The 72,089-nt window shown below is 35.6% G+C and overlaps 6 protein-coding genes across 6 annotated transcripts; 4 read left to right on the top strand and 2 right to left on the bottom strand.

The window, feature by feature from the left end:
- The first annotated feature begins 23,051 nt into the window (after positions 1 to 23,051).
- On the top strand, positions 23,052 to 40,091 carry LOC123317612. The gene is made up of 2 exons (XM_044904216.1): positions 23,052 to 24,023; positions 39,678 to 40,091. Exons 1-2 carry the CDS (start codon positions 23,052 to 23,054, stop codon positions 40,089 to 40,091), a joined length of 1,386 nt encoding a protein of 461 aa, XP_044760151.1.
- Positions 24,536 to 26,776, bottom strand: LOC123318074. The gene is made up of 3 exons (XM_044904770.1): positions 25,550 to 26,776; positions 25,019 to 25,470; positions 24,536 to 24,746 (listed from the first exon to the last, which is right to left on the bottom strand). Exons 1-3 carry the CDS (start codon positions 26,715 to 26,717, stop codon positions 24,702 to 24,704), a joined length of 1,665 nt encoding a protein of 554 aa, XP_044760705.1. The 5' UTR covers positions 26,718 to 26,776; the 3' UTR covers positions 24,536 to 24,701.
- Positions 31,897 to 39,164, top strand: LOC123318071. Its single transcript, XM_044904767.1, has 5 exons — positions 31,897 to 32,262; positions 33,502 to 33,584; positions 35,212 to 38,151; positions 38,231 to 38,682; positions 38,955 to 39,164. Exons 3-5 carry the CDS (start codon positions 35,223 to 35,225, stop codon positions 38,997 to 38,999), a joined length of 3,426 nt encoding a protein of 1,141 aa, XP_044760702.1. The 5' UTR covers positions 31,897 to 32,262; positions 33,502 to 33,584; positions 35,212 to 35,222; the 3' UTR covers positions 39,000 to 39,164.
- Positions 40,092 to 41,350: 1,259 nt separating the features above from the next.
- LOC123317611 lies at positions 41,351 to 43,132 on the bottom strand. The gene has a single exon (XM_044904214.1). The coding sequence runs from the start codon at positions 43,130 to 43,132 to the stop codon at positions 41,351 to 41,353; it is 1,782 nt and encodes a 593-aa protein (XP_044760149.1).
- Positions 43,133 to 43,157: 25 nt separating this feature from the next.
- Positions 43,158 to 44,776, top strand: LOC123317610. The gene is made up of 2 exons (XM_044904213.1): positions 43,158 to 43,193; positions 43,247 to 44,776. Exons 1-2 carry the CDS (start codon positions 43,158 to 43,160, stop codon positions 44,774 to 44,776), a joined length of 1,566 nt encoding a protein of 521 aa, XP_044760148.1.
- Positions 44,777 to 48,590: 3,814 nt separating this feature from the next.
- On the top strand, positions 48,591 to 50,397 carry LOC123317314. The gene is made up of 2 exons (XM_044903773.1): positions 48,591 to 50,258; positions 50,314 to 50,397. Exon 1 carries the CDS (start codon positions 48,603 to 48,605, stop codon positions 50,100 to 50,102), a length of 1,500 nt encoding a protein of 499 aa, XP_044759708.1. The 5' UTR covers positions 48,591 to 48,602; the 3' UTR covers positions 50,103 to 50,258; positions 50,314 to 50,397.
- The last annotated feature ends 21,692 nt before the right edge of the window (positions 50,398 to 72,089 follow it).

Here is a 72,089-nt window from a genome sequence, read left to right as displayed (position 1 = left end):
TCTGTTGTCGGGATTCCAACGTTCAAACCATCTTTTCGCTTCATTCAATAAAAATCGGCCAATCCTTGCCAAGGTTTGAACATCAGACCACCCTACTTCATGCTAAATAGTCTCAACATAACTCACCCATTTATTCGATTCATTAGTTTCGGGTTTGAAATACGGTAAATCTACCTGTTCACCAGATCTCTGCGATTGTAGAACTTTGACTAACTCCGCCAGTAAGCTTTGAGTCGAATCGCCATCCGATGATGCCATTTTTTTTCACTTGTCTTGTAAACACACAGTCCAGGATAAAATTTCAAGATACGACGTAATAACCACTCAGTATTAGTAAATGTCCATAAGAGCTCGAAAACAGTCTTAGTAATTATTGTTTTTGTAACAATACAACAACACAAGTCACAAAATAACAGTTCACTATGAACGATAGGCACAATCCCACTTCTGATGTTAGAAATGAAACTCAAGAATTCCAAACTTAATTATTTATTTTCGTAAACACAAGAAATATCGAGCGGCTGGTACATCCGAGCACGAAGGGATCTCCAAATCGAATTGCCTGAGTACCACAGCTTCAAATCTCGGCTGTCGTTTATGTTTACTCAGCGCTTATCCCCTTTGACCGGCAGCGGCTCACCATATTCGTGTATTCGATTTCTTACACGGCCTTCCTGACAACTGCGACGCTCTCGACGCATTTTTCTCCAGAAGACTTATCTGTGAAATAGAAATATTATTTTTTCTTTCACCTGGCTCAACCACTCACGGGACTGAGACCCAGAGACATAATTCAGTGATAATCTCGATCATCACTCTGCTCTTTTAAAATTATACTCGTAATGACCTCAGCTATCAATCAGCTGTACCACTTGATGGTAAGAGTCTCATATAATCAGAATTATATCTGTAATGACCTCAGCCATTACCCTGCTCTATCACTTACGTAACAGAGACAGACAAATATCGAAATTACACCTGTAATGACATCAGTAATCTCTCAGCTCTACCACTATGGGTACCGAAACTGGCAAAAATCAAAATTATACCTGTAATGACCTCGGCCATCACCCAGCTCTACCACTAACGGGACAGAGACTGACAAAAATCAAAATTATACCTGTAATGACCTCGGCCATCACTCAGCTCTACCACTAAGGGTACAGAGACTGACAAAAATCAAAATTATACCTGTAATGACCTCGGCCATCACCCAGCTCTACCACTAAGGGTACAGAGACTGACAAAAATCAAAATTGTACCTGTAATGACCTCAGCCATCACTCAGCTCTATCACTAAGGGTACAGAGACTGACAAAAATCAAAATTGTACTAATTGTAGCTGTAATGACCTCGGCCATTACCCAGCTCTACCACTAACGGGTCAGAGACTGACAATGCAATAACAGCATTGTTGTTTCCACACTATAACCTTCTCTTTCCACAGAATCACTTTCTGCCTTCAGAAAATCCAATACTTCATTCATGTCAACATTCAAAGCCCATTGTATAGGCCATCGTCTGAGCTGCTCCTTGGCTGCTTTCGTCACGATGTTCGTGCCAACCTTCTTAATTTCATAGCGTCCATTATCCAGGCAGTTCACCACCTCGTATGGACCCAGAAACTCATAATCGCTTTTACTAATGTGCATCTGAGAATCACGGTGCATCAGCACAAAGTCACCAGGCGAGTACTGAACGTTATCTCTTCTTCTCTTTTAACATCGTTCAGATCACGTGTCGAGGACAATTTTTCTGCTACTCGCTGTCTATCCAAATCTTGGTTTCTTATTGAAGACAGATCCTTTGACACATGTTTCAATAACGCCTGTATCAATGGTGTCAAACTTTGGATTCCCATGAGTAATTGCAGTGGAGTCAAATTAGTTGATTTCTGCACAGTTGTGTTAAGAACAAGCTGGATTTTCCATAAACCACTCGGCCATTCTGCCTTTACTCGAGTTTCAATTATCTGTGGCGGCGTAGTTGTACCCATGGTACCGCCAAAGTGGTGACCCCGACGTGATGAGGGAGGGCCGTTTTAACGACGTATCCCAGAAGGCCAGACCGGTTGAGACAATAGCTCGCTCACAATGCACGCTCCCATCTCTGGTATTTCTGACGCTACTCTAGACGCCCTTTCCCATCTTCGTAAACGGCGGTACCCTGCCTACCGTATCGCATCGCTTCCCCAGTCAGCGCCGCTGGTGGGGGAGTGTTGTGGCGGCGTAGTTGTACCCATGGTAGAGGAATACTTCATCTCACCATGATGGTACCAAGGGTAGCCAAACGATGGCATCACTGCGCACGACGGTTGCGATCACAGGGTAGATTATACGTCTATTGCGGTGCAGCATACGCCAAACGATGGCGCCACCGGCGACGCAACACTCTATACCCTCGACGTAACCGGCGTTTATAGCAGGCACAAACTACGCTGCTTCGGCGATTGTCGTAGGTAGCTGCTAGGGTTCATTAACCTACCTGATGAGTCCGACCCTAGCAGTGGGACGAAACAATCACCCCAAGAGCACGCCATTCTTCAAATGGCGTGAACTCACCCCAGCACATACCGCCAAATCTCAATAAATTCCTAATGGTTCTCATATAGCCTTCCACCTGTCCATTTCCTCTGTGTATGTCTGGCGTAACATAATGATGCTCGATATTCCAATTTTCCAGATACTTTGGAAAAGTTGTATTCTTGAACGACGTAGCGGCATCCATTATAACTCGTTTAGGGGTTCCAAATAATGATAACACAGTTTCTAATTTTTCACGAGTTTCTGCGGTGGTCACACTTTTCATTGGCATCAAAATGCAATATTTCGTAAAAGTATCAACGATAACCAAAATGTGCTTGTAACCGTCAGTAGACACAGGTAATGGTCCTAAACAATCCAAATGTAAGGTGTGAAATGGTTCTTTGGGAATATCTACTGGATGTACAAAACCTTGTAGTGGTCCTGTTCTTGTCTTTTTTACTGCACATATTACACAATGCCCAACATAACATTTGATGAAGTGTCTCATTCGTGGAAACCAAAAATTTTCAGCTATCGACTGGTAAGTTTTGTCATCGCCGATATGACACTGCTCGTCATGGAAGATACGGAGTAACCCTAAGCGACTTTGTCTAGGAACGAACCACTGCAGATTCATTGTTCCATCTGGGTTGTGGTGCTTGTGGTACAACATTCCATCCTTTTCAGTGTATTGGTTAGAGTCGAGATCTCCATTCCTTAGCTGTTCCAACAAGTTTTGAACTTCCTCGTTTCCCTTCTGTTCAATGTAAGCCCAGTTATTATGCGAAACTCGACGTATTGTGTTTACAGGATTTCTACGCAGATAATCAACATGTGGAAGGTTGCTTCCTTTACGGTACGTTATCTCAAAATCGAAATCTTGAAGGTAAACCCACCAACGGGCTATTCGAGGAATAAGATCCTTTTTAGTAGCTGTTGCCTTAACGGAATTGCAATCTGTGACTATGGTGAATTTGATCCCAAGCAAATAAGTTCGAAAGTGTTTAAGTGCTTGCACTATTGCCAGAGTTTTTAACTCGTATGAGTGATATTTCGATTCACTGTCTGTTGTCCTTTTACTGAAATAAGCTACAACCTTTGGCTGGTTTTCATGTTTTTGTATAAGTATGGCACCATATCCAATACTGCTAGCATCGGTGTGCAGCTCTGTGGGTGCTTCTGGATCATAAACAACGAGCAGAGGCCTTGATGTCAGATGATCAACGACATATTTTCTTGCTTCCTCTTGCTCTTCTCCCCATTGGAAGGGAATTCCTTGTTTCGTCAGGCGAGTTATACATGCCGTTTTACTAGCGAATTCTGGGACAAATTTCCTGAAATACCCTGCTAGACCCATAAATTGACGACAGTTATTTCAGAATCGAAACTCTCAGAAATCCGGTTGATTCCAGGCAACTCACGACGTACGATGCGCGATCCTTGATGATCCGTAATGGTAACAAGACTCTGATCTTCGAAAATATTACGTCCAATCAAAACATCGTAATCAAGACTCTTGGCAGATACAAAAACGTAAGTAACTGGGATCTTCACATCAGAGATGTTTGTGGAACCAATAAATTCCTTTGTCGCTTCAATGGTTACGTTACTAAGTCCTTTCAGAATTATATTACATCCGGTTACTTTATTTTGGAATAAATGAGTGTACTTGTCTGAAATAAGGGAAAGGTCAGCCCCAGTATCAATTAAGGCCCAAAATTGATGACCATCGATGAAAATCTTTGTTGAGCCGGCAGGTTTCGCTGTGGAACACAAGTTGATACTACGACGTTTATCGATGGCAGCTTTTGTAAAACAATTTGAAATATTGTGACCCTTCTTAGCACAAAAACTACAACTCTCGTGATTTTAAGATGTACTAGGAACACCTTGGTCACTAACAGGGAAACTTTTGTTATCTGATTTTAATTTGTTGTCTTTAACACGACAATTTGCTTGAACATGTCCCATTTTACCACATTGGTAACACTTAGAAATTTTGAAACTGCTTCCTTTCTTGTCGAAAAAAGGGATATTTCCTTTTGAGAGATGACTCATAACCAATCATTCGTTGATGTCCATCGTTATATCGTGAAGGTTTGACGAACGATGACAAGAAATCTAACAACTCGGAAATAGTGCGACAGTTAGCATTCATTGCGGCATTTCGTATCTCAAGCTCTGAAATTCCATAAACAATCGATCTCCTTCACTCCAGTTAGCGCTTAAATTATTTAATAAAGCTGACTCCTCGTGCACATAAGTTTCATAAGTGTTTACACAAGCACTTGAAAATTTAACTGCCTCTTCCAACATACGGCCAAGATTCCTTTTCGGAGGAAATGCTTCGATGAAATCGATACGGAAAGTAGCCCAATCTCTGTTGTCGGGATTCCAACGTTCAAACCATCTTTTCGCTTCATTCAATAAAAATCGACCAATCCTTGCCAAGGTTTGAACATCAGAGCACCCTACTTCATGCTAAATAGTCTCAACATAACTCACCCATTTATTCGATTCATTAGTTTCGGGTTTGAAATACGGTAAATCTACCTGTTCACCAGATCTCTGCGATTGTAGAACTTTGACTAACTCCGCCAGTAAGCTTTGAGTCGAATCGCCATCCGATGATGCCATTTTTTTTCACTTGTCTTGTAAACACACAGTCCAGGATAAAATTTCAAGATACGACGTAATAACCACTCAGTATTAGTAAATGTCCATAAAAGCTCGAAAACAGTCTTAGTAATTATTGTTTTTGTAACAATACAACAACACAAGTCACAAAATAACAGTTCACTATGAACGATAGGCACAATCCCACTTCTGATATTAGAAATGAAACTCAAGAATTCCAAACTTAATTATTTATTTTCGTAAACACAAGAAATATCGAGCGGCTGGTACATCCGAGCACGAAGGGATCTCCAAATCGAATTGCCTGAGTACCACAGCTTCAAATCTCGGCTGTCGTTTATGTTTACTCAGCGCTTATCCCCTTTGACCGGCAGCGGCTCACCATATTCGTGTATTCGATTTCTTACAATATATAACTAAAGTCGAGTTCCGGGACATTTCCGATCAGCTAACGGCTAGTTCCAAGACAATTGTATAGCTCCGGGACGGTCTTGGAATTGACATTATGTCTAATGTTGACTTCCAGGACCCAAATATCAGTTCCAAGACAGTCTTGGAATTGATATTATGACTAATGTTGCCTTCCAGGACCCTAATCAGGGTAATATACTGCTTACTTTCATAGCGGTCTTGGCATTGTAGTTTTCAAATATAGAAATATGTATTTCTCCCGTTCAATTAATCCCAATTGCGTTTTTCCAAATTCCACTATATACTTCGAATATCATTCGAAATTCCTGCAAATCAGAAACAATGATCACCTGCAAAAAAGATTGGATACGTTTTCATTATCTCATTTCGTTTTATAGATCTCTGTATTGTGCTATATTCTCTTCCCAGTATTAAAACCAGAAATATCTTTGTAACCTTAGCATTTCCATTTACACAAGAAATGAAAATGGTTTTTTCATATATGTAAAAGCATTAGAGATGAAATTTTGCCAGCAAAGTTTGTCGATTGTAATATGAAAGCTTGGTGCATAGCAATTTTGCGAATGTTGATAATCACGAGCCATGAGGCAAATGATTTGGAGAAAAATGTGATGGGCGAATTTGCCGCACAACAAAATCCTTGAATATTAAGCCTGTATTTTTATGTCGATTAGTATTCGACATGAATATTTCACGAGAAAATTTGTTGAAAAGTAATATAATCATCATAGTGGCTCATTTTTCGAATGAATGGAGGACAAATACGTTGAAGACTCCTTCTTCACTTTACTGATATATGCTAAATATTAATTTCCTAAGCTATCATGAATTCGGGAAATGTCAAAAATTTTATCATACAGTATGATTTATTGGGAAATTCGCATACAATCAGGGTATTTTATGGGTCTACCATTCTTCGTAACCATGATACAAACTGGTTTACTAATTTTCCCAATTTTTTGAATTAATTTTAACTTATCAACCACCCCATACATTTTGTGATATTTGATTCGTATGTTCAATGTCAGGAGTGCTATATCGATTACCATAATAAAAAAATTTCTCATTCCAGGTCCAGCTCAAAAAAATTTTATGAGTAGGTTTCGAGTCGAAACAACACCCTGTATATGAATATTTTGAAATCTTGTTCACAAATTCGGAAAGTCTAGACAAAAATTAGTGAGATTAAATGTATACCTGTTACCTTGATTCAAATCTAGATGTTTCGAAATTATTGACAGATAATATGCAGTAGCTTCAGGAGAGTTAATGTTGGTTATCTTCTTTGGCTAAAAGTTGAATACGCTACATCAGTTGTAGATTTCAAAAAAATCAACATGCATATGATGCAGTAGTTGGGAATCTCTCGAAGGACTTAACGGATAATTACAAGAATGTTAAATTCTTCAACAAAAATCATCTTGCATCAATGGAAGTCGAAAGAATTAAAGGAAGTTTCAAGGCAAGAGGAAATTCAAAAATTTCACATGAATTAACAATTAATAGGACAACCGAATCGCCTTCATGGCAGTTTATTTTTAATTTATTGATCCCTTAAGACATTTAAAACGTGTAGGATAAGCCAAATGAATAATAAAAAATTAATTTTTTGTAACTTATTCTACGATGAGATTCATCGAAAATCCTGTAAGGTGGTAACTTTTCGCATTCGTTCACCATAAAAAAAAATTCTCAAATGTCACCACTTTTTTGGCTCTCCCAATAGAAGGAAATTCTTTGTCATTCTTTTCACTCACAATATTTCTGATTGTAGAAACATTCAGCTAAAATATAAGTCGTTAAGATTCAGATGAATCATTATCTAAATTCGCTTACATTGAATATGTTTGCTGCGGTCAGATATATTATTGTAGATATAGGGTGCAGGGTTACCTACTATTTAAATGAGCGGACCTGAATTCTAAATAGCACTTCCTGAAACCCCGTCTTCTCTCTTTTTCAATCACTTTCGTCATTTTTGTAATGTTAATGTATATTAGTTGTGGCAACGGCGTTATGACATTAACGACATTTCATGAGTGCCAACCTTACTCCGTTCTAGTTACAAAAACTTGAGAAAATTATTTTATGGCCAACCGAGTGATAAAATAAAAGTGAATGGAGTATACTACATACACATTCCTGTCATTTCCAAATTATCAAAACGCATTTCCAGTGGAATGTAAAAGAACTGTGTTATTTCTATTATAGATTCATCCCCTCATTCTTAATATTTGAAACAGGAAATAGTCATACTGAATGCAATTATACGGTATTATATACATGTATTTGATTCTTATACGAAAGAAATTCATAACAAGGGCAGACCTGTACTAAAGCGACTGATACTTGATCTTTATGATATGTCCATTGAGTTTCGAGAAAAAATATGAAATAGGTAAATTTTAATTTCTCAACTTGCGAACTTTCGATGGAAATTCTCAAGTTATAACGTCTTCGGGGCTAGGAGTGGTGACGTCATCGATGTTTTTCTGAATACCGAAATGTCATATGTAATACCAAAGAGAAAGTTCCTCTACTACCTAAAGCTCTTTTTGAACTATTCATTATACAGGGTGTGGCGTAATGAATGGATAATATTGAGCCTGGGGGTAGAGGACTCTATGGCGGTTCAGAAAAATATATTTTACGTTTAGTAAAAGTGCCTTGGTTTTCGAGATATTCGAGATTTTCGAAAATTCAAGAGAATTACACCCTTCGCCACTCGTTTCGCAGGCAAGACTCCAAATGAAGGAATTTTTTCAAACTGTTTTTTGGATAGTATTCCTGGATAGATGATCTATCGAATGTAATTCATTATTTTTGAGGCGCATGAATAGTTCTTCATGAAAAAAAGATCTAACTCAACTTTTCCGTTTTGCTAATTTTTTTTCATAAGTTCAACCTAGCGCGGTGTAAAAAATAATATGGTTACCTAAGAGCCAATGCAAGAAAAAACATGCCAGTTTCATTGAGATTCCGAAATGGTATAACTCTCTGTATTCTCAGCATTTAATACAAAGAAAATTCCTATTGCAATCAGTTGAGGCCTAGTTTAATGTGACAGTGTTTCTAAAATTTTTAGCATCTAAAATGAGAAATGCAAGCAGAATGAAGCAATAGTCTATAAGAAGGTATAGAGCATTTACTGAAGCTCATAATGGCCTCTTAGAGATTCTTTTGTGATATTTAATTCAATGAAACTATACTCATTTTAAAATTGTTGATATCTATGCAATAAAGATATGATTCATTAGAAAGTGTAGACTATAGAGTATGTATCAGAACTCATTGTGGCCAATTTAAGCATCATTTGTGATTTGTGAAACTTTATTCAATGAAAGGATATTTTAAAATTGTTATTTTTCTCTCGTTTTCTTTTATTATTGAACCCCAACGTTGTGAAATCAATATTTTCAAGTTAATTTCAAGTTATGCATTAAATTTCAGCATTTTTGTTACTTGGGTCATGATTCAATGTAATGAAAATTGACTAATTTTCAGCTTTTTTCTTAATTACAAAAGTGCTAAAATTCACTTCGTTACTTGAAATTCGCTTAACAACTATTAACTTTATAACTATAGGGGTTAATAATGAAAGAATACGAGGGAAAAAAACCAATTTTAAAATATTGTTTAATTGAATCGAGTTTTACAAAAAGTGTTCAAAGTGTGCATCAGGAGCTGTACTAGATGCTCTACAACTTCTTATGAATATTTGCTTTATTCTGCTTGCAAGTCTCATTTCAGTTGCTAAAAATTACAGAAAAAGGCTTACGTCAAACTCTGCCTTGACTCATTGTAATAGAAATTTATTTTGTATTTAATGCTGAAAATAGAGTGAGTTATACCATTTCAGAATCTCAGTGAAACAGGCATGTTTTCTCTTGCTTTGGCTCTCAGGTAACCATATTATTTTTCACACCACGCTGGGTTGAACTTAGGAAAAAAAATAAGCAAAACGGAAAATTTGAGTTAACTCTTTTATTTATGAAAAACTATTCATGCGCTTGAAAAATAATGATTTACATTCGATAGCGCATCTATCCAGGAATACTATCCAAAAAACAGTTTGAAAAAATTCCTTCATTTGGAGTCTTGCCTGTAAAAAGAGTGGCGAAGGGTGTGATTTTCTTGAATTTTCGAAAATCTAGAATATCTCGAAAACCAAGGCACTTTTACTAAACGTAAAATATATTTTTCTGGACCGCCATAGAGTCCTCTACCTGCAGGTTCCATATTATCCATTCATTACGCCACACCCTGTATATACACATTCGGAAATTTCACTGTATAGGCGTCAATGACGGACGGACCTGGTGAATGTGTATATATTTATATACAGGGCGAGTCTTTGCTTTGTAAAAATATTTTACAGTAGATTATTGGGGTCCTAAGAAAAAAATTTTTCATGTACAATATTTTTTACGATTTAGCCCTGATAAAAAGATATAGATAGATTTTAAAAGAATTGCATGCGATCAAAGTAGCCAATTTTTCGAATTTCACCTATAGTTTTTATTTATGAACGACAAATTACTCGAAAACTATATTCCGAAATTCATTTCATTCGATGAAACCGTTAGTGAGAACCTCGGTGAGAACTCAAAATAACATTTAATTATGTTTTTCAACAACCTCTATCTTTTAAACCGTGCCGATTTGGAAAAAATGGTAAAGGAGAAAACTGTTTCCTTTGACCTCAAGAATCTACTGTAAAATATTTGTACGAGTCAAAGACACACTCTGTATATGCTTCCAGCTACTCAGTTTCCTACCCCGTAAAGCAAAAAAAAATTTTTAATTGAAAACAGAAAAATAATACAAGTTTATCACAACACAAAAACGAAAATATAATAATCTCAATATAATGGTTATTCATCACACTGTGGATCAGAAAAGGGCTTCAGGTGTTGCTAGAGAAGCTTCTTCATCCCCAAAATTTGAATGTCTGAAATATTTGGTTAGAGAGGATGACGCTGCATTAACTATTTTTTTATGTTTGTAACTTAAAACATTTCTCCAAATACAATGCTGAATTGACCCTTCGTACATTGGAAAATCAGGCTTTGTTTTTTTAGGGAATGGAAATTCTTTTGAAAGATCTTCCGTAAATTTGCACTTTATTTTTTTATTATCCATCTCAAATTTTCTTGAGAAAAATACTGAATTAAATTCAAGATTTTGACGGATATTTCGACGGACGTTTTCCAGTGACAGACTTCTTGGACGATTGACGGACTGTCCGTCACAATGAGAGACATCTGGTCACCCAAAGTTATGGATAATGCACGATGATACAGTATTGCATATCCATCAGGGGAAGTACACAAACATGAAATTTCTGATTATACAAATAAGATTCAGTCCTGAACATCCTACGAATGTTCAGAAATCTATGGATGCTCGAAAATGATATATCCAGTTATCGTACAAAAAAGTATAATTTCTAGGAACAGATATTTCGATACATTTCTGAATATCCAAAAGTTGTTCAATAACGTAGGTACGTATATGGATGTTCGACGGACGTCCCTTATTGAAAGTGCATTGGGCTTCATATATGGATATACAGAAATGTACAATTATGGAGAATTCTTGTTGATCCAAAAATGTACATCCACTGGACGTACATTAACGTACAATTGCTTATTGTAGAAATAAGATCCGGTTCTGTACATCTTACGAATGTTGAGAAATGAATAATTATTGATGCTCGAAAATGATACATCCATTTGTCGTACAGAAAAGTACACTTTCTGGAAGCAGATATTCAGATCCAGATCCGAACTTCCAATAGATGTACAATCATGAATAATTTACGTTGATCCAAAAATGTACGTTGAATGGACGTACACTTTCTGATTGAACAAATAGGACCCAGTCCTGCAATGTTGAGAAATATAGGTACAATTATGGACCCTCGAAAATGATACATCCAGTTGTCGTACAGAAAAGTACAATCTCTGGAAGCAAATAATTGACATACAAATCTGAACATCCAAAAGATGTACAATCATGGATAATTCACGTTAATCCAAAAATATTGCTGAATTACCATGCTGATTGTAGAAATAAGATACGGTCCTGTACATCCTACGAATGTTGAGAAATGAATAATTATGGATACTCTAAAATGATACATCCAGTTGTCGTACAAAAAAGTACAATTTCTGGAAGCAGATATTCAGATCCAGATCCGAACTTCCAATAGATTTACAATCATGATTAATTTACGTTGATATAAAAATTTACGTTTAATGGACGTACACTAACGTGCAATTTACGATAGTACAATAAAGATCCAGATTTGTGTATCCAGAAGATGTCCAATAAGAAACGCATATAGATATTTGTCCAACATCCCTTATTTAAAGTACAATGGACATCTATAAAACGTCCATTTATGAACGTACAGTAAAAGTCCAGAAATGTACATCCATGGGACTTCCATGTAAGGTTCGTGCATGTTTGTACTTCATTTGGATTAAAATGGACGTCCATTGGACGTCATATGCTGTATAGAAAGCTTGTTGGAAAGGACATTCAATTTTGTGTAAATTTTGGAGATAATTATGCTTTTTGAAAATTTGATGTACAGGGTGTTTTACAAGATGTGAAATAAAAAAACTCTCGGTACGGACCCGCGCTATCAAAAAATCATTATAATTGAATCATCGTCATTTTCCAATGCTTATTTGTTGACATTTCCATGAAAATCTATAAAGGTGTTCAAAAGTTATGGCCACTAAATGTTTTTGATGACATACTTACATAAAACATCTCTCGAATGAATATACTCAGGACATATTTCGAAAACAGACTTCCCAAAATGTCCTGCATCTGCACTGAAAGCTTGTGCAATTATCCGTAAACCACCCTGTTTCCCTTCTACTTTCTTCATTCGGTTCAGGTATATCAACCCATTTATGCATGAGAGAGATGGTTTTTGAACATATAAAGTGTTTAATTCCCAGGACATTCCTGCAGCTGCAAATGTAACATTAGGGAGTTGTATATTATGTGTCAAGGTAAGAATGAATATCCGATGCGAGTGAATCATCAGAGTATCGAATTTTTATGCTAACCGAGATACATATTAATATACTTTCCACGCCACGCTAAATATTGAATCATTCAATTGAAAAATGAATATAACATTTCGAAAACTCCAATGAATATGATAGATCAACAAAGATTTTATTCTCTATGTTGAAGCTTTCTATGGAGCGAAGAAAATTACATGAAGAAGGTACTCTTATCCAAATAAAAAAATTGAATCGTTTTCGAGATATTTGAGTTTATGTAGTCACATGATGTTAGCAGATTCTTTCATCGCGAGACTCATCGATAACGATATTTTAGCAGGCCATGATCAATTTTGTTCTTAATTTTGACGTTCATGTCATAAACATTGTTGTAGTTAATTTCTCGTGTGGTTTTTCTGCTTATTTTTTGCTATTTTCAACTGGGATTTTAAGAAATGGGAGGTTATTTGTTCTCTGAACAAACTGATATGCTTTGGATGCTTCGCGAGTGCTTCGGAAATGCAAATGCTCCTGTAAGTTTTATGCAGAGATGCTTATATCATCGACAAAATTCAGAACAGAATTGTTCATGGCCTATCGTCATCGATGAATCTTGCGATGAATGAATCTGCTGACATCATGTGACTACAAGAACTCAAATATCTCGAAAACGATTCGATTTTTTGTATTTGAAGAAGATAGGGTGACCAGACGTCCGTCATTGTGACGGACAGTCCGCCAATAGTCCAAGAAGTCCGTCATTGGAAAACGTCCTTCAAAATGTCCGTCAAAATCTTGAATTTAATCTTTGTCTTAATAATCAATGATTTAATTCACTATTTTTCGTACCTTAGCCGGAGTGTAAACGTCGCTAGATAAATCTCATAGTGGACGTCTTGGCGTTAATAAGTAGATACTGTGGGAATTTGAACTTTGTAGTCTTCTCATTAATATTTAAGATCTTCTTCTTCTTCTTCATTCTTGGGATGCCGACGTCCAGCTTTCGTACCATCGTTTTGGTGGTCTTCCTGGGAGTCTCGAGGTATTGGGCTTTTCTGTTTTTGCTATTTAAGATCAATAATAAAAAAAGTGCAAATTTGCGGAAGATCTTTCAAAAGAATTTCCATTCCTTAAAACAACAAAACTTGATACTGCAGTCTAATGAACGAAGTGTTCGGGCCAATTCAGCATTACATTTTAGAGGAAGAAGAGATATCATACGGTATATTTTAAGTGACGAATAGAAAAAAAATGGTTAATGCAGCAGAGTCTTCATCCCTGACCAAATATTTCAAACATTCAAATTTTGGGGATGTAGAAGCTCCTCTAGCAACGGATGAAGCTCTGCTCTCATTCCACAGTGAGATGCACAACCATTGTATTAATATTATAATATTTTCGTTTTTATGTTGTGAAAAGCTTTTATAATTTCTTTGTTTTCAATAAATTAAATTTTTCTTTAAAATCACCATAGGGCGTAGTAAACTGGAGCATATACAGGGTGAGTCTTTGACTCGTACAAATATTTTAGTAGTAGATTTTCGGGGTCAAAAGACACACTTTCTACACCTTCACAATTTTTTTTCGAATCGGCTCGATTCAAAAGATGCAGGGTGTTGAAAAACCATAAAAAAAAATATCTGTTCTATTGAAGAGTTTTATCGAATTAAATGAATTTCATTTATTTGATTAATCTTTTTCGAACACAATATATCACCCACGGCTTCCAGTTTTCTCATTATGACCATTACGTACCATACAAATACCAAAAATTCAAAAAACCCAACTCTTTGAACTGGGTACTTCGACCGAATGCAACTCTTTTTAAAAGATCCACAGATGTGTAGTGTCACAGATTTAGCTAGTTATTCTGAGGGTAATTTTGTTTTTCAAAGATGGCACAGCTTATTATGAAAACTTAAAATAGGCCGAATCGAAAAAAATTTTACAGGAAAGAAGTGTTTCTTTCGACCTCATGAATTCACTGTTGAAATATTTTTACGATTCAAAGAGTCACCCTGTATATATAAATATACAACATTCACCAGGTCCGTCCGTCATCGAACTGGGCATAATCTGGTCAGCCTAGGAGAAGAGTACCTCTTTCATGTTTTCATGCTTCTATTTTTTTCAAAAAAACGAATACAACGAAAGAAGTCCCGAAAAAATCATGATTCAACCTCTAAGAACACCCTTTCTAACAATATCAGACAGAAGTGTAGAAGTGTAATAAAAAAATGTATTTCAACAACATACATTTATGCACGAAATTTAAACCGTTTAACAGTTATGTGGAAAAATTAATTTTATCAACTTTGGAAGGAGAAAGGTATCTACCTCAATATGCATTTTGGGCCAGGAATTTAATTATCAGACTATACTTATTTTTCAATGTACTATCACCCCCAGAAAGCTCGGTACACATTTTTGACTCCCCTGTATATACCAAAACTGAGCGAGTTGTGAAAATAAAATATTCAGATCGTCATTGGGAAATGACGATGGAGTTGTGAAAATGGACTATGTAAAACGCCATCTCATGGCGCGTCCATCTTCGATTTGGTTTCGTGGCTCACTAAATTGTACTATCCGAGCTCTTTCATTTGATACCTTAATTGAGGCAGTCACGAGAAAACACTGATCAAGTCACCATATACTGTGTTCAACTAACCGAGTCTTTCCATCACACGAAGATAATTGTACATTGTACTGTCACCGAATCTGAAGATTTGCTACAAGCTTCAGGGCAATGGGTAGAAATCAAATGTAGTTGAAAAAGGGGTTGCAAATGTTGCGCGGACAGTGACGTACTTACAGAGCATGTGTATTAGAGGCTTGTTTTGAAAATTATGTATAATGATATACAGGGTGTTGTTTCGACACGGAGCCTACATAATTATTTTTTTGAAGCCGGACATGCGATGAGTAATTTTTGGAATTCGTTATCTCGGAAACTAATTGATTTGAAATAAGATAAGCTTAATCAATACCAATCAGAATTGTAACGAAAATTTAAATATTCAATAATAAAAAGGTACCTAAGGCCGTTGAAGAAAGGAATTTTGTTTGGTCAGGACTTTAAAGTAAATAATTCATTCTCAATTTTTTTCATAGTAGGAGAAATTTCGTATCCTACTATTTTCTACTGAGTTTATCACTTCAGGACATATAATCAACAAACGTCCACCATGTATAATTATTTAAAATGTGGAAATCTGGGCAATGAACATTAAACAACTTTTTTAGGCAAGGTCTTGGAACTAGACATTGCATGCAAAAATTGATATAAAAGTTAAACAACAATGAGTATATTAAGTTTGATGTAACTAAAGCTTTCTCAATCTAATATATGGTAAAATGAACCGATATACAATCGGATGTATATGCTCTTTCCATATGTACAAAATGTCCTGGAACTCAACGTTTGTCATATATATATAATATAATATATATATATATATATATATATATATATATATATATATATATATATATATATATATAGTTATAAAGTGTTAATACCACCTCCAAAATAGTAACTCGTTTAACGCTCTCACCTCATATATATCGATGTCACCTCCGAAATCGGAGGTGACAACGTTTTGCCTTGTTTTTTAGCTTGTTAGATTCAGGAGGCTTCAGGGACCAACATATCAAAAAATCGTTTTGAGGTCACAACGCACCCCCTTTATGTACTGAACAATCTTTTAGTTCGAGTGTATATCACTGGCGCTAGTGTGCTGAGCTGTATATCGGAGAATTACTCTGAAAGACTCTTTGCTCGTTTGCACCTCCGAAAATGGCAACGTTGTACTGTGCAAGCAGATGTAGACAGGCGGAATATCAGTATACGGAGGAATTAAGTAATGAGAGGCGCAGCGCGTTTTCTCCTCCATTATTGCAAGCCAGGCGGCATATCTCAACGATTTTTTATCGCATTCCTTTGTAGGGGAAAGAATCACGTGAAAGAGAACCAATCTTGGCTCTCTCGAATGGGATTATGACTGTTTATATTTCATCGTGCGTATATCTATGCATCCGTTGAACTTCTTTCATCTCAAGCTTACACTATAATTCTGAATTTGGCGAACTATTTCATTACCTATCTGAAAACGAATCGATTTGAGTCTTGTACATAATGATATTTCTTCTCTCTATGGAAATGATCCATATAGATAATACTACCTATTAGTATAACGAATAATCAGTATTGTATCATTGCATATAATAAAATAACCTGTTCAGAGAGAAACATTTTTTGGATAAGAAAATTCAGATGTTAATGGTGATGAATATTCAAGGACAATAAGCGCATCCGAAAATTTTCATTTCAGAATCAGGAGAAAAAAATGCTACAAATTTCACAATATCACAGAAATGAACAACGTCGGCTAAACCGAATGTTTGACATTGTGTTATTTCAAATGGAACGCTCTTTATATTTTTCTTGAATCAGATTTCTCAAAGATTTTGAGGAATCCTTTGCTCAGAAACATCTCTTTTATTATCGATTATGTTTAAATATTGGATTTTCCCAAAAATTTTAAGAGCTTGTAGCATCTCTCTGGTTTAAATATTTCAGTGATGTATAATAAAGAAAATTACCAATTATATCGAAACAAGTAAGATTTTATGAAGAATTCGCCAAAACAGATTTGCATTTTTCGATAGATCATACAGGGTGTAAGGGAAAAAATAAACAATATTGAAGTCTTTGGAAGGCCTCGAGTCAACATATTTTGAAATTGCAACCATATTTTTGTCAAGATATAATGAATCTTCAAAATGAAGTTAATAATATAGATACATACTCGGATACATATGATTGAGATACAGATGATTGATTAACTTCTACTATCTAAAATAAAAAGGTACATAGATAAAATATAGCTATATACAGGATATCTGTAAACAAATGCGAAGGAATAAGGGAGATGATTCCTTAATGAAAATAAGCGGGGGTATTTCCTGTAAATTTTCCAAATCGACAGACCTTCCAAGATACAGCCTTTGGAAGGCGATGACGAGTTTACAGTTTTTAATTTTTTTCACAGGTTCTAAAAAACACTGAGTCATAAAACTATACATATTATGAAGCACTGAGTAGATTGTTACCAGTTTCAACTTCGGCAAGCTCGTAGTTTAGGCGGTAAATTGCTATCGATTTTTTCAATGTGTCTCTCCCTTAAATTCAAAAATTTCTGTGAAAATGTTGAAATTTGAGTTATTATGCTATTGTCATAGAAGTATACGAAACTAGCAGGTCGGGGGATCCAAGATTTCGGGCCGATTCACCTTAAAAAAACATAATAAAATGAATTTCGTGAATACCTACCGAGGATGAAAACTACTATTCTCCGCTATAAAAAATTAGTATTATTCCAATAATATACCGACTTAATGAATGCTACGTTGCTATTACTATAAGGCCCGGTTGTTCAGTTCAGGATGAGGCAGAGATTTAAGATGATCCTAGATAATCTGACAGAACTGAACTGAAATGTCAAAATCAATCTAGGATAAACTTTAATCCCGAACTGAACAACTGCTATACATGTAGAGTTTCGGATTTTGCGAGAATCTACTGCTTTTTGTTCAAAACAACAACTGCGCTGAAGGAAATGTGATTGACTGTTATCTATATCATTTACATCATTATTTGCCGAACTTCAAAGTTCTGAATGAATTAAAATCTAAACTTGAAAATATACGAGATAATTTTCGCAAGAATTTCAATGAAATCTGAAAATATTCATCATTCTGGAGCATTCTGGACATCAATAATTCTCGAATCATCCATGCAATAAATTCAATTTTATCCAATATAACACGCAAAACGAAATGTTATTCGAACTCGGCATCTTGAGCAATTCGTTCCTAAAAAGCTCGAATCAGGTAGAAAAGTTTGAACCCTTCGTATCAGCATTAACACGTGTTTTGCAGTAAACAGATGCCGATTTCGTTTTCAACGGGCCATGTAACTAGGGTCGGCGTTGGGTGAAAGGATGAACGGTTCTTACAACAAGAAGAATTTGAATTTTCATATGACGGTGAGGGCATTCGTTTTAAAATTTTCAGAGTACAAGGAGTATACAGGGTGTTTCACGAGTAAACAGACAAATGAAAACCGTGAATAGAGGGCATTGAGCTGAGTTCAGAATCATACCATATACAAGGTGTTCCAAAACTAGTGAATCAAACGTCACACCACGATAGAGTAAACCAAATATTATCGAATGACACCAACATTAGTTCGACGAAAATGTACCGTTTCTAAAATAATCAGAATTTAATTAAAATACATAAGGTTGCCGATTTTCGAACTATTTTTCTTAATAACAGGGCCAGTTTGTGAAAAAGGATATCGATTTTAAATTATATTGAAGTAATATTATTGTTTCATCTCCCCTAATTGAAATTATTTTAAGTAGTTAATCGATAACCATAACCTAAGTAAATGTAAATTAAAACAATTGTTTTTTCTACATGATTTTTAATACTCAGAATAAACAGGGGTGATAATATGGGAGAAAAACGCTATCCTTAATAACAAATTGGCCTTGTGACTGAAAAAATAGTTCGAAAATCGGCAACTTTAGGTTAGGTTTTCTTAGAAACGGTACATTTTCGCTCAACTAATGTTGGTGTCATTCGATAGTATTTGATCTACTCTATCGTGGTGTGACGTTTGATTCAATAGTTTTGGGGCACCCTATATATAGGTTTCTTCGGGGTTTTTTGAAATTTCTCGAATTTCCGTTTGGCTATAACTCCTGAAATTCTGATCAAGTCGACTGAAAATTTATAATTAGCTTTGAGTTGTTAATTTCATTGAAACAGAGCATTAAAATTCGACAAAAATCTGGACCGGGCTCAGTGAGGCTTTACTTAACTTCAAACTCATAAAAACACCGTGTATGTAGTTTTTTAATCATAATTTCAACTTTTTTGTTATCTGCATTATTATTGTCTCAAAATGAATTGATTTTTGGGTTGCCCCACCTGTTGATCATGTTCTAGAAATGATTGTTTTGGTCAGACGCCTCTAAGGAATAGAGCACTTCATGAAAATGTATTTAGAAATCCTTAATTGATTTTTTTTCGAAGAATATTCTGTTGAATGTGTTCAACAATTATACCATATTCGGTCTTCAAAATACTCTTTCACAAGGATAAAATGTTTCAAAATTGATGATGCCCAAATATGGATCGAAAAACTACGCTATGTTGAAACTAAAAATTAAAACTTGATCTTCAGAATGAATCTATTTTTCTATGGACAACTAGTTGTGTGAATAAAAACAAAGAAAGAAATCGCGGGGTGTCAGATCTGGAGATCTAGCAGTCCAATATTGTGGTCCTACCCTTCTAATAAAATGACCTGAAATACTGATAAATACTTTTGCTGGTGCATGAATATCATCAATGTTTCAATAACAAATTGTAATAAGACCAGAACAATCCATAGATTTCCATAGATCCAATAATGACTATAACGGAATCAGTAAAGAATTCGAAAGTGCATTTATCACACTTATTCGAAGTGCCAATCATTACCTTCACTAAAAGACCAAATGAGGTGAAAATCAGTTCGGAAAATTACTTCAGTTCCACGTTGTCCATAAAAAGCGATTCATTCGGAAGATATCGAATTATAATTATTATTTTCATGATCATGATAGGGTAGTTTTTTCTATTTTTGTTTATTATCAATAATAAAGCTTATTATCACTGTTAATCACTTATCTGAATAACCAGATATGCTATAAATATCAAAAACAAATGCAAGACATATATTGAGAACGAAAAAATTCAGTTGAACATTTCCAATTCCATTTTTAGATTTCCTCAGTTGATTGGCGATCATATTCATCCCATTAATTAATGTGAAGTAAAAGTCAATATGCAGCGCTGTTTTTTCCAGACATTTCACGATCAAACAATTATTCATTAGAAATAATCTGAAAAGGCATACCAAAGTTTCATTGATTTTGAGAAAATCAATGAAGATACCTGAAAAATTCAAAATTATGACGAGAAAAACTACAAACAGAGTGTTTTGCATGAGTTTAAATTTGAATATATCCTCAATGAGTCCGGTCCTGTGTTCGTCAACTTTTAATGTTCTGTTTTATTGAAACTTAGAAGTTTAAGCGGATAATGAATTTTTAGCCGAATCCAACTAAAATATTTGGAGTTATGGCCGAACAAAAATTAGGGAAATTTGAATAAACTCCTCTCTATATCGGAAACGGAATGCCTAAGACACACATATGAGGTGTTTTTGAACTGAGCTCAATGCCCTCTATTCACGGTTTTCGTTTGTCCGTTTACTTGTGAAACACCCTGTGTAGTGAAAAATTTCAAAAGACTCCTCGAGCAATTAAGAAATGCCATTAAATCAAGGAGTTTCTTTTGAACCGCTATGATGAAAAATGTCAATATCCAGTTATTATTATTATTTGGGGTGATTCATCGAAAATCCCCAATATCTCGAAAACCAAGGCACTTTTGCCAAACGTAAAATATATTTATTTGAACCCCCATAGAGTACTCTACCCGCAGGCTCCATATTATCCATTCATTACGCCACACCCTGTATAATTATAATTATTATATCAATGTACTGAAAATAAACAGACATGAATACTAGGCAGTTGTTTTGTTTGAAGGTGAAGCTCCTGTTGCTTCAAACTTCTTTCAATTATTTTGACTACCATTCACGCAAGATGATTTTTGTTGAGGAATTCAACATTCTCGTAATTATCCGTTCATTTCTTCAAGAGATACCCATTCCCTACCACCTATGAGTATTCAATTCAATGCTAACACTGCATCAAATGCATTTCATCTTTGGGTTGATTTTTTTGAATTCTACAACTGATGTAACGTCTTCAGCCTTCAGCCAAAGAAAATAAACAACAGTAACTCTCCTCAAGCTACTGATTACTTCTATTTTCCATGTAAATAAATAGATTTGGTATGTCTTCAATCAGTTTGTATAAATGTCAATTATGTTCGTTACATATTTTCGACGCAATATTTTCCGAAGTGATTTGACATTGTGATGAAATACGTAATTACTGAGAGTCTCACGTAGAACGGACTACGTAGCATTTATTTAAAACTCAAAAATGTTTTGACAAGCGTCTTAACCCAACATTTTCGTACCATACAGAGTGAAAGGTATTCAATTTCCATGGCCAATCCTGTGCTAAAATGAAAGTGAATGAAGTATAGAAGCTGAAAGTAAAACGTATATCTTTGTTGATTCATTCGGGAAAAACATTTCAATGGAGTTCCTCATGTCGTGAATATAATGCCCAAAATTTAGATAACTATTTCATACCAGAACAAATTCGGTAAAATTGTCTTTGGAATTAATCTCATATGTAACGAAAAATTTCATTGTCATGTATCATTCATTTTAGGACCTATACGGTATTAAACTCCCCTATCGGACGAAGTATCGTAGACATAGCATACTTATTCAAAACTGTTGATATTCATGAAGAAAAGATAATAATTTCTGTCCAAATTCATTTACTCCGAATCCTTATCAATCAATTATTAGCGTATGAAGTTTATTAATATCAGTATCGTTCTCGAACTATTTCCAGGTTTCAGTATGTGTGAATGAATCGGAAGAGCAGCTGTATATGAGTAGAATTCAAGCTGCCCTACTTTCTGTCCTCCTGAAATCTGACAACGTTGCGGGAGGTGAGAGCGCACTACTAATAAGAAATATATGCGGAGGTAGTAAGGTCTGATTCGTTTAGAGAAAAATTTTTCAATGAAAATCTTTTCCCCTCTTTAGGTACCCCTGTTATTTACCTTCCCCTCTACATATATAAGCAAAAATTATTCCAATTAAAAAACTCCTTCACCCGGAGGTCAGGTCGCCCAATGAACTTAACGGAGGTAACAACGAACTACGGGTTCATATATATATATATATATATATATATATATATATATATATATATATATATATATATATATATATATATATATATATATATATATAATACTTTAGATAATGAGGAAGGAAACAACCGTTTCCGAAAGCTAGGCTATTATGAATAAAGAGTAAAAACCTCATCAGTGTGTTGATCGACATCCCTTATTAAATAATATATATATATATATATATATATATATATATATATATATATATATATATATATATATATATATATATATATATATATATATATATATATATATATATATATATATATATATATATATATATATATATATATATATATATATATATATATATATATATATATATATATATATATATATATATATATATATATATATATATATATATATATATATATATATATATACTCAGAACTCAGAACAACAGAGAAGACAGCTTGAGATCATTTCCGCCTTCAGTGATGCAATTCGGATGGAGATGGGGGTCGACAAATGTGCTACACTCGAAGTTAAGAGAGGAAAACTACAGGCTGGGCGTAGCACCACTTTGATGAATCACAACAGCATATCAGCATTAGGAGAAGACGAATCATATAAATATCTCGGAATTAATCAAGCTCACGAAATAAACACCTCCGAAATGAAAGAGATCTTCAGGCAAAAACTTTACAAGAAGGTGAAACTACTGCTGAAGTCTGGACTCAACTCAAAATCATTATTCACTGCCATCAACATCTGGGCGATACCAAGCTTAACTTATTCCTTTGGAATACTCACATGGTCTCAAACTGACCTCCGAGACATCGATAGAAAAATAAGAAGCCTGCTAACAAGCAGCGGTATTCACCACCCTCATTCATCTACTATCAGATTATACCTACCCAGGAAGAACGGAGGAAGAGGCCTTCTGAATTTGGAGACAACACACGCAAATAATATCAACGCCCTCAGAGCATATTTCATGCAACTGAACTCGCCTGTTGCCCTGGCCATCCGTGAGGCTGACGAACGCATCTCTGCACTGAAGCTTTCGGATCCAGATTATCGGGCCACCACACAATCACTGAGCGCGATGATAGAGGAATGGAACAGCAAAGCTTTGCATGGCAGGTACCCTAGTAATCTGAAAGGTAAAGAAGTGGATGAGTCAGAGTCTCTTACTTACCTTCGCGCTGGATACCTGTTTCCTGAGACGGAAGGACGTTTACTGGCAATCCAAGATCAAGTAATGCCAACTAGGATGTACATAAAACACATAACCAAACAAGATATTCCATCCGACCTCTGCAGAAGGTGCTCGCAGGCCCGCGAATCTATACAGCACATAACTTCCTCTTGTTCTATACTGGCGCCAAAAGACTACTTGGACAGGCACAATGCCGTTGGTAAAATTTACCATCAACAAATAGCTCTCAAACTGGGGTTGATCCGGAAGGAGGTCCAGCAGCATCTGAGTAGATAGGCAACAAGAGTTCGAGCGCAAAAAGGGTAGTTTTTACATGTAAATTCTCATAAGGAAGTCTAAGGTCGATTTTGCAGAAATCGGTCAATTTTGAAAATTTTTCTAAGTCCCGTTCAAGGTCATCCAGTAGGCGGGTCTGAGAAGGTGAGAGGAGAGTGGGGGAGAGGGTAACGGGTTTGATGATGAGGGGTGTGAGGGTGAGCGGGTTCGAGATTTTGTTTCATACTTTTCTAAACGTCGGGATTCGAACTCGGGACTTTTGTGTTACGTGATAGATAGATAGGTAGGTACCTTAGCGTTGATATTAGAGATACGTCATGCTTTTTAGGGTGGTAATGAGGAGATATGTCGCTAATCAAATAATGTAGAACAGCTGGATGCTTTCATGTTTATTTTTCAAATTATGAGTGAAAGGGTGATGGTGATTCATTGATTGAAACCTTGTGAAAGAAAAATCATTTATTTTATTTACAGTAACATCGATATTTGCTTGATGAAAACAGAGTGATCGCTGAAAAAAATTTAAATCACATAGTCAACAATTTTTCCAACATTGAAATCTTCTTCCTTGGTTCATCATATTCCTCAATCTTGCGTTTATTGAGTGAATAATGACCCCACGGTACAGTGTTGAATGTTCCGGGCACCAAACATCGTTTATCGTCTTCAGGACTTAAAGCTATTTTTTCCTGTGTCAGTGAATACACATGATGTTCCTTCGCCTGAATCAAATTTTGAGAAATAATTTTATGTTTCCATGTTTCTAAACATTCAATGTAATCATCGAAACATATTCTGTTCTTAACGATTGATTTTTTAATACCCTTAGCTTTCTTGGTGGTACCATAATTTCGACACATGGATTCAATTTCATCAGCTTCATACTCTTCTTCCACCCATCGTTGTTTTTTCACATTCAGATCATCCTTAGAAGTTTTCACAGCATACAGTTTAGATCTGAGACCAACATAATTGGTCATAGGTATTCCATTGTTTTCATCCTTCATCATTCCTAATACCTTTTTATTAACTTGAGGAATACCGTAAGTATTATTCTTGGGATAATCTGAGGTATCAAATCTTTCATAACAGTCAAGTTTCATTCTTTCATAAGGATCTTCAGAGACCTCATAAATGAGAGAATCGGTATCTGTGTATAAGATGGTACAGCCAGCACTGAAAGCTTCATTCATGTAGTGGTAATGGAAGTCATAAATAGTAGTTTTAGCCAAATCCAAGATACTCATTCCCACATAAATTGGCTTGTTCAAATAGATCTGCAGCTTTCGCATTTCAACAGCTACAAAGTTCTCATTGAAAATAACAGAGTTCTTGAATTCAGGTTTGGAGATATAAGTTTCCGCCCCATATCGTCCTTTCCATTTTGTTAGAAGGTGGACATTAACCCTTTTCCGAATATTCTCCATCGTTTTTCCTGTAACAATAGAAAAGAATATGTAGATATCTGTATAGGAAATCATATGAATGTAATTTGAATGGATATAACAACTTACCAAAAACAGCGTTGTTCATCAGTTTGAAGAGATTCTTCTCGAACTCATTTTCGGCATTCTTTCTCAGATCCGTATTGAGGTCGATGTAAGACTTGAGCCATGTAGATTGCTTGAACTTGAGCACTCGATGTATTTTTGTTATAATCAATCCATTCTTCAATGCTTGCTTCAGATTTCTGTAGTGGATGATATATTTCTTCTTTTGATGTAATGTGGCCATAAGTTTAGCGTTTTGCTGAGATGCATAACAAGGTGTTTGAGTTTTAGAGTTGTAATGTTCTGGACAGAATGGAAGATCTTTGTGCACATCATGCAATTCTCTAGGATATTCGAGATCGACTTCTAAAATATAACCCTCGGGAGCATCATCAGGAATTTGCAAGACATTTATATTTGTATCGGTCCACGTAAAACCGCCGTATGGTAGACATTGTGACATTGCCCATCCATATTGATTGTTGACATCAAAGTACATGAGGTAATTTTCTGGTTTAGTTGAATCATAGTTTGGTATATACTTGTTGTTCGCATGTGCTCGTCGTTTACCACATACTTGACTAAGGCCGCCCCGAATTCCTCTTTCAACAAACAAAAACATATCAACATCGGTGAGAAGTTCTAATTCCTGTTTTGTATATTTCAACATAGCATCCCACGTATATCCTGGTAAAGTAAAATAATGCGCAGGATCTAATCCATAAGTCTTATGGCAGCTCGATCGAAATTGTTCAAATACGTCAGCCAGCAATAGAATGTCAGTTTTCATGTAGAGATCGCTGTATTCGCCCAAATTCTGACATTTGAATTTATTCCACACAAGTTGTGCTCTCTCATATCTTCTTCGTGGACATTTCCTACAATCCAATTTGTTATAGAATGCTTCAATAGGTGGAAGAGAAGTTTCATCGAATCGGTCATAGGAATCGATATAATCATATGGCATTACTCCTTTGTTCGTAAGAAGACTGATATGTTCTTCAGATTCCTCAGGAAATTGTGATTTCAAGTTCGGAAACTCTTCTAAATAGGACGCTAGTTTGTCTAAAGAGCAAGCCATGAATCGGAAACTATCAATGAATCGGAAATTAATGTGATAATCATCATAGTGTTTGGTGAAACTGATATATTTCTCCTTAGTTATCGGTAACAAATCGATTTTCCCTTCCATTCTTGTGGCAATATCTTGTATCAGAAAATTAGCGTCATATCCACTCAGGTTGTGAAATACTACAGGAATCATGCGACTATCCTTATAATTTATATTACACCCCTCATGTGCTGCTCCACGGTAATTCTTTTCGGGGATAAGATGATTATGATCTCTTACTTTTTTATCTTCAGGTTTGAACATTTCTTCACAAATATGACAGTGAGTTGCCTTCCGAAATTCGACTTCCTGTTTTGGCGTCATATCGATGTCGTAGGGACATAAGAAAACTGAGTCAACGTCTCCAGCAAATTGATTAATCTCATCTGCAAACCATTTCATGCAATTGGGACCTCGATGAGAACGATAAAAACTCAGAGAATCATCATATGAACACTTTACATAGTATCCTACAGCTGCAGCTGTATGTTCTTGATAGTTGTTTTTAGTGTTAGTAGGTTTTAGTATGCTCTCCAGATCTGCATAAATAATAAAAGGTACCTTCTCCTTGTTTTTATGATTTTTGAACTTGAGTGTATTGTTTCCTATCTCAGGCATCTTTATAGCTGTTTCATTCATGTTTCCACAATCCTCTGAATGACTTTTTAGTTTTTCTTCAGATCGTAAGTACCGGAGACATCTATCACATATAAATTTCGGTCCATGTTCCTTGCTCAATTGACTCGATACCAGACGAGAGAGATTTTTGATCCATACATAATGGTATCGCACTGGAGTATCATCGTTTGAATAGTGATCTTGTATAAGGAGTAAGTTGATATGTCTATTCATTTTAATTTTTGTTAGGTATGTTGGCAATGTAGTGAAGCTCTTCTTTTCCTTTTTCAGAATATAAACATTAATGGATATCTGGTTTTGTTTTTCAAAGTTGGGTATCTGTTTCATTGTCATCGGAAATTGAATACCTTTCAACTTCAAAATTTTGGAATAATGAGGATATTTGGATAATCGTTGGGGGTCCTTCTCAACAGGGTGTAATGCAGCCATCACAGACCATGCGAAACATGCTTCATCGTCGTTTTTCACATTGATACAAGCCTCTTTCCGTTTTATTTGAGGAGGAAGTTCTATGTATGAGCTTCCAAGTTGGGGTGTGAACTTGTTTATATTCACCCCTAGGTTAACAACATTAACCAGAGCCCATCCGCTATCACGTTCTTGGAATTCCTCAAGATCTTTGAGAATTGATACCAAAACATTTATATTGAACCATTCAGTAATATTCGTGTCTCGGTAAATAGGTGAATTGGATGTTGTGAAGTACTTATATTCCTTTTGAATTTTATTGGCTGTCATAATCTGAAACTCTCCACAAAAAACCATATTGACCTTAACAGCTTCATCCTTCTTCAATGCATTCAGAATTCTTCGACGAAATATAGCTTCGCAGTCCATCAAAAAATCCTTAGGCTCCTTATGTTTCAGGTTACTAATCACACCTGTTCTTATTCTCGAGTCGAATGCTGATAATGAATCATTCCAATGGACTCTGTTCCAAGCAGTTTCCTTTCGTCTACTCAGACCTGCACCAATTCGTTGTTGTTGTTTGAATTGTTGTTTCAATGATTTTATAGAACGGATCTGAGCTTCGAGTTGCTGTTTTCCTCCAATTGAAGTACAACCTGGCAATTCCCGATACAGTTTTCTTATTGCTCTCGTACATTCCTTTATACCTTTTATTGCATGCTCATTATCAGATGTAGTGATAAATAAAGCCACTAACGACTTTATTAGTCGAAGACAATTCTCTATGTTGAACATTTTAGATACAACTGAAACAAAATATCCATGTCAACATTTTAAATATTCTCAAAATCGGATACAACACACGAAAATAGCCGAAGATTCCCGAACATAGCCGCAGATTTCCGAAAATAGCCAAAGATTACCGAAGATACAAAACTTACACAAAAACGGATATAAAGCGGATACGAAGTGAATATAAATCGAGTACACAACACAGTTAAGCTGTGCAATACAGTTTCAAGCAGCTGAACAGGCAGCTTCAAAACAGCATCAGACAGACAGCTAAGCAGACATCTGCAGCACAGCTCCAGACAGCTTCAACACAGCTCCAGACAGCTAAGCTGACAGCTTCAGCACAGCTCCAGACAGCTTCAACACAGCTCCAGACAGCTAAGCTGGCAGCTGTTATGAAGGGTATAAGCGGATACAAAGTGGATACTTGTGGAATATATAGGAAAGAATTCAGTCTAACAAATAACTTGAGCAGGCATCTAAATGTATATAAAAAATTGACCTCTCTTGTCTTGTATGCAGGAAAAAATCACTAGGAACAATACTTTGAAAAAACACATAATCGAGAAACATGACGCAATTCATGATACTCTGAGAGAAAACTATGAAAAGATCTATTAGAAATATAAGTGTGGTAGACCGCAGGATGTAGAAGATAGTTATCCAAAATCGAATACTAGATGTTCTCATGAAGTTAGTAGTGGTGAATATTTTACCGAAATAAATTATATCCATGAGCTGAGATTATATCGATGAGCTGCGTACACTGCATAGAAAAAATAATATTCTCGTCTGAAAAGTACAATTTTTGTTGGAAGTACTATGAGAGCTTGGTGTCATTTATTATAATGATAGTATAGCAGACTGATAATATGATGTATGTATGAATCATACTTTTCTGATAAATATCGGAACTAATAATTTTATATTTTAATTAATAACATATATCCTAAGCATCCACATGTAATAACTTATATCAGTCTTCAAGTCAAGTCATTAGTTTGATTTGCTTGCAACAATTTTGTGATTAAAACACAGAGATAAGAAGATTGGTCTCAGAGAAGTCCTTGGACTCAGTAAATCTTCATATAAACTGTCATCTTTAATACATATTTATATAAATAAATAATGAGAGATTCAACGGCTTCTCCGGTTTTAAGGATTTACGTAAATTAGATGATAAAATTTTATCTAAAGATTTTTTTCTGAATAACAGATACCTACTATTTTCATTTTATCAATAAATCTATCGAGGTCAACCAGGCGGTTCTTTAATAGCCATCGCATGCAACAATTTTCCTACTTACACATATATACCTAGTATATAGCAGATGACAGCCCACTTTTCAGATGGGTCTTACAGACATCTCAATACTGATACTTGACCCTCGTAAGAGTTCTCTAGTGTGTTTTCGTTAATCGTCGTCCACCCTTTTATACCGCATAAGCGGAACCTCTATCGAAATCTATATGAACATAATCTGAATGTTTTATAGCCAGGCGGCCCCTCAGGATTCTAAGACACTACACAGAGGTCTGAGGTTTAGATTATTATCATATAGAAAGATCGATTTTAATTGATAATATGGTAAGATATAATACATTATAATATGTGCATATCAACATGAAATAAGTACTTACGTGGTATGATAGGTTGATGAGTTGGGATTGAAAGTTATGGTTTTTTTTAAAGAAGGAACAGTCCCTACGATCAGATTGGGGAACTGAAAAAAAAAACGTTTATTTAGCCTGTATGAATTCAAGAAGATGTGCTAAGCAATAATGAAAATACCGCATAATTTTCATCCGTTAGTTTATTCTGTTATCAGCAGATCGAATGAATGTATCATGTCTATGTAGAATGAAATATTTCTTAGTCCAAATTTTCTCTTAATCCTGCGATATCTCCGAAATCATACATTATAGGGAAAAACTAAACCAAAAATCACCCCCTTCACTCCCTGTCGATTTACCACCTAATGAATAAGATGACAAAGTTTCAAAATCATATCTAATCATTTTATCACTTCCCCACTATTCAAATTCGACTATAATATTCATATCGTAGGATACCCGGAAATGAAAAGAATTATTCTAAGTCCTAATTTTTTCTTCATCCTGCGATATCTCCGAAATCATGCATTTTAGAGAAAAACTAAATCAAAAATCACCCCCTTCACTTCCTGTCGATTTACCACCTAATGAATAAGATGACAAAGTTTCAAAATCATATCTAATCATTTTATCACTTCCCCACTATTCAAATTCGACTATAATATTCATATCATAGGATACCCGGAAATGAAAAGAATTATTCTAAGTCCTAATTTTTTCTTCATCCTGCGATATCTCCGAAATCATGCATTTTAGAGAAAAACTAAATCAAAAATCACCCCCTTCACCCCCTATCGATTTACCACCTAATGAATAAGATGACAAAGTTTCAAAATCATATCTAATCATTTTATCACTTCCCCACTATTCAAATTCGACTATAATATTCATATCATAGGATACCCGGAAATGAAAAGAATTATTCTAAGTCCTAATTTTTTCTTCATCCTGCGATATCTCCGAAATCATGCATTTTAGAGAAAAACTAAATCAAAAATCACCCCCTTCACCCCCTATCGATTTACCACCTAATGAATAAGATGACAAAGTTTCAAAATCATATCTAATCATTTTATCACCCCCCACTATTCTAATCCGACTATAATATTCATATCATACGATACCCAGAAGTGAATAAAATTGTTCTAAGCACTGATTTTTTCTTCATCCTGTGATATCGCCGAAATCATGCATTTTAGGAAAAAATAAATCTAAAATCAACATCCCCCTCCCCCCGGATTTAACATCCACTAATAATTATGATTGTAACAAAGTTTCAAATCATATTATCTTCCCATTCTACCGTCTCTAAGATAAGATTAACAAAAAATAAATCTCGTCTTACTCACCTACATAGATATGTTTTTTTTCACGATTTCGTAACAATAGAACGCAACTAATCGAAACCCTGCGAACGAATGAAGAATTGATACAATACTGGCTGTATTTATATTCTCTCAAGCTGCCCTTAGTTTGAACAATGAAAATGATACCTGTTTGAAGACGATTTTGACGCGAATTCATGAAAGAACGATCCATATAAATTCGATATCCTATTTAATTTCGAATTAATTTTAGGTTGTGAGGTATCCTGGAGTAAATCACTGCTCCTTCACAACCATCCGGAAGGTATTTTAATTTTTTTATATTGATTTATTGAGGTTTAATCGGAAAATACTGTTCATTAAAGCTCCAATATTGTAATCATTGGTATGTGTATATGCGCTGACGGGGTACAAGGCTCACGATCTATCCATGACTCTTTCTTGTCCAGACCTGTCTGTAACTTGAACCCCGTCAGCGCATATACACATACCAATGACTACAATATTGGAGCTTTAATGAACAGTATTTTCCGATTAAACCTCAATAAATCAATATAAAAAAATTAAAATACCTTCCGGATGGTTGTGAAGGAGCAGTGATTTACTCCAGGATACCTCACAACCTAAAATTAATTCGAAATTAAATAGGATATCGAATTTATATGGATCGTTCTTTCATGAATTCGCGTCAAAATCGTCTTCAAACAGGTATCATTTTCATTGTTCAAACTAAGGGCAGCTTGAGAGAATATAAATACAGCCAGTATTGTATCAATTCTTCATTCGTTCGCAGGGTTTCGATTAGTTGCGTTCTATTGTTACGAAATCGTGAAAAAAAACATATCTAGGTGAGTAAGACGAGATTTATTTTTTGTTAATCTTATCTTAGAGACGGTAGAATGGGAAGATAATATGATTTGAAACTTTGTTACAATCATAATTATTAGTGGATGTTAAATCCGGGGGGAGGGGGATGTTGATTTTAGATTTATTTTTTCCTAAAATGCATGATTTCGGCGATATCACAGGATGAAGAAAAAATCAGTGCTTAGAACAATTTTATTCACTTCTGGGTATCGTATGATATGAATATTATAGTCGGATTAGAATAGTGGGGGGTGATAAAATGATTAGATATGATTTTGAAACTTTGTCATCTTATTCATTAGGTGGTAAATCGACAGAGGATGAAGGGGGTGATTTTTGATTTAGTTTTTCCCTAAAATGCATGATTTCGGAGATATCGCAGGATGAAGAAAAAATTAGGACTTAGAATAATTCTTTTCATTTCCGGGTATCCTATGATATGAATATTATAGTCGAATTTGAATAGTGGGGAAGTGATAAAATGATTAGATATGATTTTGAAACTTTGTCATCTTATTCATTAGGTGGTAAATCGATAGGGGGTGAAGGGGGTGATTTTTGATTTAGTTTTTCTCTAAAATGCATGATTTCGGAGATATCGCAGGATGAAGAAAAAATTAGGACTTAGAATAATTCTTTTCATTTCCGGGTATCCTATGATATGAATATTATAGTCGAATTTGAATAGTGGGGAAGTGATAAAATGATTAGATATGATTTTGAAACTTTGTCATCTTATTCATTAGGTGGTAAATCGACAGGAGGTGAAGGGGGTGATTTTTGATTTAGTTTTTCTCTAAAATGCATGATTTCGGAGATATCGCAGGATGAAGAAAAAATTAGGACTTAGAATAATTCTTTTCATTTCCGGGTATCCTACGATATGAATATTATAGTCGAATTTGAATAGTGGGGAAGTGATAAAATGATTAGATATGATTTTGAAACTTTGTCATCTTATTCATTAGGTGGTAAATCGACAGGGAGTGAAGGGGGTGATTTTTGGTTTAGTTTTTCCCTATAATGTATGATTTCGGAGATATCGCAGGATTAAGAGAAAATTTGGACTAAGAAATATTTCATTCTACATAGACATGATACATTCATTCGATCTGCTGATAACAGAATAAACTAACGGATGAAAATTATGCGGTATTTTCATTATTGCTTAGCACATCTTCTTGAATTCATACAGGCTAAATAAACGTTTTTTTTTTCAGTTCCCCAATCTGATCGTAGGGACTGTTCCTTCTTTAAAAAAAACCATAACTTTCAATCCCAACTCATCAACCTATCATACCACGTAAGTACTTATTTCATGTTGATATGCACATATTATAATGTATTATATCTTACCATATTATCAATTAAAATCGATTTTTCTATATGATAATAATCTAAACCTCAGACCTCTGTGTAGTGTCTTAGAATCCTGAGGGGCCGCCTGGCTATAAAACATTCAGATTATGTTCATATAGATTTCGATAGAGGTTCCGCTTATGCGGTATAAAAGGGTGGACGACGATTAACGAAAACACACTAGAGAACTCTTACGAGGGTCAAGTATCAGTATTGAGATGTCTGTAAGACCCATCTGAAAAGTGGGCTGTCATCTGCTATATACTAGGTATATATGTGTAAGTAGGAAAATTGTTGCATGCGATGGCTATTAAAGAACCGCCTGGTTGACCTCGATAGATTTATTGATAAAATGAAAATAGTAGGTATCTGTTATTCAGAAAAAAATCTTTAGATAAAATTTTATCATCTAATTTACGTAAATCCTTAAAACCGGAGAAGCCGTTGAATCTCTCATTATTTATTTATATAAATATGTATTAAAGATGACAGTTTATATGAAGATTTACTGAGTCCAAGGACTTCTCTGAGACCAATCTTCTTATCTCTGTGTTTTAATCACAAAATTGTTGCAAGCAAATCAAACTAATGACTTGACTTGAAGACTGATATAAGTTATTACATGTGGATGCTTAGGATATATGTTATTAATTAAAATATAAAATTATTAGTTCCGATATTTATCAGAAAAGTATGATTCATACATACATCATATTATCAGTCTGCTATACTATCATTATAATAAATGACACCAAGCTCTCATAGTACTTCCAACAAAAATTGTACTTTTCAGACGAGAATATTATTTTTTCTATGCAGTGTACGCAGCTCATCGATATAATCTCAGCTCATGGATATAATTTATTTCGGTAAAATATTCACCACTACTAACTTCATGAGAACATCTAGTATTCGATTTTGGATAACTATCTTCTACATCCTGCGGTCTACCACACTTATATTTCTAATAGATCTTTTCATAGTTTTCTCTCAGAGTATCATGAATTGCGTCATGTTTCTCGATTATGTGTTTTTTCAAAGTATTGTTCCTAGTGATTTTTTCCTGCATACAAGACAAGAGAGGTCAATTTTTTATATACATTTAGATGCCTGCTCAAGTTATTTGTTAGACTGAATTCTTTCCTATATATTCCACAAGTATCCACTTTGTATCCGCTTATACCCTTCATAACAGCTGCCAGCTTAGCTGTCTGGAGCTGTGTTGAAGCTGTCTGGAGCTGTGCTGAAGCTGTCAGCTTAGCTGTCTGGAGCTGTGTTGAAGCTGTCTGGAGCTGTGCTGCAGATGTCTGCTTAGCTGTCTGTCTGATGCTGTTTTGAAGCTGCCTGTTCAGCTGCTTGAAACTGTATTGCACAGCTTAACTGTGTTGTGTACTCGATTTATATTCACTTCGTATCCGCTTTATATCCGTTTTTGTGTAAGTTTTGTATCTTCGGTAATCTTTGGCTATTTTCGGAAATCTGCGGCTATGTTCGGGAATCTTCGGCTATTTTCGTGTGTTGTATCCGATTTTGAGAATATTTAAAATGTTGACATGGATATTTTGTTTCAGTTGTATCTAAAATGTTCAACATAGAGAATTGTCTTCGACTAATAAAGTCGTTAGTGGCTTTATTTATCACTACATCTGATAATGAGCATGCAATAAAAGGTATAAAGGAATGTACGAGAGCAATAAGAAAACTGTATCGGGAATTGCCAGGTTGTACTTCAATTGGAGGAAAACAGCAACTCGAAGCTCAGATCCGTTCTATAAAATCATTGAAACAACAATTCAAACAACAACAACGAATTGGTGCAGGTCTGAGTAGACGAAAGGAAACTGCTTGGAACAGAGTCCATTGGAATGATTCATTATCAGCATTCGACTCGAGAATAAGAACAGGTGTGATTAGTAACCTGAAACATAAGGAGCCTAAGGATTTTTTGATGGACTGCGAAGCTATATTTCGTCGAAGAATTCTGAATGCATTGAAGAAGGATGAAGCTGTTAAGGTCAATATGGTTTTTTGTGGAGAGTTTCAGATTATGACAGCCAATAAAATTCAAAAGGAATATAAGTACTTCACAACATCCAATTCACCTATTTACCGAGACACGAATATTACTGAATGGTTCAATATAAATGTTTTGGTATCAATTCTCAAAGATCTTGAGGAATTCCAAGAACGTGATAGCGGATGGGCTCTGGTTAATGTTGTTAACCTAGGGGTGAATATAAACAAGTTCACACCCCAACTTGGAAGCTCATACATAGAACTTCCTCCTCAAATAAAACGGAAAGAGGCTTGTATCAATGTGAAAAACGACGATGAAGCATGTTTCGCATGGTCTGTGATGGCTGCATTACACCCTGTTGAGAAGGACCCCCAACGATTATCCAAATATCCTCATTATTCCAAAATTTTGAAGTTGAAAGGTATTCAATTTCCGATGACAATGAAACAGATACCCAACTTTGAAAAACAAAACCAGATATCCATTAATGTTTATATTCTGAAAAAGGAAAAGAAGAGCTTCACTACATTGCCAACATACCTAACAAAAATTAAAATGAATAGACATATCAACTTACTCCTTATACAAGATCACTATTCAAACGATGATACTCCAGTGCGATACCATTATGTATGGATCAAAAATCTCTCTCGTCTGGTATCGAGTCAATTGAGCAAGGAACATGGACCGAAATTTATATGTGATAGATGTCTCCGGTACTTACGATCTGAAGAAAAACTAAAAAGTCATTCAGAGGATTGTGGAAACATGAATGAAACAGCTATAAAGATGCCTGAGATAGGAAACAATACACTCAAGTTCAAAAATCATAAAAACAAGGAGAAGGTACCTTTTATTATTTATGCAGATCTGGAGAGCATACTAAAACCTACTAACACTAAAAACAACTATCAAGAACATACAGCTGCAGCTGTAGGATACTATGTAAAGTGTTCATATGATGATTCTCTGAGTTTTTATCGTTCTCATCGAGGTCCCAATTGCATGAAATGGTTTGCAGATGAGATTAATCAATTTGCTGGAGACGTTGACTCAGTTTTCTTATGTCCCTACGACATCGATATGACGCCAAAACAGGAAGTCGAATTTCGGAAGGCAACTCACTGTCATATTTGTGAAGAAATGTTCAAACCTGAAGATAAAAAAGTAAGAGATCATAATCATCTTATCCCCGAAAAGAATTACCGTGGAGCAGCACATGAGGGGTGTAATATAAATTATAAGGATAGTCACATGATTCCTGTAGTATTTCACAACCTGAGTGGATATGACGCTAATTTTCTGATACAAGATATTGCCACAAGAATGGAAGGGAAAATCGATTTGTTACCGATAACTAAGGAGAAATATATCAGTTTCACCAAACACTATGATGATTATCACATTAATTTCCGATTCATTGATAGTTTCCGATTCATGGCTTGCTCTTTAGACAAACTAGCGTCCTATTTAGAAGAGTTTCCGAACTTGAAATCACAATTTCCTGAGGAATCTGAAGAACATATCAGTCTTCTTACGAACAAAGGAGTAATGCCATATGATTATATCGATTCCTATGACCGATTCGATGAAACTTCTCTTCCACCTATTGAAGCATTCTATAACAAATTGGATTGTAGGAAATGTCCACGAAGAAGATATGAGAGAGCACAACTTGTGTGGAATAAATTCAAATGTCAGAATTTGGGCGAATACAGCGATCTCTACATGAAAACTGACATTCTATTGCTGGCTGACGTATTTGAACAATTTCGATCGAGCTGCCATAAGACTTATGGATTAGATCCTGCGCATTATTTTACTTTACCAGGATATACGTGGGATGCTATGTTGAAATATACAAAACAGGAATTAGAACTTCTCACCGATGTTGATATGTTTTTGTTTGTTGAAAGAGGAATTCGGGGCGGCCTTAGTCAAGTATGTGGTAAACGACGAGCACATGCGAACAACAAGTATATACCAAACTATGATTCAACTAAACCAGAAAATTACCTCATGTACTTTGATGTCAACAATCAATATGGATGGGCAATGTCACAATGTCTACCATACGGCGGTTTTACGTGGACCGATACAAATATAAATGTCTTGCAAATTCCTGATGATGCTCCCGAGGGTTATATTTTAGAAGTCGATCTCGAATATCCTAGAGAATTGCATGATGTGCACAAAGATCTTCCATTCTGTCCAGAACATTACAACTCTAAAACTCAAACACCTTGTTATGCATCTCAGCAAAACGCTAAACTTATGGCCACATTACATCAAAAGAAGAAATATATCATCCACTACAGAAATCTGAAGCAAGCATTGAAGAATGGATTGATTATAACAAAAATACATCGAGTGCTCAAGTTCAAGCAATCTACATGGCTCAAGTCTTACATCGACCTCAATACGGATCTGAGAAAGAATGCCGAAAATGAGTTCGAGAAGAATCTCTTCAAACTGATGAACAACGCTGTTTTTGGTAAGTTGTTATATCCATTCAAATTACATTCATATGATTTCCTATACAGATATCTACATATTCTTTTCTATTGTTACAGGAAAAACGATGGAGAATATTCGGAAAAGGGTTAATGTCCACCTTCTAACAAAATGGAAAGGACGATATGGGGCGGAAACTTATATCTCCAAACCTGAATTCAAGAACTCTGTTATTTTCAATGAGAACTTTGTAGCTGTTGAAATGCGAAAGCTGCAGATCTATTTGAACAAGCCAATTTATGTGGGAATGAGTATCTTGGATTTGGCTAAAACTACTATTTATGACTTCCATTACCACTACATGAATGAAGCTTTCAGTGCTGGCTGTACCATCTTATACACAGATACCGATTCTCTCATTTATGAGGTCTCTGAAGATCCTTATGAAAGAATGAAACTTGACTGTTATGAAAGATTTGATACCTCAGATTATCCCAAGAATAATACTTACGGTATTCCTCAAGTTAATAAAAAGGTATTAGGAATGATGAAGGATGAAAACAATGGAATACCTATGACCAATTATGTTGGTCTCAGATCTAAACTGTATGCTGTGAAAACTTCTAAGGATGATCTGAATGTGAAAAAACAACGATGGGTGGAAGAAGAGTATGAAGCTGATGAAATTGAATCCATGTGTCGAAATTATGGTACCACCAAGAAAGCTAAGGGTATTAAAAAATCAATCGTTAAGAACAGAATATGTTTCGATGATTACATTGAATGTTTAGAAACATGGAAACATAAAATTATTTCTCAAAATTTGATTCAGGCGAAGGAACATCATGTGTATTCACTGACACAGGAAAAAATAGCTTTAAGTCCTGAAGACGATAAACGATGTTTGGTGCCCGGAACATTCAACACTGTACCGTGGGGTCATTATTCACTCAATAAACGCAAGATTGAGGAATATGATGAACCAAGGAAGAAGATTTCAATGTTGGAAAAATTGTTGACTATGTGATTTAAATTTTTTTCAGCGATCACTCTGTTTTCATCAAGCAAATATCGATGTTACTGTAAATAAAATAAATGATTTTTCTTTCACAAGGTTTCAATCAATGAATCACCATCACCCTTTCACTCATAATTTGAAAAATAAACATGAAAGCATCCAGCTGTTCTACATTATTTGATTAGCGACATATCTCCTCATTACCACCCTAAAAAGCATGACGTATCTCTAATATCAACGCTAAGGTACCTACCTATCTATCTATCACGTAACACAAAAGTCCCGAGTTCGAATCCCGACGTTTAGAAAAGTATGAAACAAAATCTCGAACCCGCTCACCCTCACACCCCTCATCATCAAACCCGTTACCCTCTCCCCCACTCTCCTCTCACCTTCTCAGACCCGCCTACTGGATGACCTTGAACGGGACTTAGAAAAATTTTCAAAATTGACCGATTTCTGCAAAATCGACCTTAGACTTCCTTATGAGAATTTACATGTAAAAACTACCCTTTTTGCGCTCGAACTCTTGTTGCCTATCTACTCATCTGTACCAGCCAAAGCCAATCCTGCAAAATCAGCGCTTCAAACTCTATTGGGACACAACAATCATCACGGATAGAGGGTCAGCCCACAATAGGCCTGATATCACGCTGTTCGACGCAGAAAGAGAAACATGTCTGCTGCTGGACTTCACCATACCAGCTGACGAGAACTTGGCCAGAGCGTACTCCGAGAAGATATCCAAGTACGGTGATCTGGCCTACCAGATCCACGAAATGTACCGACTGAAGTCCATCAGCATCCTTCCCATGATTATTTCCGTTAATGGACTGGTTGAAAAACACCTGTTAGAAAACACTGAAAGATTGCAGTTGGGTCGCGATATCATATCCAGTGCCCAAAAACAGGTTATCCTTGGAACTGTGAGTATAGTGAGAAAGGTTCTGCAAGGACCATAGCTGCGGCGCTTGCCTTGACAGATTTGTCCGGCAAGCGACTGAGCTCATACCCTTGAAAAGGTGAAGGAAAAAAAAAATATATATATATATATATATGCAATGGTTAAGGGGTGTGGGAAATTAAAGAGCGTGATTTAGGTCTCTCTCTTCTCTCTCTATATATATATATATATATATATATATATGAACGGATAATTCCCAGAGTCGATTATATGCAATAGTTAAGGGGTGTGGGAAATTAAAGAGCGTGATTTAGGTCTCTCTCTTCTTTATTTCATTGTCAACGTTTCGATCCTGGTTAGGATCTTCTTCAGGACTCTACAAACATGTTATATAGTCAATAACTATTCGAAATCGGATGAGACATCAGAATACCTACCGAAATACAGAGGTGGGTGGGTTGATTGGTTGTGGAACAACCCAAATTTCTTAAAAATATGCTCAATGCTCAATGATGCGAGGACAATGTGTAGACAAACAATTACAATTATCATATCCAGTCGGATCAACAGGTGCAAAAGCCGGTATAGTAAAGTGGGGTTAGCGTTAGCAACAGCAGAGTCACAGACAGGTAGTGACAACTGCAACCACAGAGTATTATCTTTTCTTCCTTTAACTATGAAAGGCAACAAAAATCTTTATGGCGTGCACTGATCAAACGTTACTCTCACTAACCTTGTGTATGTTCAATGCTCAGTGCAGGCCAATTTACAAATTCCAATTACAATTACAATTTCCTGAGGTGTGGGGGGAAAAAATGAACATGTAATGCGCATCCACCAGGAGTTACTCTCACTAACCCTGTAGCACGCCTAGTGAAAACCTGATTAAAGATCACATTTTTCAAATGTACATCACATTTTAAAAAACTTTAAAAAATTTTTAAAAATTATTACAACTCAAATCCAGAGGTGCGAGGGGAAATGAATGTACAATGCGCATCCACCAGGAGCTACTCTCACTAACCCTGCAGAATGCTGCAGAACGTTGATCAAAAAAAACCACATGTTTTTTTCTTAAAATGAAGATGTGAAAGCAAAAGCACATCAATCAGTGCTCATCAATCGAAAGCTACTCGCAACCTTTGTGGGATGCTTATTTAGATGTCGTTTCTTAATTTATATTTTATAAGTTATTATCAGTCGCTAATTATTGTCCAATTCACTCTCACTGAATTCTTAATTTAAAATCAGTCGCGATCAATATGTTTAGCCACAAATTCACTGTCACTGAATTTGGTGGACAATCACTCACGACGGTCAACCAATTCCTGACCTGCTGCCGTCAGAAAGTACTCCGTCACTGGATACACTTCGTGGTCTTGATGGGTCACCTTCATTGACCTGGTCGAAGTGGATTAGGTAGGAATAGATGCTGCTGATGTGGTTTACATCTCTTCTGTAATTCATGGCATTGGGGTGGCGCTTGATTTGGTACATTTCCAAAAAGGAACGCTTTCCTCCATTGCGTTCGCAATCTAGGACCCTAGTGGCCTCATAGTCCATTAAGTGGTCTCTATCTCTGCTGTGGTCTGCCAAGGCACATATCTTATTGGGGTTCTTGATATCGCTTCTATGTTGAGCCAACCTCTTCTTAAGCTGTTGCGACGTCTGTCCAATATAGATTTCATTACACATCGAACATGGAACAGAATATATCACTCCACTTTTGTGGAATGTGCTTTCGCTATCTTTTATCCTACTATGGAGTCTGTCAATCTTGAACTCTGGTTTGGGGATCAACTTTATGTTGGGGGTCTTCAAAAGGCTTATCAGAGCATTTGTCATGCCTTTGATCAATGGTAAGGATGCGTAAGTTAGATTCAAATCTATTGTGGTGGATGCGCCCCTGTGTTCATTCCGTGGCTGTCCGGAATGAGTGGAGCTGTGAATCAATCTGTTTAATAGACCCCTGGGGTAACCATTTTCCAGCATCAATTGGAACAATATTTCAAGGTTTTGTGTTCTCAAGGAGGGGTGCGCGATTCGTCGAATCCGGTTTTTTAATCCCAATACTAAATTTACTTTCTGTCCATGTGTGTGGTTGGACAGGTAGTGTATGTACCTCCCTGAGCTCGTTGGTTTGCGGTACCAATCTAAGATTAATCGGTTGTTAGGTAATCTGATTACCTTCGTGTCCAAAAATGGAACACTTCTATCAGTTTCTTTTTCTATGGTGAATTGCACTCTCCGGTGGTGGTTGTTAAACTTTTCAAGGAGGTAGCTCACCTGTTCTTCAGGCACGGCGCAGATAATGTCATCCACATATTTCTTGATGAAGGGGATGTGGAAAGGAACATCAGAAAGTACGTTGTCCAGAATGAAGTCCATAACTATGTCTGCAATTGGGGAGCTGGAGTTTGAGCCCATGGGTGAGCCAAGAATTTGTAAGTAGAAGATGCCATCGAACACAAAATAGTTGGATGTGAACAGGAAATTGATTATGCTCAAGAATTCTTCCTTTGGTATGTTTGTATGGTTGTTTATAAGTTGCCATTTACTCTCTATTGCTGAAACCGCAAGGTCTAAGGATATGTTGTTGAACAGTGATATAACGTCCAAACTAATTATGACGTAGTTGTCAGGGAGCTGGAAATCATTGATGAGGTCAGCAAATGAGAAAGAATCTTCGATGAAGTAAATGCTTCTGGAGGCTGACAAGTATTTAGATAGGATGTCAGATATGAACACTGACAGTTTGGAGGAAGGGGTATTGATGCACGATATAATTGGTCTGATTGTGAGAGTGGGCTTGTGGATTTTTGGTAATCCGTAAAATCTCGCAGGGACCGAGTTGTAGTTGTACAGCCGTTTTCCTTGGGTCTGTGTTATGTAGCCCTTGTTCACCAAACTTTTGATCACTGCATTGCATTTATTCTGCATCGACGTGGTGGGATCTCTAGGTAGTTTTTTATAGTACTGTTCATCCTGTAGTAATGTGTCCACTAGTTCTTTGTATTGGGTCTTGTCCATTAGCACCGTCACATTTCCCTTATCAGCTCTTACAACTAGCAAACCTGGATGTTGTTTCAGGTATTTCATGCAGTGGAAAAATTCATTGTGGTATATGTTGTTGGTTCCCCTCCCGGACTTGATACAATTGGTAACTACATTGGTTGCTTGTGCACGTTTGAAATTTCTTCCTTCCTCTGATAGTTGGAACACCAAAACATATGTCTGGCAAAAATCCACAAGCCCACTCTCACAATCAGACCAATTATATCGTGCATCAATACCCCTTCCTCCAAACTGTCAGTGTTCATATCTGACATCCTATCTAAATACTTGTCAGCCTCCAGAAGCATTTACTTCATCGAAGATTCTTTCTCATTTGCTGACCTCATCAATGATTTCCAGCTCCCTGACAACTACGTCATAATTAGTTTGGACGTTATATCACTGTTCAACAACATATCCTTAGACCTTGCGGTTTCAGCAATAGAGAGTAAATGGCAACTTATAAACAACCATACAAACATACCAAAGGAAGAATTCTTGAGCATAATCAATTTCCTGTTCACATCCAACTATTTTGTGTTCGATGGCATCTTCTACTTACAAATTCTTGGCTCACCCATGGGCTCGAACTCCAGCTCCCCAATTGCAGACATAGTTATGGACTTCATTCTGGACAACGTACTTTCTGATGTTCCTTTCCACATCCCCTTCATCAAGAAATATGTGGATGACATTATCTGCGCCGTGCCTGAAGAACAGGTGAGCTACCTCCTTGAAAAGTTTAACAACCACCACCGGAGAGTGCAATTCACCATAGAAAAAGAAACTGATAGAAGTGTTCCATTTTTGGACACGAAGGTAATCAGATTACCTAACAACCGATTAATCTTAGATTGGTACCGCAAACCAACGAGCTCAGGGAGGTACATACACTACCTGTCCAACCACACACATGGACAGAAAGTAAATTTAGTATTGGGATTAAAAAACCGGATTCGACGAATCGCGCACCCCTCCTTGAGAACACAAAACCTTGAAATATTGTTCCAATTGATGCTGGAAAATGGTTACCCCAGGGGTCTATTAAACAGATTGATTCACAGCTCCACTCATTCCGGACAGCCACGGAATGAACACAGGGGCGCATCCACCACAATAGATTTGAATCTAACTTACGCATCCTTACCATTGATCAAAGGCATGACAAATGCTCTGATAAGCCTTTTGAAGACCCCCAACATAAAGTTGATCCCCAAACCAGAGTTCAAGATTGACAGACTCCATAGTAGGATAAAAGATAGCGAAAGCACATTCCACAAAAGTGGAGTGATATATTCTGTTCCATGTTCGATGTGTAATGAAATCTATATTGGACAGACGTCGCAACAGCTTAAGAAGAGGTTGGCTCAACATAGAAGCGATATCAAGAACCCCAATAAGATATGTGCCTTGGCAGACCACAGCAGAGATAGAGACCACTTAATGGACTATGAGGCCACTAGGGTCCTAGATTGCGAACGCAATGGAGGAAAGCGTTCCTTTTTGGAAATGTACCACATCAAGCGCCACCCCAATGCCATGAATTACAGAAGAGATGTAAACCACATCATCAGCATCTATTCCTACCTAATCCACTTCGACCAGGTCAATGAAGGTGACCCATCAAGACCACGAAGTGTATCCAGTGACGGAGTACTTTCTGACGGCAGCAGGTCAGGAATTGGTTGACCGTCGTGAGTGATTGTCCACCAAATTCAGTGACAGTGAATTTGTGGCTAAACATATTGATCGCGACTGATTTTAAATTAAGAATTCAGTGAGAGTGAATTGGACAATAATTAGCGACTGATAATAACTTATAAAATATAAATTAAGAAACGACATCTAAATAAGCATCCCACAAAGGTTGCGAGTGGCTTTCGATTGATGAGCACTGATTGATGTGCTTTTGCTTTCACATCTTCATTTTAAGAAAAAAACATGTGGTTTTTTTTGATCAACGTTCTGCAGCATTCTGCAGGGTTAGTGAGAGTAGCTCCTGGTGGATGCGCATTGTACATTCATTTCCCCTCGCACCTCTGGATTTGAGTTGTAATAATTTTTAAAAATTTTTTAAAGTTTTTTAAAATGTGATGTACATTTGAAAAATGTGATCTTTAATCAGGTTTTCACTAGGCGTGCTACAGGGTTAGTGAGAGTAACTCCTGGTGGATGCGCATTACATGTTCATTTTTTCCCCCCACACCTCAGGAAATTGTAATTGTAATTGGAATTTGTAAATTGGCCTGCACTGAGCATTGAACATACACAAGGTTAGTGAGAGTAACGTTTGATCAGTGCACGCCATAAAGATTTTTGTTGCCTTTCATAGTTAAAGGAAGAAAAGATAATACTCTGTGGTTGCAGTTGTCACTACCTGTCTGTGACTCTGCTGTTGCTAACGCTAACCCCACTTTACTATACCGGCTTTTGCACCTGTTGATCCGACTGGATATGATAATTGTAATTGTTTGTCTACACATTGTCCTCGCATCATTGAGCATTGAGCATATTTTTAAGAAATTTGGGTTGTTCCACAACCAATCAACCCACCCACCTCTGTATTTCGGTAGGTATTCTGATGTCTCATCCGATTTCGAATAGTTATTGACTATATAACATGTTTGTAGAGTCCTGAAGAAGATCCTAACCAGGATCGAAACGTTGACAATGAAATAAAGAAGAGAGAGACCTAAATCACGCTCTTTAATTTCCCACACCCCTTAACTATTGCATATATATATATATATATATATATATATATAATATATAATATATATATATATAAATTAAGGGTGTTTCGACTATTATTCAGGGCAAAATTCCAATGAGAGTCAAATTGTATTAAAGCTCTATATATTTCGTCAACTATCGTTGACTTCTTCAGGAGCAACTGGAAAATACAAAGATCTCATAACAAAATTTCAAATTCTCTTAGGCTAAAACTTACAATACCATGACAATAAATATGGTAGCTTCAGAAAAAACAAGACCATGTAGAGGGTAATCAAAAAAGTACGTCAATTTCAGTTGAATTATTCAGGAAAAAAAATGGTTTTACAAATGACAGATTTCAGAAAAATTCTATAAATTGGCATGGACAAGCAAATGTGCCATGATGTTCACAGAAAGGCAAAAAAATTGAGAAAATCTTTTCTTATTTTATACAATTTGGATTAGAAATGTCTCTTATTTATAAGTACCTGCAAGTAAGGTTACAAATTAGGAGAAATTAGTAGAATACCTATTTTTATCACAGGTCAGTAAGAAACTATAGATGTTGCTAAGATTATTTGTATCCGTTTTCTTATTCATCGTTGAATTTTTATTTTCATTTATATAGCACATTTCTAGAAAAGTTCTTTTTTTGTATTCTTGTTCGTGATCTAAGACTTGTATATTATCGTAATCTACAGCATGTCCTGTGTTATTAATATGTGAAGCTAAAGCACATCTTTCAGGTCTCAGAACAGAATCACTTTTGTGTAACGCCATTCTCCTATCAAGACCTTGTGATGTTTGTCCTATATAAAATAGAGGGCAGTGTTTGCAATTTATCTTATAAATAACATTTTTTATTTTTGAAATATTCAATTTATCCTTTGTGCTTTTATAAAGGGACCTAGCAACAACCATGTTATATCTACTGATTTTAATGTTGATAAATTTCTTGAAAAGCTTCGTTAATTCGAATGTGACTTCTTCAATGTAGGGCAGTTTTGCAAAACAGACTGAGTTTTCTTCATTATTCACTTCGTTTAAAGCTTCGGTTGGTTCTGGTAGTCTTGGAGCATTGTATATTAATTTTTTTAGAAAGATGTTTGAATATCTATTATCCCTCATCAGCCTAAATAGCCTTCTCAGTGCCGCTTGTCTTAGAGTATGATGCGTGATATCTTCTATTCTTCTTTTTAATCCCAAAATTATATTTGTTTTTATTTTGATATCATGGTAAGAATCGATATTTATATATCTCCCAGAACTACTGGGTTTTCTGTACCAATCTAAAATAATCCTGTTATCCTCAGTCCTATATAATTGAGTGTCTAGAAAAGGTACACATTTGTTATTCTCCCTTTCTATTGTAAATTTAATATGATCATCGAAACTGTTGAAAACGCTTAGTATTTCCTCTTCTCTATCTTCAGGTATAGATAAAATTAGATCATCAACATACTGATATATAAATGATGGAGTAAAAGAAAGTCTCTCTAATGATGATTTTTATAAGCGTTGACATCACCATATCAGCTAATATATATATATATATATATATATATATATATATATATATATATATATATATATATATATATATATATATATATATATATATATATATATGATGTTTTTGTTTGTCTGTTTTTTCATGGTATAATTTTACAGCTGCCCTGAGGAAGGAAACAACCGTTTCCGAAAGCTAGGCTATTATGAATAAAGAGTAAATACCTCATCAGTGTGTTGATCGACATCCCTTATTAAATAATATATCATTCAACGATCATTATCTAAAATATTAAATTATGGTGGGATTTTTCCAATCTATAGAAACATCATTTGCTATTCAAACATCTCAGTTCATGAAAGAGTGGAGTAATAACAACCGGAAAATGGCAGGCCTACTAAATCGAAAAATATTCTTATTAGAATGCAAGAGATTAAAATTAACACCTAACCACATAGGAGCAGGAGTGAAAAGTGTACTCAGTTTGTTTGAATTCTATGTAGGAAACAAATTTAATAGAAGAGTCACCGATTTCAACAAAAACCTGGTACACAAATTACTGTCCTTAGAGGTTGAACATACACACCTCAAGATTTCACATGTTCAAAAAGAAAAGGCCTACATAGAGGAGAAATTGGAACATCTTGTACCATCAACTACCTTGCTGGAGTTTTACAGACGTCAACAGATCACTTATAAGAGAATATTCAATAAAATAAAGACCACAAACCTGAATAAAGTAAGGAATCTTCAGATGAAATCTTATAAGACAGACTATAGAGTCAAAGAAAAATGGTTTAAGAATTTATCAACGATGGAGATCCCTGAAGAGGTCAAGACAATCCTCGCGTTGGGTGGAAAATTTAGTGTCCCAATCAATCCTAGAGAAGTTAAAGTCAAAAATTTGATAGCAGACGTGGAAGGCATTCTGGATACGGTGGAAGAGGACATACGTGACACCTTGAGAGCGAAAACAACCAACATCATAACAAGTTTTCTACACAGGAATAAAAATGTTACTAACCATTCAGATCAATTATATAAAACCACAAAAGAATTTTTAAAAACCAACGATCATCTCTTGGTATTAAATAGCGACAAAGGATCAGTAACAGTTCTCATGGAAAAAACAGATTATTTAGACAGGATGTATTCTATTATAAACACTGACAGTTTCAAACAAGTCCCTAAAGATCCAACCACCATCCAACGACCATACAAAAGAAAACAAACACAATAATTACAACTCTTGAAAAACGAAATATTATCAGCAAGGAACAAGGGAAGTCGATGAGAACATACAACTCGATCAGTCCGAGAATGTACGGTAACCCTAAAGTCCACAAGAACAACTTTCCAATGCGACCAATTGTTTCGGATATACAGGGTCCTACAATTAAATTGTCAAGATATGTTGCACAAATTTTGACTGCAGCATATGACCAGAATAACCCATATTATGTGAAAGACTCTTTTGACTTTTCAACCCAAGTCATTGGGTTACAGCTACCTCCGGAGCATGTGGTCATATCGTTAGATGTGGTTAACTTGTTCGGGAATATATCCAAAGGACTGGTGCTAACAGCTATTGATTTCAACTGGGATAAAATTGAACCTTGCTGTGGTATGTCTCGAGAGGACTTTAAGGAGATAATTTCCTTCCTTCTAGATTCTGGCTGCTTTGTGTTTGATGGAAAGTTTTACCTGCAGACATTTGGCTGTATTATGGGTTCACCACTCAGCCCAATTCTGGCCCTCTACGTTATGGACTATTTACTGGCAATAAGCATACCAAAGTTGACGTTTACACTGGCGTTCCTCAAGAAATATGTAGATGATCTTATAATAGCCTTACCGTTGCTAGGAATTGACGAAATTATAGAAGTGTTCAACAGTTTTGACCAGAACTTAAAATTCACAGTGGAGAGAGAAGATGATAATAATTCAGTCCCATTTTTGGACACTAGAGTTTGTCGAGTAGACAATACAATAAAACTTGATTGGTACCAGAAGGGTACGTCATCGGGTAAATATATACATTTTCTCTCTGATCACCCCATTGGTATAAAAATAAATTTCATAAGAGAACAAAAGAACAGAATAAACAGAATATGTGACATTACATTTAGAGATTCTAGTATTAGAAGATTGTGTGGATTGTTGCTTGAGAATTCCTATCCGAAAACAATGGTAAACAAACTTCTGTTCTCTACATCAGATATACCGAGACATAGAGAAGAACCACCTCAGGATGTAGACATAGGAGAGACGCAGGTGGTGTATCGTAGTTTACCCAATATTCACAACCTTACAAACAAAATCAAGGATTGTTTCAGAGACCGCAAAGATTTAAGAATAGTTTCACAATGCAAGAAGAGAGTGTCCGACCTATACTCCAGGTTAAAAGACCCAGTGCCAGTGAGTCTGAGATCAAGTGTAGTGTATGAAATCGAATGTGATAGTTGCCATGAAACTTATGTAGGCCAAACGTCGCAATGGCTAAAAAACCGAATAACATTACACAAAAGCGACATAAGGACTAATAGCCCAAGGTGTGCCCTCTCAACCCATGCAAACCGCCTTTCCCATAATATTGACTTTGATAACGTTAAAATTCTAGACACAAATTCCAACTATAGAAAAAGATGCATCTTAGAAATGATTAATATAAAAACTCAAAGAAGTCAAATTAATAAAAAAACAGATACGCAAGGTTTAAGTCCCATCTATGCTTATCTGTTAGAGTATACAAGAAACAGACCATTCTTCGATGGTCCAGTTGACGGTTAATAATAAAAATAAAACTCTATGTTCTGTACGTTTCTAACCTTGATTGTTTTGACACTTCCAGTACATGTGATTTATTAAGAAATTGTAGAAGCTCAAATTATTTTTAAGTTTTGATTTCATGACTATATTGCCGTATAACACTAGAGCTCGTATTCGGTAAGAGGTCTATGATGTTTTTGTTTGTCTGTTTTTTCATGGTATAATTTTACAGCTGCCCTGAGGAAGGAAACAACCGTTTCCGAAAGCTAGGCTATTATGAATAAAGAGTAAATACCTCATCAGTGTGTTGATCGACATCCCTTATTAAATAATATATATATATATATATATATATATATATATATATATATATATATATATATATATATATATATATATATATATATATATATATATATATATATATATATATATATATATATATATATATATATATATATATATATATATATATATATATATATATATATATATATATATATATATATATATATATATATATATATATATATATATATATATATATATATATATGCAGGGGTGGTTGCAAAGCCATCGGGATTGACGACCCCGCATCCCCCAAGTCTCCGAGTCTACTGAGGGTAGCATCCTCGGTAGGACCTTAAAGTATTCAGCTCCTGTCACAAGAAATAGATACCAGGGCGGCAGGGAGTCTCAGGCCGGCTCCCCTCGGAACCGTCCAGAGGATCGGCCTGTAGGAGGTAGGTGTGGACCAAGCGGCGCACCCCTTCGAGATGGCACCGCAAGGCCGGCAACTGCATCTCTGGAAAGAGCTAGCCGAAATAGCTTGAATGCACCAGGGTGTCATTCCGCTACAAGGCCACAGCAGGATAGGCGCACACGCTGGACAATGGAAGAGAACTATTTAGTTATGCGTGCGCACTATATAGCAACGGACATGGTCGAACGCTCAAATAAGACCTATAGACAACTTCTGGTGGAAATATGGGGAGACATTTACCCCAGCAGACCAGTATACGCTCAGCTGATTTCGAATCGTGTTCGATGGATTCTTAACAACCAAAAAATCTCCCGAGCTGAGCTGCATATCATCAAAGCTAGCTGCTACCCAAATGTAATGATGGAAGAGGTACCAGCTGAGAGTCAACACACCCAGGCTCGAAAATCATCACCCAGAGTGAGAAGGAGCGGAATTTTCGTCAGGAGAGGACAAGAGGACACTTTGGAGAGACAATTTATGAGCAACCTAGTGAAATACTCGGGAATCGCGCCGGGTGGTAGGCCAAAAATTCCAAAACTTGAGTACTCCAGGCATGTTCTCCAAATAATTGACTCCCTCAACACCATAATATCAAGACACCTGAGTAACGTCAACAGCTTAGAAGAATTGGTTGATATAGTCTATGCCGGGGCTGTCACAATATGTGAAACACATGGACGGGAAATAGGACAAAATACTGGACAACAAAATCATAAAAAAACACATGATACCCCTCCCTGGAAGGAACGCCTGCAAAATAAAATCACTAATTTGAGAAAAAAAATTGGAGTGATACATACTTACCTGAATATGCCGAATCCCTCCAAAAAAGTAACTAAAGCGGTTAGAAAGGTGGCTTCTGAATTCAAAATAAAACGCAGGGACCCCTCCTTCCAGCAGAAAATCTCCGTCACGTGCGATCGGCTGAAACAAAAAATCAAGGTATTAAGGCAGTCGAATTCGCCGGTATAATGAAAGAATAAAACGCCACATAAACAATAAACTGTTTTTCAAGAACCAAAAACAATTTTTTCGAAACCTTGTGCATGAAAACTCTACCGAAGATGGCCATCTCGATTCTAAACTGGCACACCAATACTGGAGTGGAGTATGGTCTGAGAAAGCCACACACGACGTGAGTGCATATTGGATTGATGAAGCCCAATCAAAAATACCTAATGTGCAGATGGAGGACATTGAAATAAATGAAGGTGATATTGCGGAAGCCCTAAGAAGATCAAACAACTGGGCATCACCAGGAGTGGATAAGCTCCATAACTACTGGTGGAAATATCTAAAAAGTGTGCATCAATCCCTAGCGGAACTCTTTCAAAAAGCCTTTACTGACCCTTCTGTTATCCCAGAATTTTTCACACAGGGAATAACATACCTCATACCAAAGCAAGGCAATCTCGACAACCCAGAGAATTATCGCCCTATAACATGTTTACCAGCAATATATAAAATATTCACTACAATCCTGGCTAGACAAATTAACAAACATATAAGGAGAAATAACCTCATAGCACAGGAACAAAACGGATGTCGTTTGAATACCAAGGGCTGTAAGGAACTATTGGTTACTGACTATACATGTATACTGTATAGTGACCAAGCAGGCGCGAGTTATATATCCGAGAACGATGAACTTCGTTGGAAGATCGCAGGAAGTGCAATCTCAGCATCGTCTCATTTTCCAAGAACTAAGAAAGTGTACCGAGGTTATAAATTATAATTTTATCATCATTGAATCAGTTCTGACATAACTTTCACTGTATAAACGTATTGTACGAAATATAGCTTTTTAAAAACGCTTTTCCTGCCTTAATAAATATAACTGGCGCAGTCGACGGAGTTTCACGGAGTTTTCATTGTGAAAAACTTTAAGAGTTCTACCCTCTTTTTGGTGAAACGAGAACCTACCCACAGCAGTTACAATCAAAAATCCATCTAGGAGGAAGAAGATTATGCAGTTGTGGATAATCATAACAAGGTGGTGAGCGTATTTTTATTCATTGATGTCAGACTCCTCTAATCCTAGTATTGATTCTGTAGCGGAAACCAATTCTGAATTAGAGACAGATTTGTTAGAATTATTTAATAATCTTTCACTTAATAGTAATAATAAAACTTTGAATATGCCTAACGCACCTTAAAAATTTTGATATCAAAAATTTAAGCATCATTCCCGATTTCGATGGGAATCCGAATAAATTACATAGGTTCATTCAAGCTTCGGAAGCAATTTTAAATCACTATTTTGATGTTGAAAATCAAAATAACTTCCAAAATGTGTTGATATTGAATGGTATTTTGAATAAGCTTCACGGCAAAGCGGAAGAAGTTGTCGCAATTCATGGAGCTACCAGTAATTGGAACGACATAAAAAATTCACTTTTATTACATTTCGGTGATCAACGAGATGAGAATTGTCTTAATCAGGATCTAGTTAATCTGAGGCAAAATTTCGGAGAATCTCCTCATGACTTCTATGAAAAAGTAATCACATTATTAAATACAATTTGTAATTATATTGATTTGAAATGTGAAGTTGGATTTAGAGCAAGTAAAAGAGATTTTTTCCAAAAACAAGCTTTAAAAACCTTTTTAGCCGGTTTAAGAGATCCTTTGGGTCCTATTATTAGGGCTATGAGGCCTAATTCTTTATCTCAAGCACTACAATTCATAATTGAAGAAGACAATATAAAACATTGCCAAAAATCTAATCAAACGGTAATCAATAATTCCAGAAAATTCATGAATTATAGTAATCACAGAAATAACTCAAATAATTTTTCAAAATTTCGTCAAAACTTTTCCACAATGGTACCCATCGAACGACAAAATTTTGTTACGAATCAGCAATTTCCTAGCAGACCCATTACTATTCAAAGAAATGTAAGTTATAAAGAGCCGAAATATTTCAGTAACGCTCAAGTTTTCGGAAAGCAGCAACAACCTGCACCTACTCCAATGAGTATATCTACTAATCATACTAAACAGAGAACTCAACCAATGAGTACCTCAACAAATAATAGATATTTTACAAACAGGCAAAATCAATCCTTTCCTCAAAAACCAAATTTTATAAGTGAAGAGCTTTTTAATACCGAGTATCATAATAATCCTCTCAGCTCTAATGAAGAATTCAAAAATGACGAAATTGCTGAAGATTACGAACAAAATTTTCGGAACATTCAATTTCAGACCCAAAGCACATAATAGAATTTCATGTTTCTAATGGTAAACGCGAATTACCTTATATTGAAATTAAAAATCCCCCTCTTAAATTACTAATCGATACAGGATCAACAAAATCTTTTATTAATCCAGATTTAGCTAAAAAATATTATTCAAATTTCATATTCAAAGAACCATTCACTGTCTCAACAGTCCATCAAACCTCTCATCATCAATTTTGTGCCAATATTCCTATATTTGCTGAGTTTAATAGACATAATGAAAATTTCAAATTCTATCTATTCAAGTTTCATAATATTTATGACGGTTTAATTGGATTAGATAATCTAAAACTATTGGATGCGTCTCTTGATTTTCATAGTTCTAAGCTCAACACTCTTTTTTCAACAATGCCAATAAAATATCAAGAATCAGCAAATAAAGCTCCATTCAAAATTAAAATTGATGCGAATTCTAGAATCATTGCTAAAATTCCAATCAAACACCTATCTGGTGACGTGATAATACCGAAACAAATCATTCGATCTTGTGAAATTTCTGAGATTGTAACTTGTTCTAAAAATGGCCAAGCAAACGTGGAAATTTGTAATGAAACCAACGAAGATGTTATCCTCATTTTAAATAAACCGATTGAATCAATTTCTATACAGAATAATTTCGAAATCTTTCAAATGGAAACTAATAATAATTCAGAATATATAAACGTAGAAGAATTAATCAGAACCAATCATATGAATGAAGAAGAAAAATTTCATATTTTAAAATTATGTCGAAAATATCCAGATATCTTTAAGTTAGAGAATCAACCCCTTTCTTTTTCAAATCAGATAAAACACTCTATTAAAACTAAAGACGATATCCCTGTCTACACAAAATCTTATAGATATCCTTTTATTCATAAAGAGGAAGTTAAAAATCAAATAAATTCTATGTTAGAACAAGGTATTATCAGACCCAGCCAGTCACCTTGGTCATCGCCGATTTGGGTAGTACCAAAAAAAGCTGATGCATCTGGTAAACAAAAATGGAGAGTTGTCATAGATTTCCGAAAACTCAGTGAGAAGACTATTGACGATAAATATCCTATACCTAATATAAATGATGTTCTTGATAAAATCGGCAAATGTCAATATTTTACAACACTAGATTTAGCTAGCGGATTTCACCAAATAGAGATGGATCCTGCTGATATTCCTAAAACAGCTTTCAATGTAGAGAATGGCCACTACGAATTTCTACGTATGCCATTCGGATTAAAAAATGCGGGTTCTACCTTTCAAAGGGTAATGGATAACGTACTCAGAGGACTTGAGAATTGTTTAGTCTATCTAGATGACATAATTGTCTTTTCAACATCATTACAAGAACATATTGTTAATCTTTCAAGAGTTTTCAAAAGGCTCAGAGAGGCCAATTTCAAAATTCAGTTAGATAAATCAGAATTTCTAAAAAAGGAAGTAGCTTATTTGGGGCATATTGTAACAACAGATGGAGTCAAACCAAATCCAGACAAAATTCAAGCTATCAAAAATTACCCAATACCTAAAACAACAAAAGAAATTGAAGGATTTTTAGGGTTATTAGGATATTATAGAAAATTTATCCGTGACTTCGCGAGAATTACCAAACCTTTAACGGCCTGTTTAAAAAAAGGTGCAAAAATCGAGCACACCACATCGTTTATCAACTGTTTTGAATACTGTAAAAATTTATTAATGAACGAACCTATTCTTCAATATCCGGACTTTTCAAAAGAATTCATTATAACTACAGACGCTAGTAATTTTGCCATTGGTGCAGTCCTATCACAAGGAAAAATTGGTAACGATAAGCCTGTCGCATATGCATCAAGAACTCTCAACGATAATGAGCAAAATTACAGTACAATTGAAAAGGAATTACTCTCTATCGTTTGGGCAACTAAATACTTTAGACCTTACATTTTTGGCAGAAAATTTAAAATCGTAACAGATCATAAACCATTACAATGGCTTATGTCACTTAAGGAGCCTAATAGTAAGCTTTTAAGATGGAGATTAAAACTCGAGGAATTTGACTTCGAAATTGTTTACAAAAAAGGTAGTTCTAACACAAATGCAGATGCTCTATCGAGAGTCGAGATTCACAACAAAGATTTTTTCGATTATATGGAGAAATTTAATAAAGAATTTTCCGAGAAAAATACGAATAACGATAACGAGTCAATGATTGTTAATTTGGAAGAAGCAGACGTTGAGGAAATATCATTCGAGAAATTTGAGAAGCTTTTTAATGAAAATGAAATATATTATTGTTCAACTGTGACAGAAAAAATTGGCAATTTATTTGATGCTCCGGAATCCGACTCCCTTGCTCATTGTGTATCTGAAGATTTTTATATGAATAAAGGTATTGCACTTGATTTCAAAGAAAAATTCGGTAAAGTTCAAGAACTCAAATCTCAGAATAAAAGAACTGGAGAAGTGGCTAAAATTTCGCACAACAAAAGAAAAATTTATTACTTAATAACTAAGAAATTTTATTACCATAAACCACGATATGAAGCAGTATTCGAATCACTTTCCAATCTCAAAGAATTGTGTCAAAAAGACAATGTTAAATCCTTAGCATTACCAAAAATTTCGTGTGGTTTGGATGGACTAGAATGGAGAAAAATATTCAGCATGATCAACTATATTTTTGCAAATTCCACCATAAATATTAACATTTATTACTTATCTCAAGACGATTTAATCAATTCGAAGAATATTGAAAATCAGTATGAATCGGATGGTAATACTATACATTCCAATCACGAAAATCCAATTCAAGAAGTCCCCATTTCTGAAAAAATTTTAAATATTTGTGACAATCAAATAGTTTTTGAATTTGTTTTTCATTCCCCGGCGGAGGTTAGAATAAAAAAAATTTTTTCGAGCAAACAAAGAATTTTTGTTCAAATATCTACTAACGATTTAAAAAGGGAAATTATTGACTTTTTCAAAACATACTTAAGACCTAATATTCTTTACGCTTTGTATTTCACAAAAGATAATTATTATGAAGAAATATGCGAAATTCTCAGAAAAACATTTAAACAATCCGCTTTCAAATTATTGAAGTGCAATGAAATCTTAGAAGACGTGGAAGAAAAAGACGAGCAGGTTAGAATTGTTAAAAATATGCATGAGGGAAAAACAAACCACAGAGGAATTTCTGAAACTGTTTCTAGAGTAAAGAGAACATATTATTGGCCTGGTATCCAAAATGATGTAACGAAATATATTAATAGTTGCGAATTATGTCAAATTTATAAATATGATAGAGACCCTCCAAATCAAAAATTAATGCTTACACCCACGCCATGTAAACCCTTCGAAATTGTGAACATTGACACCTTTCAAGCACAAAACAAGAAATTTCTTACAATTGTCGATGCCTTTTCGAAATACGCCCAAGCATATCCATTAATTTCTCTTACAGCTATAGAAATAGTAAGATCTCTGGTAATTTTCATGACGCATCACGGTTCACCGTCAACCGTAGTGTAGGATAATGGAACAGAGTTCAAAAATAGTATTGTATCTGAATTTCTTGAACTACACCAAATTTCTCCTCATTATATGAGCCGGTCAGAGGATAAGTGGTATAAGTCACAAATTCCGATTTTTGAGTTATACCGATATTTGGGTACCAAAGGCATTGATAGGTATGGAAAATTTTGTTAAGAGGAAAAACATTAAATGGGTATAACTCAGTCAAAACGACGATTTGACTCATACCACTCATAAGAAGAATAATATGCAACCTTTGGTACCCAAATATCGGTATAACTCAAAAATCGGAATTTGTGACTTATACCACTTTTCCTCTGACCGGCTCATATCACAGTAAATAATTCACAATCCAATGGTATCATCGAAAGATTTCATTCTACTATATTAGAACATTTGAGAATTTTGAAAAGTAAAAACAATGATTCATCAAATATTGAAGACTTAATGCCCTACGCAATATTTGGATATAATAATTCTATTCATTCCTTGACGAAGCAGAAACCTATTGACATAATTAACGGCCACTTGAATAGTAAGGATCCCCTCAATATAGATGTAAACAAAGCCATTATTAATAACTATGTAGAAAACCATAAACAAAAAACTAGAGAAATTTACAAAAGACTGAATGAACTGATGGGGGAGAGGAAGCAGAACATCATAGAAAAGCAAAATCAAAATAGACATGATCCTTTAACGTATAAACCTGGTACTATCGCGTACAGAAAAATTAAATCCAACATGAGAAATAAGCTTTCTCCAAAATTTTCGAAAGAGAAAGTACTACGTAATCGGAAAATTAAAATAGATAGTGATAAGAAAATTTTGCTCAAACAAAACCTCAAAAAACCTAAAACTAAATCTAAGAAACTTTTTCAGGCTAATCCTAATGATTCTGGTGACAGCACAGGATATTCAAATAATAAACCTGAAGGACAATCCGGGAGTCCTTCCAATTCTCCTAGGGAAAGCGAAAGTTAGAAGCAAATTTCACAGTTTCATACATTACTATGACCTTCAACCCATCTCCACACAGTTAAGATATTTAGAATTTCATTATAAGACAGTATCTAGTACTATTTTAAATACTTCAAGCTCCGTGTTTCGTACAGAATTGGAAAATCATAAAAAGTTTTATGAATATCAATTAAGCTCAGCAAAACAAAAATTGAAAAGTTTGATACCAATGGGAAGATCAAAAAGAGGAATTATTGATGGATTGGGAACCATAATAAAAAGTATTACTGGTAATTTAGATGCAAATGACGCATTACATTATGAATCGGCATTAAAAGAACTTCAAAATAACCAAAAGGATATTATGTTCAATTTAAATGCAGGTATTTCATTAACCGGTGAAGTAATCGAAAATTTCAATAAAACTATTTCTGTCCTCAGAAATAATCAAAAAACAATTGCTTCCCAACTTGAAGGAATTTCAGGAAAATTTGATCAATTAAGTGATAACTTTTATATGTATATTCAGATTAAAAATCTCATGGACCAAATCGGAATATCTATCAATATTATTATAGAATTAATCGATGAAATTGAAAACGCCATTAGTTTTTCCAGCCTCGGAATATTGCATCATAGCATTATTAAATTTTCCGAATTATATTCAATTATCAATAAAACAAAAAATGTATATGGTTCAAGTAATCTGATATTCGTCGAAGAGAGAGAATATCACAGATTTTATGAATTGATAAAAGTAGATGCATATTTTGTTGAATTCAGAATTGTTTTCGTTCTTCATTTTCCTATTGTACACCCCGAACCTTTTTCTCATTACCATTTATTTTCAATCCCAACTATAAACAACACTATTATTATTCCCAAAAATACCTATCTGACAAGCAATGAAAAATGGTATCAATACGCCTCTTCGCCTTGTATTGATTTACATCCACTATATTACTGCGAAGACGACAAACTCAATAATGGGTCAGAAGTAGAAGATTGCCTGTTCCAGCTACTGCAACTCCAAAAATCCACTGGTTCCTGCCAAAATCATCCTGTAGAAACTAGCAAGAACGTTGTCCAGAAGATTGGTAATGGAAGATTCATCATGTTAGCTCCAACTGGGATGAAAATTCGCACAATATGCAGAAGAACTGACGTCAGCACATTGAAGGGAAACTTCCTGCTAAATGTACCAAAAGGATGTCATTTCGAAAACTCCCAAGAAAAATTCTACAACGACAAGGAAATCTTGGAGGGAGAACCAATGTACCTTCCTCAAATTGCTGCCGAGTTGAATGCAACAACCCTAACTGCATTCAAAATAAAACTTGAAGATTTTTCATTGGACCAAATACACAAATTGAAGAAGAAACAAGAGGAAATTCAACCCTTAATGGAAAAGCAAAAAAGTACCAAATCATTGCATGAAGTCCTGATAATTATCATTTATTTGCTATTTTTCATAATTATCTCCTATTTTGTATCGAGGAAAATTAAGTTGTGGCTAAGATCCAGGGTTCCAAGAAATCAAACAGAAACAGAAGCATTCCAACCACGAGCAGTTCCACGAAATCAACCAGAGAGAGAAGAATTCCAAGCTAGAGCAGTTCCATTCTTCACTACGTAGACACCTTTCTGAGGATGGAGGAGTTATATATCCGAGAACGATGAACTTCGTTGGAAGATCGCAGGAAGTGCAATCTCAGCATCGTCTCATTTTCCAAGAACTAAGAAAGTGTACCGAGGTTATAAATTATAATTTTATCATCATTGAATCAGTTCTGACATAACTTTCACTGTATAAACGTATTGTACGAAATATAGCTTTTTAAAAACGCTTTTCCTGCCTTAATAAATATAACTCGCGCAAGAAGCTCAGGAACATTTCGGTTGCCTCGGTTGATTATAGAAAGGCTTTTGACTCCGTTCCTCATTCTTGGCTATTGAAGGTATTGGAGATGCATGGAATAACCCCCCAGGTAATAGGCATTCTGAAACACCTCATGAAAACTTGGAGGACTAAACTATCTATACGGGACGGGGAGCAGGTAGAGGAGTCAGAACAAATCCGCATCTGCCGAGGAATTTTTCAAGGCGATACATTAAGTCCTGTATGGTTTTGTCTTGCGATTAACCCTCTGAGCCTACTTCTGAATAATACCAGCTATGGATGTGTCATCGACAAGAGAGCGAATACAAGAATCACCCACCATCTCTACATGGATGACCTTAAATTGTACGCTGCAAGCCTGGAACAACTTAAAAGGCAACTAGAAATAGAAATAGTGGCAGCGTTCAGTGACTCTATAAACATGCGGATGGGGATAAATAAATGCGCTACCCTGGAAGTTAAGAGGGGAAAAATGCAAGACACAGGACAACAAACAACTCTTTTAAATAATGTCACGATACCAACTCTAACGGACAAACAAACCTACAGATATCTCGGAGTGCAACGAGCGTTGGAAATAAAAACGACTTTACACATACTAGAGTTAAAAATATCGTTGAAATGAACAAAATACTCAAAACCAGCCTACCGTGAAATTTCATGCATAAATGCGCCAAGCCTCAAAGCATGAGCCACTGGTTGATGTCTGGGGTGTTCATGTGTTAATCTAATATATAAAATTCTCGTGTCACAGTTTTCGTTGCCATACTCCTCCGAAACGGCTTGACCGATTTTGATGAAATTTTTTGTGCTTATCCGGTATCTATGAGAATCGGCCAACATCTATTTTTCATCCCCCTAAATGTTAGGGGTAGTCCACCCCTAAATTTTTTTTTTATTTTTCAGACAAAATTTTTAATTTCTATTTTTTTTATGATACAACATGGAAATTATTTATATGGCAAAACAACGTTTGCCGGGTCAGCTAGTAGGTATATAGGATCTTGTTAGGATGTGTTAATAAGGACCTTAAACGAAACCAAATATTAACTTATTGCAATAACTTTTACATGATTGTGTGAATGACTTTCAAAAACAATTCAACAAATCTATTATAAGAAAATACTTCTCTTACCTGACTCACAGTAGCACAAAAACAAATCTAAACTGAAACAAAACCACGCAAGATCCTCTACGATACAAGATACGCCGCTACGATTAGTGCGGTTGTGCCTGAAATGGTGAGTTCCAGAATTACATCTCGGAGGAAAGAGAGCGAGCAGACTTTGCTCTGATTCGTAGATAGACGTAGATCTACGCTCTGATTGGACGGTATTGACGTAACAGATGGAAAAGATGGAAAAGATGCGATTCTGGAACGAGGCAAAAGTGTCGCAGGTGTAGAGTCTCCTGAGTCTCTCACATAGCGCGGAGCTTCCCTGTTATCATTCGTCAGTTTGATACTCGTGACCGGTACGACTCACTCGCCCGAAAACTCTTTGAATCGAAAGATCATTGCCCAGAAAATGTATTGCCCCGAAGAATCACTCGCCAGAAAATACCGCCCACTACCTCCTGATTGGCCGACTGACCAAAAGACAATTGTCTGTCATCTTTGTCTAACCATTTATGAAGTTTGACAGAAGTTAGGCACAGATTTTTGATATGATTGTAGAAGTTGGAACAAAAACTTCTGTCAAACTTCATAAATGGTTAGACAAAGATGACAGACAATTGTCCTTTGGTCAGTCGGCCAATCAGGAGGTAGTGGGCGGTATTTTCTGGCGAGTGATCCTTCGGGGCAATACATTTTCTGGGCACTGATCTTTCGATTCAAAGAGTTTTCGGGCGACCGATCCCTACTCCACGTGACGACGTGGCCGAATGTGATTAGAGAGTAAATGTCTTTCCTATAAACAAACGTATCTTACAGAGTATTTTATTATCGCGTTTCTTTTAAATGTTTTACATAAATTCATTATAAAGATACCGATAATATAATAATAATAATAATAATGTTTATTCATCTATAAACATGGTTTACGTTACAGAGATCATACCAGATATAGTATTATCTGTGTGTAACTATTAATTATAACTTAATTTAATTCTACAATATATAATTTCAAACATAAATAAATCTTTCCTAACATTCACTTCACTGTGAAGGCACTCCTGGCTCTTATTCAAAAGTCCAAACCGGGTTTTACGTTGCTCAAATTGGTGAAATTATCCTGTCATAATCGGTGAGTAGTTTGTCCTAATCGGTGAGTATATTTGTCCTAATCGGTGAGAATGTTTCGTCATAATCGGTGAGTATTTGGTATTATAGTTGGATGTTCTGATGTATTTTGTTTCATTCATTGAATTTATTAATTAAATCATTTGCTTCTCTTATGTTCAACTGAACTAGCCATTCCCTGGTTGTCCTCTTAAATTTCTTATAATTTCTAATTTTTTTCAACTGAATTGGGATCACTGCATATACTTTAGAAACAAGGAATTGAGCTGATCTCTGTCCTATTCGCTTAAAACATTTTGAGGTATAGTAGGTTCTATCTTTATTTCTTGTTTCGTATTCATAATCTACGTTATTTAATGGTATCTTTCCCTTGAACACGCTTACGGCCATTTTTAGAATGAATAATTTCCTGATGTTGAGTATTTTGGATTTTTGGAATAGAGGCTCACTAGGGTATGTTATTCTTTTACTATATATGATTCTTAGTATCCATTTTTGAACTTTATTCAGACTTTCTAAATGACAATCGTAAATTCCGCCCCATCCCACTATCCCGTAACCAATTAGTGTTTCAACAAGAGCATTGTAGATCATTATCAAATACTTTTCTTGCATGCAGACTTTTTTTAAAGCTTTGAATTTATAAATTATTCCTCTCAATTTTCTGGTCAAGTTTTCCACATGTTTATCCCATCTCAAATGACAATCAATTATCACACCAAGGTAATTTGCACTTTTTGCTGCTGGTATACTTGTATTTGTGTCTATGTCGATGTTTCCATACTTTGGCAAGCCACTCTCATATGATGCAAACGGAACATATTTTGTTTTATCCACATTCAGAGTAAGTTTATTATACTGCAACCAATTTTTCACTAGCATAAAGTTGTTCTTCGTTTTACTCTTCAGTTCATCCCAGGAGTTTGCTTGAAATATGATCACGGTGTCGTCTGCAAAACCGATAATATTTCCGTTGCAGGGAACCTCAAACAAGTCGTTAATATATATTAGAAATAAGAGTGGCCCCAACACCGTACCCTGCGGAACACCGTAAGTGACACATTTCTCTTCGCTTCTTTTTCCATCGATCTCAACAACTTGTTTACGATTCGATAGGTAACTCTTTAATAACTCATGAATCTTACCCCGGAATCCGCATCTATCAAGTTTATCCAACAGAATTTCATGTGAGACGGTATCAAATGCTTTAGCAAGATCTACGAAGATGCAAAGAGAAGGAATTTGTTTGTCTAGATATTCATAAATATTGGTTGTTAATTTTCTGATAGCATCCTCAGTAGATCTACCGCTCATGAATCCATACTGGTTTTCATGTATTATTTTATTTTCGAGAAGGAATTGCATCATGCGTTTGTATATTATTTTTTCCATTATTTTCGCAAAGTTGGATATCAATGAGATAGGTCTATAATTGACCATTTCAAGCTTATCTCCGTTCTTGTATAACGGTTTGATAACTCCCAACTTCAATATGTCCGGAAAACATCCAGTGACGAAACAATGGTTCATGATATGTGTTAAGGGTTCCGAAATTTCCTTTTTTATTTCAATAAGGATCTCGGTCCTAATACCGTCGTGCCCAGGAGCTTTTCTTTCCTTTAACGTTTCCATTATCGTTTCTATTTCAAATCTGTCTGTGGGAGATAAAAAAAATGTTTTCCCTTGAATAGGGTTATTTTCCGCTGGGTGTTCAACATTTTCAATATTACTCGCATATACTTGCCCTATGGTACTATAGTGTTGGTTGAATGCATTGGCTATAATATTTTTGTTTTCAGTAATTTCTCCATGGATTCTAATGCATTTTATCGATGTTTCCTTCCTGGATTCACCACAGACAGTCTTGACCTGGTCCCATACAATTTTGGATTCTGAGTTTTTAGTTTCAGCAATTTTTTTTATGTATTCCATTTTAGCAATTTTAATTCTCTTCTGTATTTCATTTTTCAATTTAGAATACTGATTTTTCAATATTTCGTTGTTGGGGTCATTTTTTAGTTTCAAATAGAGTTTATTTTTTTCATTTATCAATTTTATCAAAGAATCTGTGATCCATAATTTCCGTTGAATGTTTTTATTTTTTATTGTTTTCTTATGTGTGTTTTTTTCAATATAATTTGTAATGATCTGAATAAATGAATTGGTCATCATATTTGCGTCATTTCCTTGATAAATCTCACACCAATTTTCCCTCTCGAGATCACTCCTCAACTTTTTATAGTTAATATAGCTTTTTATTTTTGGTTTATCTCTTCCTTTTGATTTGTTTACTGAAAAATTCAAGGATATCATCGTTGGGAAATGATCTGTTATTAAGTGATGTATTATGCAAGCATTACATCTATCATATATATCATCTTGCGTACATGTTCTTTTTATAAATATGTGGTCTAGGCAGCTCTTACTGCTAGGGCGTGTAGGTTTATTTATAACCGATATAAAACCTGTTGAATACATGATATTCTTATAGTCTTCCACAAAATTTTCTTGGGACATAAGGTTAATATTTATATCTCCTATGAGTATATGCTGTTTTGCATTTATTTGTTCTAGATATCTACTGAGATTCAAATTGAACGTATGTACGCATGTTTTTGGAGACCTATATATCGCTGTTAATTTAATATTCTCCTTATTTGAACATTCAATATCTATATCCATGCATTTAATTTCCCCTAGCTCAATTATTTTATAGTGGAAAGATATACCATGCTTCACATATACCAAGACACCATCGTTTTGGTTGTAATCGCCTTCATTGTAGGCCATGCTATAACCAACAATTCCATACATATTTATATTTTGTATCTGGAAAGTCTCAGTGAGGACAATGATATCAAAAGTAGTCTGAACAGACTCCAGAAACAAAACAAATTCATCATAATTTGCTGAGATACTTCTTACATTCATATGAAATATACTGAGACTTTCCATGAAGCTATAATCTTTAATATGTTCTAAGTTAGTTATTATTTTTGTATCATACGCAAGGCTGTCGTAATCCTTAATGAAACGATTCATGATGAAAACCCACAAATGTGCAATTGTGTCGAAGTGAAAATAAACTATTTATTACTTATATGTTGTATCGTCTATTTAGAGGAGTTATATTGATATATATTGGGATAAAGACATAGCTGTATGATAAATTATTTCCAATTAATTATCTCTTTCTGTTGTGGATCTATGCCTTAGCATATACTTCCTGTTGGGTGCTTCAGATGGTATCAACAATTTTACGAAACTGGTATTCTCTTTTTTTTTTTCGACGGCTCAGGCGCAGAGTTCATCAGTGCAGAACCCTCTACTCCTTTGCCACCACTGTACTCTGTACCAACGCAAGCCGAAGTATCTAAGAGAGCGCCTTCAAATATCCAAACTACAAAACCCTTCTACAAAGGACAGATTCACAGCTGCCGTCAAAGATAGCCTAACACCACCGGATTATAACGACGACATTGAGACTCATTGGCTCCGTTTCAAGTCATCCCTTACAAATACAGCGAAAGAAATACTGGGCACAGAAAGCTCCCGAAAATCCCCAGACTGGTTTGCCGACAGCGAAACTTATATCGCACCCCTTTTGGACGCAAAACACAAAGCGATGAAAACCGCAATTAACAAGCCTGGCGATGTTGCAGCCCAAATAGGTTTCATAAACATAAAACGCGAGGTCCGTCAAGAAATAAGAAAAATCAAGGACAGCTGGTGGAAAGAAAAAGCTAGGGAAATACAAGCTTACGCCGATAACCATGACTACAGGCGTTTTTTCGAAGCTATTAAAACTGTTTACGGTCCAAGCAGAAAAACTAGCTTTCCTATAAGAGATGCTCATGGAGCTATTCTAACTGATGATAGAAAAATTCTCGAAAGATGGAAGGAGCATTACTCACAGGTCTTGAATCAAAATAACGACTCGGATTTATCCATTTTAGACCTGCTCCCCGCGTATAGTCCGATGACATCGCTTGATGACGAAATCTCAATGTCGGAAATCATAAGCGCGATTAAAAATATGAAAAATGATAAGTCACCTGGTCTAGACGGCATTCCGGCGGAGATATTCAAAGCCTTGGATGAGGACATTGTCAATAGTCTCCTAATACTATTCCGCAAGATCTGGGAACAGGGAGATGTGCCACAAGACTTCAGAGACGCTTTAGTTATCAACCTCTATAAGAACAAAGGCGATACGTCGAATTGCAACAATTACAGGGGCATATCGTTGCTTAATGTGGCCGGTAAAATTCTCTCGAAGATTATGGCTAATCGTCTGGTTCCACTCTTAGAGAAGCTCTTACCTGAATCCCAGTGCGGCTTTCGACCAAATCGAGGTACGGTGGACCTAATTTTTACACTGCGACAGCTACAAGAAAAGGCCCGTGAACAACAATCAAGGATTTATACAGCCTTCATCGATTTAAGCAAGGCATTCGACTCGGTGAATCGGAGAGCGCTATGGAAAATCATGGCACGTCTTGGAATACCCGAAAAATTCCTAGCAGTGTGTAAAAGCCTTCATACCAACAACACCGCTAGAATACAGCATAATGGCTCTACAACCGACCATTTCTCAACCAACTCTGGAATAAAACAAGGCTGCGTATTAGCGCCTTTACTGTTCAATATTTTCGCCATAGCTGTATCGATAATTGCTGACATGAGCATGCCCGTAAGAGGTGTTGGGATAAGATTCAGATTTGATGGAGGCCTGTTTAACCTGAAGCGCCTCAGAGCAAAAACCCGTACCAAGTTTATCACGGAACTTCAATATGCAGACGACTGTTCACTCATCGCTAGCAGCTCAGAGGATCTACAGATAATGATGGACACCTATAAACATATATACGAAGCTTTAGGCCTTAGACTCAATATTGACAAGACCAAAATCCTGGTAAGTCCGCCAGAAAGCCTTCAAACAGATATCAGCCTGGACAATGAAACTCTAGAACAGGTCGAGCAGTTCAAATACTTGGGAAGCTTCATAAATACTAGGGCTAACCTTGACACGGAAATACACAACCGTATCAATTCGGCATCACGGGCATTCTGGAAGCTGAAAGACAGAGTGTTCCAAAATCACGACCTCAATCTGAAGACCAAGACAGCTGTTTACAGAGCAGTGGTCCTCCCAACGCTTCTTTACGGAAGCGAAAGCTGGACTCCCTACAGGCGACATATTAAACAGCTTGAACAGACGCAGCAACGTCATCTAAGACAGATAATGCACATCAGATGGTTCCACAAAGTTTCGAATGCAGAAGTCTTGCAGCGCGCGAGTTGTACAACAATTGAGACTCAAGTAACGAGGGCCCGACTCAGATGGAGCGGCCACATTCTGAGGATGCAGGACACAAGACTCCCCAAAATAGCTCTATACGGCGAAATCACTGAGGGAGCCCGGAAACCAGGAGGCCAGTATAAGCGGTTTAAGGATACACTACATCAATCCCTAAAATCAGTTAATGCTAATCATAACTGGGAACAACTAGCGTTAGACAGGTCACAGTGGAGGTCTTTGGTCCACAGTTATAATGGAGAATCGAGAAGGATACAGCGGCGGCCAGATCTGGTTGGAGACTATCCATGCCCTGAGTGTGGAAGGATCTGCAGGTCACGGTTGGGTCTCTTTAGTCACAGGAGGGCACACAGTCGCAACTAGCACTGAGAAGTTACAAGTCTGTTCAAATTTATTTATTTTTTTTTTTTTTTTTTTTCTTTTTTTTTTCTTTTTTTTTTTCTTCTTTTTGTAGATTTATTCCCGGTAACGGGATACAGCAATGAATGAATGAATGAATGACTCTGAGGATGCAGTATCCGATGTAGTAATTCGTCCTTCAGTCCTTTCTTCGCGTTCTAGGTCTGTCAGGTCATATACTCCTCGACCTATCACCAATTTATTACCTTTGATAAAGGTTCTCTCTGTCGAATCCTTTCTAGCTTTTAGCAAAAAGGACCTTAGTTTCTTGTTTTCCTGGCGTTGTTGAGGTGTCAAGTCATGAGCAACTGACACAGCAGTACCCCTCAGATTCTTAGTATGATCGAATATATATTTTTTTGTTTGATAAGAAACGAACTCTACCTTGATAGGACTATTTGGAAGATCCCCCAACCTGTAACAATCATTAATTTCTGATGTCTCAACTCGAGTTTTCAATAATCGGTTTAATTCAGTGCTGATATATTTCGATGTTAATTTAGAATTCGTTTCAAGACCAAAAATGATTATATTTTTCTTTTTCTGTAGGCGCTCCGTCTTCTCCAACCTGTTCTTCAACTTTTCATTCTCTGTTTCCAGTTCTTCGTTCCTCTTTTTCAATGATTGGATCTCTAACAATAACTTCGTTTCAGTGGCGGATATGTAATCCTTAACTTCCTCCTTACCGTCCCTTATCTCGTCTAAAATCTGTCTCAGTGTAATCTCCTCGACCTGTTGGTTGGTCATTTTAATCTTAATTGTGATGTTGTGAACAATTCCTCTATTGTATGGTTTATTTATTTTTGATTATGGTGTATGTATCCCAAATAGCGTAACCAAGTGAAAACTGAGCATGTATAATGAAAGGCTCAAAGGAATAAAACACAAAGGACACACGCTTCACTCCACTGAGACCGACCAGGGAGACTTTATTTTATAAACATAGACAGGAAGGTCCAGGTCAAGTCAAGGTGAACCCACGAAGGAAAATAAACAAAGGTGAGGAATGTGTCTATGAATCACGTGTTGCATGGAATTCCCCAAAATAATCGTTATCTGCACTCCACATATGTTCACAGATGACGGCATGCAGAATTTGAACTCTTGGTTATCTTACAAGCGTAATACGTAAAAAAATTCAATAATTGTCTATAATCGATGATATTTCCCAACAATCAAGCACAACCCTCACTCACGGTTTCTCCCAACCGCTGCAGAGCCTTTTTCCACACAAAGAACAACAAAGAACAACAAAGAACTAACAAATCTCGACCGAAATTGGAGAACACCTACACCGTGGCGAATGTCTCACACATGATGATGTTCAAGATAAAGAAATATTTCTTCGATATTGATATATTTATGGAAAACAATCCAATAATATTGAGCATAATGGGAAAATTTTCTAACCAACACACGTAGATCTCTAAAAAATACTTTATTTTGTATAAACATAATTTGTTCGTATTCAACTAATAACTGAAAAAATTATTTAACATTCCAAATATTTCTTCCAGAGCTGAAATTTTTGATAATTTCATGTAACAAATAACGGTAACCAGGAATATGAAATATTAATAGGTTTGTTCGTAGAGTGGTTTGGAACGGTTGTGAACTGTACAGAGCAAGCGCAAATGGATTTTCGCTACCCTAAAATGGAATTGCGCTTGCTCTGTACAGTTCACAACCGTTCCAAACCACTCTACGAACAAACCTAATATTTAACTGACAAGTATTTAACAAATCGATATGTTAAATATGAATAATCCTTCCTCTCAGTGTACATCAATCACTTTGTTACTATGTTATTTACTAAGCTTTCTCTATCTTCCTTCTCTTTTTTCTGTTTCAGATATGATTTCAATTTCGAAATGTACAAGGGAACAAGAAAATTTATCACAATGAAAGAGCCGGCCCGATAATTTAAATAGCTCATTATGTAAATAAATTCAATATAACTAAACTTTTATAGTGACAGATTTTTGCTGAGGTTTTTATCTTGGTTGTTTTGTATTATACATATATGTGAATGTTACTTGATTGCCATTTCCTCTGCTTATACTGAGATTTTATATGAGGAACAGGTTTTACGATCAACAATTCTATTTCTTCTCAAATACCATATTCTTTGATATATTTCATCCTCGATATGTATTTGCATTTTGCTGACTGATGTATAAATGTGCTCCTCTGGAAAATACTATTTATAGAATTTTTAAGAAAAATAGATGAATTGCTGAAATGCTAGCTTTCTCCTACCTTGATGTTATTTTTTATGTAATGTAAATTTACAGCTTCTATCATGAATTCCAAATCTGTTTTCAATATTAATGGTAAAAGCTGTAAATTTACAATAAAGGTGAAAACAACAACAAGTATGTAGATACGTATAGTACGCCTGTAAATTCTAAATTTCCGCCATTCAATATCTACTTCCACAACCAAATATGACGGCATATATGGAGGTAGGAAAAGAGTGGAGGGGGCATAAGGTTTGAAAAGTGTCACATAAACAAAACAAAGATTGCCCATCCCAAAATGGCCGACTTCGAACTCTTTAAATTTTGGATTTTTAGTTGTTTTTGCTTTATTTTACTTCGGTAGCTGTGATTTGTTGTTCAGTTTTGTAGTGGAAAGACGTACAGTACGGTACAAAATGATTTCTGGTTTGGTATATATTCTAATGCATCCAAAGTTAATCTTAATAAAGCTATAGTTACATTTCACAAGTTTCTAACTTTCTACTACTGTTGTGTGGAATAATTAGTTGTATGTACATATATACACAACACGCTGTAATTGCTATTTATCGTCTGCTATCAAAACTTCCTGCTGGAGACTTGAAATACATGATACCAGTACCTCGAATATCCAAAATAAACTAATACCTTTTTCTCTACTTTTTTCTGTTTCCTAGGTTTCCTCTGAACCCTGAAAGAACAGCCCTGTGGATTCAGGCAATCTGGAGAAATTGGTTACCATCATCCCATGCAAGGATTTGTTCCATTTATTTCAAAGATGATATCGATAAAAGGTAATGATAGAGATTATAAGCTTACAAAGCTTTTGTCAATGGCTGGTCAATCACTTCCCTACCTGTCACTGATTATTTATTGTTAATTAATTTGGTGATTCTAAACTTCAGGTTCTCAGAGCTACCCTTCATAAAATGGAAGCTTCACCTGTCAAACCACGGGCATTCGAGAATTTCGTGGTGATTAAGATGGTTCCATCAACCTTAAAAGACTCCATTGATGAAGTAGATGAAACAAACGTTCTAGAAGTAACCACTTCGAAATATAAATCACACAATATTGTATATATCGATTGAAATTTATTTTGGGAGGATTTTGCATCTCTTCATAAACTTTTTAGGGTTTTCACTCCCAATCTCTGAAACAAAATCAATTAAAAATGAAATCAACGATTTGCTCCTGCGTAAATTCTTGCACTAATTTGTCAGGAGCAAATTAACTAGAAAAAATTGTTGCCTGACAATGAACTCAAAATAAATAACGTTGAAATTATAATTCTTTGTAACGTTTCGGAGTCTATATCAGACTCCTTCATCAGACGAAAAAATCTACTTTTGAAAATCTTCTGAATTGTCGCTTTTTGTCTGACATTAATTGTCAACACACAGAAACAGAGACTGCACAGAAACGTTGATTCATTTAATTTTGAAATTAC

This window comes from Coccinella septempunctata, chromosome 7, assembly GCF_907165205.1.
Source record: "Coccinella septempunctata chromosome 7, icCocSept1.1, whole genome shotgun sequence".
Lineage (NCBI taxonomy): Eukaryota > Metazoa > Arthropoda > Insecta > Coleoptera > Coccinellidae > Coccinella > Coccinella septempunctata.
This window is presented reverse-complemented; position numbering and strand designations above follow the sequence as displayed.

What these genes read in the sequence shown, in the direction of transcription:
- LOC123317314 (XM_044903773.1), top strand. Translation starts at nt 48,603, where the DNA reads ATGAGAACATACAACTCGATCAGTCCGAGAATGTACGGTAACCCTAAA.
- LOC123317612 (XM_044904216.1), top strand. Translation starts at nt 23,052, where the DNA reads ATGGGGGTCGACAAATGTGCTACACTCGAAGTTAAGAGAGGAAAACTA. An exon ending in GGAAGGAGGTCCAGCAGCAT is followed by an intron (nt 24,024 to 39,677) that starts CTGAGTAGATAG and finishes CTATCTACTCAT; the next exon opens with CTGTACCAGCCAAAGCCAAT.
- LOC123318074 (XM_044904770.1), bottom strand. Translation starts at nt 26,717, where the DNA reads ATGGAAGGGAAAATCGATTTGTTACCGATAACTAAGGAGAAATATATC. An exon ending in GATGAACAACGCTGTTTTTG is followed by an intron (nt 25,471 to 25,549) that starts GTAAGTTGTTAT and finishes CTATTGTTACAG; the next exon opens with GAAAAACGATGGAGAATATT. An exon ending in AGGATGAAAACAATGGAATA is followed by an intron (nt 24,747 to 25,018) that starts CCTATGACCAAT and finishes GGCGAAGGAACA; the next exon opens with TCATGTGTATTCACTGACAC.
- LOC123317610 (XM_044904213.1), top strand. Translation starts at nt 43,158, where the DNA reads ATGTTGTTGGTTCCCCTCCCGGACTTGATACAATTG. An exon ending in TCCCGGACTTGATACAATTG is followed by an intron (nt 43,194 to 43,246) that starts GTAACTACATTG and finishes TTCCTCTGATAG; the next exon opens with TTGGAACACCAAAACATATG.
- LOC123318071 (XM_044904767.1), top strand. Translation starts at nt 35,223, where the DNA reads ATGTTCAACATAGAGAATTGTCTTCGACTAATAAAGTCGTTAGTGGCT. An exon ending in GATGAACAACGCTGTTTTTG is followed by an intron (nt 38,152 to 38,230) that starts GTAAGTTGTTAT and finishes CTATTGTTACAG; the next exon opens with GAAAAACGATGGAGAATATT. An exon ending in AGGATGAAAACAATGGAATA is followed by an intron (nt 38,683 to 38,954) that starts CCTATGACCAAT and finishes GGCGAAGGAACA; the next exon opens with TCATGTGTATTCACTGACAC.
- LOC123317611 (XM_044904214.1), bottom strand. Translation starts at nt 43,132, where the DNA reads ATGAAATACCTGAAACAACATCCAGGTTTGCTAGTTGTAAGAGCTGAT.